General features: G+C 35.2%; 1 protein-coding gene across 3 annotated transcripts; it reads left to right on the top strand.

Moving 5' to 3' along the window:
* The first annotated feature begins 38,201 nt into the window (after positions 1–38,201).
* Positions 38,202–49,502, top strand: LOC140962543 (E3 ubiquitin-protein ligase UPL4-like). 3 transcript variants are annotated; one of them, XM_073421494.1, is made up of 18 exons: positions 38,202–38,368; positions 38,840–39,463; positions 39,588–39,698; positions 39,803–39,919; positions 40,012–40,170; positions 40,272–40,433; positions 40,788–40,940; positions 41,026–41,147; positions 41,260–42,409; positions 42,554–42,649; positions 46,118–47,269; positions 47,354–47,587; positions 47,676–47,780; positions 48,434–48,514; positions 48,607–48,675; positions 48,755–48,883; positions 48,982–49,065; positions 49,158–49,502. In XM_073421494.1, exons 2-18 carry the CDS (start codon positions 38,858–38,860, stop codon positions 49,221–49,223), a joined length of 4,596 nt encoding a protein of 1,531 aa, XP_073277595.1. In that variant the 5' UTR covers positions 38,202–38,368; positions 38,840–38,857; the 3' UTR covers positions 49,224–49,502. The 3 variants fall into 3 exon arrangements, with proteins under 3 accessions (XP_073277595.1, XP_073277597.1, XP_073277596.1); XM_073421496.1 differs by having other exon boundaries at positions 46,130–47,269; XM_073421495.1 differs by having other exon boundaries at positions 38,209–38,368; positions 38,843–39,463.
* The last annotated feature ends 4,800 nt before the right edge of the window (positions 49,503–54,302 follow it).

Genomic DNA, 54,302 nt, shown 5'->3' on the forward strand with positions numbered 1-54,302 from the left:
TAATAAATACACATCTAAGAAATATATAACACAAAAATTCTTATGAGATGATTTCACTGATCAATTTGATAAGACAGATCTCCTATTCGACTCGACCTATTAAAAAAATATTATTTTTCACTATAAATATGCGTCATTTCAATTTATTTTACGGATATAGATTCATAAACATATAAATATATAATTTATTATAAAATCGTCATTTATATCAATATTTTTGTTACGTACACGGGTACGCATGCACGCTAATTACAAATTGACAGGTCTACACACGGTTTCTTTTTCATACCTAATTAAGAACAAGCACAAACCAGGCGCACCCATCCCGGTTCTCTTCGATCAGCACAGTTTTCATTATTCTTTTCTTGTTTCTCGTTGTAAATCTTCCCGGACCTTGCGAAATTCACCCAAAAAACGAGAGAGAGTACGAAAGAAGAAGAGACACAGGATGCATATAAATACGCATCAGAGGTGATTTCAAGATGCTCATGCTTCATATTTCTTCGTGTCTGGTTTTTGTTTTTGGAGTTTGATTTGTCGATTAATTTTTATATTTGGTGTTCAGGCGAAAAGGGTTTTGTTTGGATTTGATTTTTTTGAAGCCAAGAGCTGTTAGATCGATGGAGGAGGCCTAGCTCAAGTTGAGTTTCTTTCTCTGATTATCTGATTATTTAATTTACGTGCTGCTACTTTCTTATTATTGGCCAATTATTTGTAAATATTAGTCCCATTGATATTTTTTGGAAAAATAATTTGGGCTAAGTTATACGATTTAAAATGATTTAGTGAACCGAAAGTGTTCATTTTTACGATCCCTAATTTTTCCATTTTTTTCTTTCAATTGTTTCTTCTTTTTATAAACCAAGCTAGCTTGCCTTCCTTAGTCATTCAGAGACGGTTTTACATAATTTTTCATATAAATATAAGCCTTTTAAAGGCATAATTAGTAGATAATTACGACCCAACAAAGATTAGGACAACATTATTATTATTATTATTATTATTATTATGTTAAAACAATAAGACGATATATATAATTAAAAGCAAGAAAAATGCCTGGCCATGGACGTCTTGTTCTAGTGGCAAAAATTAAAAACTAAATTTACCTAATGTTTGTAACCTATCAATTATAATAATTAATAGCCTTAATTTTATTTTTTATTTTTTTTATTTGAGCAATAGCTTTAAAATTTTAAGGTTATGGTTTTGTGCTTTTGACTATGTGACTTTGTCTTTCTTATATATACAATATATTCATTTACTTACCTTTAAAACATATGTCAGATTGCCTTTGCCTTTGCTTTTGCCTTTGCTTGTGCCTTTATAAATGATGATAATTAAGAAAACATTTATTTAAGATGACTGCCAATTATCGTTCTTTGGAAAAATAGGGATTGGAAATCATGATTGCACATTTTATTTATTTATTGCACAAAATATATATGGTAATTGAATATAATAATAATGATAATTCCTATGTAAATTTAATTTAAATTACGTTATAGATTTTATGAATTTATATGATTATTGTTGCAGTATCTTATTTTATGTCATATGTAAAGTCTCACGAAACAATATAATTATAAAAAAACATTTTATATAGCATTTGACAAATTCTAAAAGAAATTTAAACTAATAAGTAACAAACAAAAATTCAAAATCCTAATATTAATTTCAGTTAAATAATTAAGTTAAAAAATCTTTTATGAGAGATTATATTACAAAAGATTATTTGATAATTCTGTAGGAGTTTATTTGGATTAATAATTGACTATGTGAGTTTATTTTGTTCTTTCGGTGAGAGATTTTCAAATATTAGCAATGAGAATGTTGGAGTGCAATAATTGTTTCAACTGATAGAACAATCGAACGCGACGCTTGAACTGTTGTACAATATCGAAGATTTTAGTTGCATGTTTTTAGTAAAACGACAAACGTTTGGTTCTGCAATATAAGTATCAGAGCCAATTCACGGATTCGATTATCATTTATTGCAAGAAATATAATTATTGAGAGAAATTGTCGGGGTGCAATAATTGTCCTTGATGCGTAAAGCAATCGAAACGTAGCGTTTGAGCTGCTGTATGTTTTAAAATATTTGAGTTGCACCGTTACAACTAACTATAATTTTTGATAAAACGATAAACGATCGATCTTAGATAGCTTTATAACATGGAACTTTGTTGATAATATTATATTAGTTTAGATTATTGTGATAATGGATAATATACATTTAAAAAATATATTGACTTGAGCCAGAATTATTTGGGAGATTATAGCTCGAGATACAATGAACAGTCTGGTTGTAAAGCCAAATATAATTGAAACTCAATGTTGAGTACGTATATTTACGGGAAACTCAAAATATTAGACTTGAATTTGATTCCATTAGTACTGTTAAAAAATATATAACAAAAAACAAAAACCATTAACACATTTCAAGTAATGAATCAAATTATAGGCTTGTCGAAATACTTGTTTCTTCATCGGCCTTCACTCCGTCATCTAAAGAAGCTACACATTTATACAGAGGTTTAAAATAACAAAAATTGTGGACAAAAATCGAACATGGCAGTATGTGACAAATTGGATCACCGTAGGGTAACTCTTTTTACAAATTCTTGTTACGTAATGATGAGGTCTCACCGTGGCAAGTTGTTTATCATTGGCATACATTCTTACAAAAAGAATCAAATAAAGTTCAGCATTAAAGTTTCTCACCTTGTGTGATCCATTATAATCACACAAAACTATTTGGAGTAATATGTACAAATTGTAACAAAAGAAACTACAATCGATTCTGGTTTAAAAAAAAATAGACGATTTTTAAAAAGCTGTTGTCTTTAATTAAAAAAACATTCATAGACAACGGTTTTCAATACCTAAATTACAACAATTTTTTAATAAAAATGTTTTGTTCTCGCAGTTGTCTATGACCATTTTTCTTACCGTGTCCCTCAAATATTTGCACTCAAATTATAGGATCGTAGCCCATTAATATAAAGGTTGATGGGTTTGAATGGTTCATTTTATGTGTTTGGAGCACCTAGACATGACTTATGTGAACATTACCAAAGCAACAAATTGGTCACAGGTCATCAACACACTACTTTCTTTAATAGATCTACATTTTCACACTTGTGGTCTTTGTACCATTCGTCTTTAGATCATGTCAACCTTTATTCTTTGGCGGTTCTTGATCTTTCTGACGAGTTTAAATAAACTATAATTTCTATTTGGGTTTTCCAACTCAAGAGCTCATTTTTTTCTCGATGTGTTGGCCTATGTTTTTTCTCGATATAATTCCAAGTACTAGCAATATCACCAAGCTTCAAAACATTTGTCTTTCGAGGAATCATTTCAATGCCACCATATCATATTGGTTTTAACTTTACAATCATATTCGGTATGATGACATTGAACATGTTTATTTTCACGGCGTGATTTTAGAATCCATATCTAAGATCCCTAAAAGGCCTCAATATATCCTTCATTCGACTTTCAGGGAAAATACCACGAAAACTTTCAAAGATACAAATGTGAAATATTGTATTATTGTCTGACAAGAAGTTGGAGGGAAAAATATCAAAAGAACTTGGAGGCTCATCTGACTGTGACAAACGATGGAAGTCTTGTATCTTTATAACAACCAAATTTCTGGACACACTCCTAATGTATTTGGAAAATTTAAGCAGCTTCAAACACTTATATTGACACCAATTCATTATTTGGTTCAATTCAAATCAGTATAGGAAAGTTATCACCTTTGAATGATTTAGATTTACAATCGAACAAATTGAAGATTTGTCTTCCAAAGAGTTTTGAGAAACTTTACAATCTATTCAGTGTTGCTCTTACGGAAAACATATTGGAAGGGGTTGTTAGCGAGATCTATTTTTTCAACATCACGAGATTATCTGATTTCTCTACTAGTGGAAACCATCTCACTTTGAAAGTGAAACCAACTTGGAAACCATGCTTCAAAATCTGAGACCTAGATTTGGGATTATGGAACATTGGCCCTCAGATACCCCCATGGCTCGAGACGTAAAGGAATTCTATTGTAAACCTCGAATTGTAATCTATTGGATTAATTTCTGATCATATTCCTGGTTGGTTCTGGGACATATATGCATCGAATCTATCTCACAATCAACTCTATGGAAATATTCATGATTTAAAAAATGGTTTTCTTTGGATTACATCCTTGAAATAAAAATATTCCCTGGTCTATTGTCTTGAGCAGGGAATAGTACAATGCGAGATTTTGCAAACAATTTGTTTTTGAAGGGATATCTCAAATCTTTTGTGGCATTGGCAAGCCACATGAACGTAATCTAGCACTGGTAGTTCTTGATTTAGAAGAAAATAAAACGTCAGTAAAATACCAGATTGCATGTCGAAGTTTGCATTTCTACACTACTTCAATCTGGAGAACAATCAAATGTCCGGTGTCATTCAAAATTTACAACAAATTTTTTGGTCAAATGCCATTGTCTTTGAGAAATTTCTCAAGCTTTGTGAAAATCAATATTTCGTCCAATAAATTTGTCGGAAACATACCAAAGTGGCTAGGGATAATCATCCGAAAGATTTGAATTCTCATTTTCACGCAAATAAGTTGAGTGATAAACTTTCTCCAACAATTTGTTCCTTAAAATTTATTCAAATATAGGATATATAAGACAATATAAGGAATGGCTGAAGAAAGTTAGACCCTCAACTTATTTGAGCGCAAAATGAGAATTTGAAGCTTTTGGAATGCTTATCCCCAACCATAAGGGTGTCAAAATCTTACCCGGCCCGTCAACCCAATCTGGTTCGACCTAAAAAAAAAATCAGGTTAGGATTGGAGATTTTCGGGTTAGGGTCAGATCGAGTTGGATCCGATATACAACCCGATCCGACCAGAAAAAGTAATCGAGTTGGGTTCGGATAAACCCAAGTTGACTCGCAAATTTTAAATTATATAATTAATACATATTGCCTACATAGTGTTCGAAAAAAATTTATTATATATTTATATCATATTGTTTGCACAATATTGGTATTTGCGGGCGTGCCAGGTGCGAAGTTGCACCGATTTGTGTGAAAATGATAAAATCTAACTTCTAAATATTCAAGAGACAGTGAATCCTAAATTTGATCGTCGGTTCTAATCTCCTAAAACAACTATAACGCCAAAATGAAGAAAACTATTGGAATTTGAGGAATAAACCCATGACATTGTTTATATTTTCAATAAACAGTAGGAATTTGCAAGACATAAAAATATAATAAATAAAGTTGCTGAAATCTAAAATGACAAGTCCTAGAATGCTAGAAATATACTGAAACGATTAAAAACTGGTGCTTGAAGATTGAATTTTTGCAGAGAGTATTTTGCAGATTTTTGTCTGTGTAGAGAGTTGTGTGTAGAGTTCTGTCTGTTTGCCGATGTCTTCTTTTTCTTTCTGGCAACTGTGCGGTTCCTCCACTCTCCCATGAGCCCATGATCTTTCTCACTACTTTCTCACGATTTGTTCCTGTCTTCCCATGATCTTTTCCATCTCCAGCGCTCTGTGGTTGGTTGGACTTGATAGAAATTAGTCCGCTACATTTGACATGCCCATAATTTAATTGGGCTTGTCATTAAATTGGGATTCCAAAATTAATTATTTTTAGCCCAAACAATTGCCCACGCAAGCATTGGCCCATTGGCCAAAATGCTTGTATGTAACCCGGTCCGGCCCATTTATTTGTAGCGGCCCATAATCATTTATCCGTGAAGCATTCCAGTCCATTTAATTGTTGGACTTTTTCACAGCCAATTCCCTCTCAGATTCAATTCCACACTCTTCGGCTCTGTCTCTTCTTCTCGCTCGGTGCTCTTGCTCACCTCTCCCCACTGTCACCGGAAAATTGTTGTTTCTTCGAATCCGTTCGCCTCTCCTTTGCCGTTGTTTCCCCCACTTTGTGGTTGCCGAAGATTTAACGATGGCTCAAGATTCTTCTCCGGCGCACCCTTCTGAACCAAGCGCTGCGGGCGCGTTTTCGGTCTCAGTCGTCGCCTCTATCTCGCCGCCCGTCACGTTCGCTAGCTCAGCTGCAGGTTCCAATTCCTTCGCCGTCGCATCTAGGTCTTCTACAGGCACCTCTTCCACAGGGATGACCGCCCTTCTCGATTCGGGTCACCACTCGACGACGGCCGGGCATTTTTGGACACCATTCCGGCCGTCGCTGTTCCTTCAGAGCAATCTGTTCGTACGTCGATTTCCCCAGGGATCGCACCGGCCTCTGCGGAGCTGACTTCACCCTCTACTGCCTTGGGTATTCCCTCATTTCCTCTTTCTTGAACTCTATTCAAAGTTTCCCGGCTCCTTGAATGTTGAACGCTGTTAGTCGTCCTGATTGACTTGCAATTTTATTTCCTGCTTTGTATGATTAATCTTGATATGTTTGAGAGGAGAGTGTGAATCCCTGTACTAGGGTCTTGTACTGATTCTTTTTGAGGAGTGGCATGATAAACATTTACACTTATTTGTCTGATATGTCTACCTTTAAAAGGGAAATTATGAGCTTCGGGCTGTCTAGCCATACATTGGCCTTTGCTCTGTGAATGGAGCAAAGGGATCATTGTTTACATCTGTAGCAATTGACAACATGATTGTTCTTTGCATTTGAGCAGTGGTTTTTAACCCCAAACAATCTATCGACCCTGGCTCTGTCCCCGTTGTCACCCCTACTGATGCTGAAGAAGCTAGATATGTGGCGTATTTGCCCTGGGGAAGTGTGGGGAACTTATTTTGTAGAAACTTTACCTGCGTTTTTCCCACTTTCAATTTGATTCTCTGCTCTTTTGCACCCTCTTTCATTGGTTTCTCCTGTATACATCGACATTTTATTCATAGCAGGTGGTAGTGGATTGAAGATTGGCCATGAGTTGGCCTCAATTCTTCAATGTATTCGACACTTAAGTTTTGGTGTCATTTGGGGCTTCTGGAAACACAGGTACCTTTAAACTCTTATATGTTTTTATGTGCTCTTATATGCTCTTACATGCTGCATCCATTCAAGACGACTCCCTCGTCCTTAGCATTATGCATTGCACTTCAGTCGGACCCCTTTCTCGCATACACGTATATGCATTTGCACTTCAGTCGGACCCCTTTCCCGCATACACGTCTATGCATCTGCACTTCAGTCGGACCCTTTTCCCACATACACGTATATGTATTTGCACTTCAGTCGGACCCATTTCCCGCATACACGTCTACTTATTGTTTTTGCATGCGGTGTTTCCGCTTCATATTTGTTGACTGTTGGTTTGGTGTTGTGGTTGTTGGGTGATGGATGTAGAATGAAGGTGTGTTTGTATGCGATGTTGTGTATTGGATGTTGGAAATGAGTTACTATTCGTTCTTAATCCGCTTAACCCAACTCACTTCAATAGCTTCAAGCAAAACCATAGGTTGGCTTAAAACTCCCTGCTTGCGATTATTTCCTCTCCCGATTCTCTATCGAAACAAAATGAATCCAACATGATAAAATTGGCCTAATGGCCAAATTTAATTGATCATTTTGTTTTTAAATCATAACCACCAAGTATTTACATTAGTGGCCCTAAGGCCCACTTCAAATGACATCTTACCACATGAAGCTAAAACATTCAAAAAATGGCTGGTTAGCCTACTTTTCTTCCAAAGTCAACTCATGGGTCCTCTTGGGGTTCGCATAACGCATTTGTTCTCTTCTGTTCTCCCTTTATTATTCGTTGTTCCGCTCGCTGAGCTCAACTCTCCGCTCGGTGTATTTCTTTCTTGCCATATTCTAAGTGGCCTGAAGGCCTACTTCAGGGGTCTGTCACTGTAAAACCCGGGATTTTGTAATATCGTGATCATATCAGTTTAATATAAGGTTAATAATTTGATGGTGTAATCTTGGATATTAATATTTAAATCATTCAGAACATAAGATTTGTTTTAAGGTTATCTAAGTTGTGTAGATAATTTTATCGTGTACAGAATTATGAAGCTCGAAATTAAGAGAGTATTATTTATTTTTAAACTTGAAAATTTGGTAGGAATAAATTTATCTCAATCTAAGGAATTAAAGAAGGAATTTGGAAAATAAGCAGATAAATGTCTAAGATTTAAGTTGATATTGAGATAGCGGGATAAAAGATCAAGCAAGAGATAATAAAATCCCTAGAATTCGAAATCTAACAATATACACTAGGTCATTTTCGAAAATTAGGTGGGGAAGGAAGAATGAGATTTCGAATATCTACCTAGATCACGGATATATCATGATTTTAGATTTGATTCACAGTTCAAATGCACTATAACTCTCGATCACGATAGCAGCCAACCCCTATAAATAGGAGGGCCCTGTATTCGAAAATCACACCTCATAACACACACAAAATTTCGAAAATCTCCCCTAGTCTCCTTAGGATTTTCGAGCACAGCGAAACGCTGCCGTCGTCTAGCCGCCGAAGAGGAATTTTCGAAAATTCCTATGCAAGCAATCCTAATTATTCACGTAATTTTGCATCAAGAATTTAAGGTAAGTGGACAAATTTTTAATTTTTAAATTTTTGGGTCAGGTGTTTTTTTTTTAAAGAAAAAAAATGCGGTCGAACACCGTCTACGTTTTTTTTAAATCTTTTTACGTTTTTGTGAGGAAACTGTGAGGATTCCCTGAAAATGGGTGGAATTCCAACATATGGCCCTTAACAGTGGGATAGAACTGTTTTATGGCCTCGTCCCCTTAGAGGATTAAAACTTAGGGACTGACGTCAGTAAACCATGAAAGGTGAAAAATTGCAGTGTTACAATTATGAAAAGCATGTTGTAAATATATGTTATTTTCGAAAATATGAAAAATTTTATGTAGTGTTCGATAATTCTCCCATTTACTGAGTATCCCCAAAATACTCACCCCTTACCACCTTTCCCAGATAAGTCCGAAGAACAGGTAGAAGAAGAAGAATCGGAACAATTTTGGGGATGGTGATTAGTAGACAGGATTATTTTGAATTTTAGCAATTTAAATTTGATGTTAGACTTTTCCGCAAATTTATTNCCCCATTTACTGAGTATCCCCAAAATACTCACCCCTTACCACATTTCCCAGATAAGTCCGAAGAACAGGTAGAAGAAGAAGAATCGGAACAATTTTGGGGATGGTGATTAGTAGACAGGATTATTTTGAATTTTAGCAATTTAAATTTGATGTTAGACTTTTCCGCAAATTTATTTTATTTTAGTTGTAAAGACAGTTGTTTTTGAGAAATTATGAATAATAAACTGGTTCTCGGTTTATACTATGCTACGAGGCTGGTTGTTTTCAATTGTGTGATTGTTAAACAACGCCGGTGTCAAATCCCGAGTTTCGGGGCGTGACAGTCACTGCACATGAAAACAACCAAGTCATGTAATGGTTGCATGGCCTACCTTTTCAATGATCTATATGACATATGTACATGAGAGACATCGACTGAACGCATATAAGTGGCCATCAGGCCGACTTCACTTCATCAGTCTCATTATCAAATCATGACCAATCGAACATTTATATCAATGGCACTAAGGCTTACATCACATGAAGTTTCGAAGTAACTACACATATACAAAAGTGGCCAGTAAGCCTACTTTATCAATGATTTCCCATAACATAAGAATAATAGACACATCAACCAAATGTATATTCAAGTGGCCATAAGGCCGACTCTCCACACATCTAATTTCCTTTCAAGTAGCCCAAAAGCCACTTTGGATTCGAATTATCATCGTTCAAACAAAAGTTGATCTCTGAAATTGGCTACAGAGTCCACTTTGTTTTCCATATTTCACAATATGCAAGCAGTAAAAAACAAAGATATGTCAAAGTGGCCCAAAGGCCAACTCCCTGCTGGATATCAACCTCCCTGCTTGCTTTACTCACTTGCGTTTCCTATTTCATCCCTCATGCTTGGAAATTATGGCTTTAGATACTTGCCATTTATACATCTTTTGTGTGGTTGGCCATCTACGCTTGATAGCCAATATGCATTGCCATCTAAGACCTTGTGCACCTTGAATGGTCCTTCCTAATTTGGTGACCATTTGCCTAAGTCTCTGTCCTTTGTCCCCAAGGGCAATGTAGTTTTCCACACAATATCTCCTTCTTGGAAGTTTTTCTTGTTGATTCTTCTGTTATAGATCCTTGCCACTTTCTGTTTTTGCAACAACAACACATTATATGCTTGGATCCTCAATTCATCAACTTCTTCTAATTCCATAATCATATCCTCACTGTAGTGCTCAGATGAAAGTTCATTCTGTTTTGCCACTCGCATTGATGGTACCATAATCTCTAATGGAAGCACTACATCATGGCCAAAAGTGAGGGAAAAAGGGCTCACTCCAGTGGTAGTCCTCTTGGATGTTCGGTATGCCCACAAAGTTTCTGTTAATAGCCTTGGCCAATCGCTGTGATTCTCTTCCATCATTTTCTGTAGAATCTTTATCAAAACTTTGTTCGATGCTTCGGCCTGTCCTTTGGATTGTGGGTAATGAGGGGATGAATTTCTCAATTTGATTCCATAGTCTTCCGCAAATTCCTTCATATCTGAACCCGTGAACATAGTTCCCTGATCAGTGGTTAGTGACTCTGGAATTCCAAATCTATGAATAATATTCTCTTACACAAAGTTAATGACATCCCCTTGTTCTGCTTTCTTCAAAGGCACTGCTTCTACCTATTTGGTGAAAAAATTTGTGGCCAAAAGGATGAACGAGTAGCCTTTGGATGATGCTGGGTTGATTTCTCCTATTAAGTCCATGGCCCAGCCCTTGACGGCCATGGTTTGACAATGCTGTGGAGCTCATCCGCCGGAATTCTTTGGATGTTCCCATGTTTCTGACATGGCTGGCATCCCTTAGCATATTTGATGCAATCTTTCAGGATAGATGGCCAATAGTAGCCATACCTCCTTATCAACCATCTCATCTTTACTCCAGATTGATGCGCTCCACATACTCCCTCATGAACTTGCTTCATGATCTCCAATGCCTTTGGGAAACCTATGCATCTGAGTAGCAGACCATCTAAACCTTTCTTGTACATATCTCCTTCCACTAAGACGTAATTAAGTGCTTTCATTTTTAAACCATGTGGAATATCTCTCCCGGTTGATTCTAGCAACTGTTTCATGTCATCTCTCCAATCACCAGCTAAGTTTATATCCAAGTTGAGCGTATCTACCTGAATCTCTCTTTGCTGAATCGAAGGGTGGTTTTTCTTTTGAATCAACACTAGCCTGTGTGTAAGTTCTGGAGATATCTTCAATCCGGAAGCAACCTGTGCTAACTCGTCTGCCTCCCAATTTTCTTTTCTTGGGACGTGTACCAGCGATACTTCTTCAAAATCATCTAGAAGTTGGGATGCCGCGGTATAATATGGTGCCAATGACAAACTTGTGATTTTGAACTCCCCTGATAGCTGTTTGAGTATTAACTGAGAATCCTCTGATATTAACAATTCTTTCGCCCCTAAATCTTTCAGAATTTCTAGTCCAATGACCAGTGCTTCGTATTCCTCCTGATTATTGGTGCATGGAAAACCCAAATTAAAAGATAGAGCGGTTTTCACACCTCTTGGGGAGGTGATCACAATACCAGCTCGGGCTGCTGTTTCCGTCCTTGATCCATCGAACTTCAACTCCCAATGTCGAACTTCTACTCCACAAAATGGAAAACCAACCTACTCTCTAATAGGCTCATCAAGTGAAGGATGATCAGCTAAAAAATCGGCTATAGCTTGGCCTTTTACGGATTTTTAGGGGTAATAGGTCAATGTAAACTCTGCCAATGCTAAAGACCATTTGCCAATCCGCCCAGAGAGAATGAGTCTATTAAGCATATATTTAATCAAATCGGTTTTAGTCACCACAAATACTCTTGATTGAATCAAATAATGTCTTAACTTAGTACATGCATAATACAGTGTTAAGCATAGCTTCTCAATCACAAAGTATTTTACCTCTACTGGAGTAACGAATCTACTCAAATAATAGATGGCTTGCTCATTTCCTTCATGATTATTTTGAACTAGTAGACATCCAATTGATTCATGAGCGGCAGAGATGTATAATTTAAGGGGCATTCCATACCTGGGAGACAAAAGAACAGGTGGGTTAGATAAATATCTCTTGATCACATCAAAAGTTTTCTGATGCGAATCTTCCCATTTGAACTCCCTGCTGTCTTTGAGCTTCAAAAACTGTGAAAAATCCTTCATCTTCCCTGCAAGGTTAGAAATAAAATGTCTCAAGTAATTCACTTGCCCAAGGAAACGTTGTAACTCTTTCTTGTTCCTAGGCGGATTTGCCTCCATGATAGCCTTCGCTTTATTTTTATCCACCTCGACTCCCCTTTGATGTACCAGAAATCCCAAAAAGTTTTCTGTTTTCACGCCAAAGGCACATTTCAATGGATTTAACTTCAACTCATGTTGCTTCATTCTTTGGAAGCTCTTCCTCAAATGTTCGATGTGATCATCAGCTTGTTTAGATTTCATGACGATATCATCTATATACACTTCAATGTGGTGCCCTATCATATCATGAAAGATTGAGTTCATAGCCCTTTGATACGTGGCCCCTGCGTTTTTTAGCCCGAATGACATGACAAGCCACTCAAACGTACCAACAGCTCCTGGGCATCTGAATGCTGTTTTGTGAGGGTCAGTTTCTGCTATCTTGATCTGATTGTAGCCCGAGAATCCATCCATGAAAGATAACAATTCATGTCTAGCCACTGAATCAATCAACATATCAGGTATCGGCATCACATATACGTCTTTGGGAGTTGCACAGTTTAAGTCTAGGAAGTCTATGCATATTCTGACCTTGCCATTCTTTTTCTTTACTGACACAATGTTCAAAAGCCATTCGGTATATCTGATTGGCTTTATAAACTTGGCCCTCAACAGTTTCTCGACATCTTCTTTTACTTTCAACTCGACTTCTTTTGACATGCGGCGAGATGGCTGTTGAAATGGCTTGAAATCATCTTTGAGTGGAAGTCGGTGTTCGACCAATTTTTTGTCCAACCTTGGCATATCATCATAACTCCATGCAAAACAATCTTTGTACTCTTTCAACACACTGATCAAATCTCGTTTCAACTGATCTTCCAATAGCTTACTCACATACACCACTATTGGATCCTCAGGCTCCCCCAAGTTAACCTCTTCTGACGGGTCTTGTACCTCATGTTGGCCATCTTCTATTTGAGATGGCGCCATCAATAATTCATCAACTTGAAGTTCGTGCTCTTCGTATTCTTCTTCTTGGACAACCTCGGTTCCATTGGTGTCCCATGCTTCATCTTCCTCTAGATTGTTCAGTAATTGTTGCACATGCGCCTTCCATATAGAGGTGGCAGCTACCTCCTTTCCCTTTTAATTCAACTCAATCATCAACCTCCTCAATCAGTGGTTGAATTATCAGCCTATATGGCACGATAACTGTAGGCTTGAGTATTCTTTCCAACACCGAGCTTGGAGTTGGTGTTTGCATGTACACTGGGCTTTCTTTCTTACTATTGCTACCAATTCTGATAGGCCCAAAATCCCCATTGTAATATCTGGCATCAACTGCATTCACACTTGCCTGGAAGATCTGTCCATCTACTTATACAACCTCCACATCGTCCCCTTTCCAGAATAACAAAAGTTGGTGCATTGAGGATGGGATGCACTGGTTTGCATGGATCCAATTCCTGCCCAACAACGCTTGGAAGTTGGCGGACGAGTTTACCACAAAAAATTCACACAAAGATGACATACTCTCCACTGTAACATCAGCGGGGAATATTCCAACAGTCTTGGTGGTTTCCCCTGTAAATGCAGCAACCAAAACTTCTGTAGGAATCAAGTCCTCCTCGGTTTTGCCCAGATTTTTTAAAATTCTTACTGGAAGAACATTCACAGCTGAACCATTGTCAATCAAAACTTTAGACACTGGTTTCCCGTTCACGTGGGCTTTGATGTACAACGGCCTTATGTGCTTGATCATGGCCGGTGTAGGCTTCTTAAGTATCACTTGTTTAGGTTTATTTGGGTGATCTTCCTTTATAATCACTCTTGAACTCTCCTCAAGGATTTTATCTGAATGATATTCCTTTCGCATTGATTCCTTGGGCATCAACTCCCCATTCTCTTCTTCCATCATTTTAAATCTCTCTGGTAGTATCACCACTCCTGTAGCACAATCCACAGTAATGTGAAACTCCCCAACGCAAAAATTGATTGTTTTTCCCCTTTGATCATCCTCTTCACTTAATAGATCATCATCGTAGTCTATAAACTTATCCTTAGTAGCCGATCTTCTAAACTTAGACTTACTCCCCACCTGATCCTTGGTGAATGGAATATCAATTGTGGGTTCATTTCTCAGTTTAGCAGACTCTTCCCTCCTTGCAATAGCTCTTTCTCTCAACAGTTGTCTCTTTTGAGTCCTAGTAAGTAGCCTTGGGAACTTTTTGTGTTGGGCCACTCTCCAAGACTCACTGAACTCGCCTCTGGTTGGGAGGACATACCTGGGCTTTGCTCCCCTGCCCTTAATCATTTTCCCTTTTGAGATTCCATCCACACGCCGCTTTCTATCTTGGTCAGCTGACTTTTTCTTGATTTCCATCCGTCGCGGCTCCACTCCATATGTATCTCTCTTGTTCGAGCATCTTTGGTATTGATTGCAACATGACTCCCCTCTGAACCGTTGACTCTCAGGCCCTGGCTTCTCGAAGAAACGTTGGTTCCTCGGCCTATAGGCAGCGGATTCACCAACATTTCTGTGGAAATGTTGCTGAACTGTTCTTACACAATCATCAATACGCATCTTGTTAGCTTCGAACAAGTGACCCTTCGGGACCCAGCATTTCTTAATTATTCGGTCTTTCACAGCAAAAGATTGGCTTCTTTTCTCATTGAGAAGATCTCTCAAATCTGTCACATTCATATTAACCAAAGCTACTGGGGGAAAAAGATCATCATCAACTGCCATGGACTCTTGTTTGTTAGGGAACTTCACGATTCCCTTGTTCATTCTGTCCTGCAAAATGTTCTTCAACGCCCAACAAGATTTGGTAGCATGATTGTAGGAGTTGTGGTACTTACAATACTCTCAACCTTTCAGCTCTTCTTTGGGTGGCATCATGTGATCAAGTGGAAAGGTGGTGGATTTTTATTTTACCAAGAAATCGAAAACTTCCTCGGTCTTTGACACATCAAATGTATATTGCATATCTTTGGGGAGCTGTTCTTCTTTTCAGATTCTGTCGGCTTCTTTTTTAGTAAAAGAACTGTGCAAGAACCAGCTGATTGAATTTCTGCCAATACGACATCTTCCACCTCTTGATAATAAGACCCCATAGTAGTTCTCTTTTTGTATGACTCTTCCCGCAACAGTTCTTCGTACTCAGCAACTTTGGCAGCCAGCTCAAAGAAGTCCTTGAACTCCATGCCTTGGAATTTGTTCCTTAATTCAAAATCCAGGCCCTTTTGTGCCATCTTCACGAACTCAGTCTCCGGTAAGAACACCTTGCACCTATTCTTCATCTTTTTGAACCTGTCGATGAAAGACTCTACAGATTCTCCTTTCTTTTGGGTGACTCTGGACAAATTGGCAATACACACTTATGGCTCTGTTCTATAGAATTGGATGTGAAATTGTCTTTCCATCTCTTGCCAATTCATCACTGAATTTCTGAGGAGTGAAGCATACCACACAAATGCAGTCCCTGTGAGAGAATTCGGGAATAGTCGCAACTTTAAATTATTGAAGTTCTCTAGGTTGGCTAACTCCCTGCACTAGATGGTAAACCTGGCTATGTGTTCCATGCTGGACCGGCCATCCTCCCCGGAGAATAAACTGAAATCATGAACTCTATAACCCCTTGGGTACGGGTTATTCACATCTACGTAGTCTGGATATGCTTTGTGGAACTCTGGGCAGCCTATCTGTCTCAAAGCTGGCCCATACAGCTCCTGAACAGTTTCTCTCACCACATAAGGATCGATCATTGCTGCATTTCTGTTGGGGAGTGGATGGTGATAATAGTTTGCCCCCCGAGTCTGAGCTCCTGTAATGTAACCAGCATTCCATCCTTGGAAACTTCCATCAGCTCCCTGATAATCTATGTGTAACATATCCTCATAGGCTCCTGGTTGATACAGAGGATTTGTCACGCTGTAGACTTGAGCAATCGGTTGTTTTGAGCTCTCCACTCCATGAGCACGTGAATATGGCTTGAGCTCTTCCTCCTAAGGTTTCTTCTCTCTTGTGAGGTGGTGTATACCTTCTTTCTAGCTGATTTGGGAGAGTGTACTCCGGGCGACGAGGATCGCCAGCCCTTGAGTTTCCTACTCCCTGGTCGGATTCATGAACTTGGTTGCTTCCCTGATCAGCCTCTTTGACAGTGGTATTTTTCTCTGCTCGAAGAGACTGATTCGGTTTACTCAAAATGGTCTTCAAACTGTCAGTCATTGCCTTAGACAATACCAATGAGATATCCTCAATCTTTATAGCAGTCAATTCTTCCATCACCCTATTTGAGACTTGATCGTACGTAGTAGGAATATACAGATCCACTTCTTCAGCCTGTGGTTCAACAGCATGTTGCTCTGGCTGAGGCACTTGAGTTCCCTCTTGATTCGCCAGAGACTCCCCACGCTCCTGATTCTCGTTTTCTTTTCTTCTTGGCGGCATAGTGATGGTCCCACCGGACGTGCCAAAAATATGTTTGCACAATATTGGTATTTGCGGGCGTGCCAGGTGCGAAGTAGCACCGATTTCTGTGAAAATGATAAAATCTAACTTCTAACTATTCAAGCGACAGTGAATCCTAAATTTGATCGTCGGTTATAATCTCCTAAAACAACTATAACGCCAAAATGAATAAAACTATTGGAATTTGAGGAATAAACCTCTGACATTGTTTATAATTTCAATAAACAGTAGGAATTTACAAGACATAAAAATATAATAAATAAAGTTGCTGAAATCTAAAATGACAAGTCCTAGAATGCTAGAAATATACTGGAACGATTAAAAACTAGTGCTTGAAGATTGAATTTCTTCAGAGAGTATTTTGCAGATTTTTGTCTATGTAGAGAGTTGTGTGTAGAGTTCTGTCTTTTTGCCGATGTCCTCTTTTTCTTTCTGGCAACTGTGCGGTTCCTCCACTCTCCCATGAGCCCATGATCTTTCCCACTACTTTCTCACGATCTGTTCCTGTCTTCCCACGATCTTTTCCATCTCCAGCGCTCTGTGGTTGGTTGAACTTGATAGAAATTCGTCTGCTACATTTGACGGACCCATAATTAAATTGGGCTTGTCATTAAATTGGGATTCCAAAATTAATTATTTTTAGTCCAAACACATATATTCTAAGTTTGAGCAATTTCTCAGTGACAAAATATTCCGAAAATTTGTTGTTATACAAATTCAAGTATGATAATTCGCTAAGAAACCCAATGGAATTTGGGTTGACGCTGGACATTTGAATGTTTCCCAGATTGAAGTAGTATATAAATGAAAACTTGATATGCAATCTGTTTTTTTCCTGATAATTTATTTCCTTCCAAATCAAGAACTACCTGTGCTAGATTATCTTTATGTGGCATGCCAGTGCTACAAAGAAGTTGAGATATCCCTTCAAAAGACGAATTATTTGCAAGATTTGCCATCATATTATTCTCACTCAAGGAAATAGACTAGTTAATCTATTTGATTTCAATGATGTAATACAAGGAAAACCATTTCTTAAATCAAGCATATTTACATAGAGTTGATTGTGTGACAAATTCGACGTGTATATGTCCCAGAACCATCTAAGAATATGACTAGAAATTAATCCAGTAGAAGAAAAGTCGAGGTTTGTAATGCAATTACTCTACATCTCGAGCCATAGAGGTATCTGAAGCCTAGGCTCCATGATCCCAAATCCTAGTCTCGGATTTTGAAACGTGGTTTCCCAGTTTGGCTCAATTTCAAAGTGAGATGATTTCCACTAGAATAGAAATCAGATAATCTCATGACGTTGGAAATATGGATCTCGTTAACAACCTTTTCCAATATGTTGTCCGTATGAGCAACACTGAATAGATTTGAAGTTTCCCAAAACTCTTTTGAAGCAAATTGAAAGGCGACCACTGACCTAGGCTAAGTTTTCAAGGAATATGTAACAATTCCAATTTCTAAAATTTAAATTATCATACCTACTATTCCACACATTTTATTGTGTTTAGTAGAAAAAAAATTTATTAAATATGTATGGGTGAAAACTCTACAATAATATTTTTTTTGAATGGGTGAAAGTTGTATCGAAAATTTATTTGCAATAGAAGCACTAAATAATTACAGGTAACACTTTAACTAATACCTCAAATTTGTATGATAATCATCCCGAAGATTTAATCATTTTGTCCCACCTAAACTTATCATTAAATTCTCTAATCTTGAAGTTGTCAACATATCCGATAAAGAAATATGGATAAAAAAAAATTTGGTCGTTGGAATATGCTACCTAGACTCAGAAAACATTAACAAGAAGAACCCAATATGTATCTATCTAACAAGGCCACCCTATAAATTATATGTGTTCAATAGATTTAGAAAACTTTGCTATGATTATTGGCAGCAGCGGCAGCATCTTAACCAACGCATGTCTTTCACCTTGTTCAAAACAAAGTGATTTATTATATGGATATTGTACTGGAATTGGCTGCTGTCGAACTTCGATTCCAAAAGGTTTAAAAAATTTTACGTTGAAACTCGTGGGTCTTGAATATCATACTAAAGTTTGGAGTTTTGATGCTTGTGGGTACTCTCTTCTCGGGGATCATGATGTGTTTAAGTTTCAAGTTTCGGATTTCTCGGATGAGAATACTCAGAACAAGAAATTCGTGAAGTTTCTATCTTGATTGATTGTTGGCTTGGACATGAAAAATGTGAAGAAGCTGAGAAATCTTCTGTTTTTACTTGTAGAAAAAATAGTTTTTTGTGTTGATTTAAGCATCGGTCTTGGAAGATACCAATGTAACTGCACAGCAAGGTACGAAGACTATCTATATCTTAGTCTATGCTGCACATGATAGTTTATGTTCTCTATTTGTTGTATATTGATATTTGGAGTAGTTTATTTGAAGAAATAATTACAATTGGTTAGCCCTACATGATTTATATTTAGTTTAACCCACCCAAACACAAAAACTTGATTTCCTGATATCTATGTTAACATGCATGCTTGAGATTTAAGTATAGGGAATATGAATCGATATAAATATGTTATAGAACAAGTTTAAATTTGAGTTCAATTACAACTTTTTGTCCATGACAATATGCCAGATCAATTTCTTTTTTGTCTTGCAACATATGTTATAAACCCATAGAGAGATCTTGTAATAATTCAAAAATAATGTTGTTTTCTTTCCAAGTTACTCCTATCAGACCTATTGTCATTCTTTGTGACATATATAAAATGAATGTAATGATTGCGATGCAAATGGTATTTGTTCGAACATTCAGAGAAGTTTTAACTATGCTTGTAAAAAGAGATACTCTGGTGATGGGAGAAGGGATAGACATAGATGTATTCCTATAAATTCTCAGTTTCCAATAATGAAATCCCCCATAGGTAATTTATTTTACATGCTTGTACCACAATATTGTGAAATCATATAGTATATATATGTTTGTGTGTGTAATACATAAAATATATAAAGTTAAGATTGAATATAAGTGATCACCCGAACGGACCTTCTTTTACACCTTTTTCTTGTTCTCTTCATGCATAATTTTGATGTTGTCACTTGCTATTTTAGGATTCAGTATTGGACTACTATGCATTTTTATTGTTATGACATTGCTTTATTATTGAATGAAGAAAGAAAATTTGTTAAAATGAGAGAGAAATTCTTTCGACAAAATGGTGGGCTCTTTTTGAAGCAGCAGACTTCATCTCTTGAGTGTGGATTCGAGTCGAGTAATATATTCTCTACCAAGGAGCTAGAAAAACCACTAACAACTACTCTGGAGATCGGATCATTGGCAGAGGATGTTGTGGTATAGTATACAAAGGAATCATACCCGATCAACATGTAGTCGCTATCAAGAAATCAAGAATCATAGACCAAAACCAAATCGAACAATTTATAAATGAGATGTTCATTTTTTACTCAAGTAATCCATCGAAATGTCGTTAAAATTTTGAGATGTTTCTTACAGAGAGAAGTTCTTTTATTTGTTTATGTCCTAATGATGTGTTGTGGCAGGTTGTGGCGGGCCCATCTTAACTAGCCAAATTACGTGACATAAACCAATAAAAGAACATGACTATCTAAGAAACATCCAAAAAGCTTAACTACATTTTGATGTTTTACTCGAGTCAAAAATGAAAACCTCGTTTATAAATTGTTCAATTTGGTTTTGGTCGATGATTCTTGGTTTCTTGATAGCGACTATCCGTTGATATGGTATAATTCCTTTGTATATTATGTCACAACAGCCTCTGCCAAAGATCTGATTTTTAGAGTAGTTGTTAGGGGCTTTCCTAGCTCCTTAGTAGATACTATCTTACTCGACCTGAATCCACACTCAAGAGATGAAGTATGTTGCTTCAAAAAGAGCCCACCATTTTGTCGGAAGAATTTCTCTCTCATTCTAACAAGTTTTATTTTCTTCATTTCATAATAAAGCCATGTCATAACAATAAAATTGAATAGTAGTCCAATACTGAAACCTAAAATATCAAGTGACAACATGAAAATTATGCATGAAGATCGAGAACAAGAAAAAAGTGTAAAATTCGGTCGGTTGGGGTGATCATTTTTCTTAAATCTTACTTTTATATATTTTATATATACACACAAACATATATATAATATATGATTTCACAATATTATGGTACAAGCATGTAAAATAAATTACCTATGAAGGGTTTCGTTATTGGAAACTGAGAATTTACAAGAATACATCCATGTCCATCCTTTCTCCCATCACTAGAGTATCTCTTTTTGCAAGCATAGTTAAAAATTCTCTAAATATTCGAACAAATACCATTTGCATCGCATCGATTGTCATTACATTCATTTATATATGTCACAAAGAATGAAGATAGGTCTGGTAGGAGCAATTTGGAAAGAAAACATTATTTTTTAATTATTCCAAGATCTCTCTACGAGTTTACAACATATGCAACATGTGGCAAGAAAAAAAAAATTGATCTGTCATATTGTCATGGACAAAAACTGGTAAGTGAACTCAAATTCGAACTTCTTCTATAACATATTTATATCGATTCATATTCCATATACTTAAATCCCAAGAACGCATGTTAACATAGATGTCAAGAAATCAAGATTTGGTGTTTGGTGGGTTAAATTGAATATAAATAATGTAGGTTGGCTAATTAATTGTAATTATTTCTTCAAATAAATTACTTCAAATATCAATATAAAATAAATAGAAAAACATAAACAATTCTGTGCAGCCTAGACTAAGATATGGGTTGTCTTCATACCTTGCTGTGTAGTTATATTGATATCCTCCAAGACCAATGCTTGAATCAGCACAAACATTATTTTTTCTACAAGCAAAAACAGCAGATTTCTCAGCTTCTTCATATTTTTCACTCTCAAGCCGCCGATAAATTAAGAAAGGAACTTCCTGAATTTTCTTGTTTTGAAAATTCTCATCGGAGAAGTCTGAAACTCGAAACTTAAACACATCATGATCCCCGAGAAGAGAGTACCCACAAGCATCAAAACTTCAAACTTTAGTATGATATTCAAAACTCTCGAGTTTCAATGTAAATTATTTAAACCTTTTGGTATCGGAGTTTAACAGTAGCCAAATTCAGTACAATATTCATCTAATAAATCACTTTGTTTTGAACAAAGTGAAAGACATGTGCTGGTTAAGCTCCTGTCACTGCTGTCAATAATCATAACAAAGTTGTCTAAATATGTTGAATTCATAAAATTTATAGGGGAATATTGTTAGGTAGATACTTGTTGTATTCTTCCTGTTGATATTTCTTGATTCTGAGTAGCATATTTCAGCGATAGAGTTTTTTTCATCCATATTTCTTTATCGGATATGTTGACAACTTCAAGATTAGATGATGTAATGATGAGTTTAGGCGGGACGAAATAATTAAATATTCAATATGATTATCATACAAATTTGAGGTATTGGTTAAAACGTTACATATAATTATTTAGTAGATAAATTGATTAATGGTGAAGAAGAGAATTCAATTTCGAGACACGAGAAAAGAAAAATATGTACTCGCGTATCCCATACCACATTGTTCTACACAGAGAAGAGACAAAAGAAATAAGTAGGAATAGTCAAAATAATATAATGCGAAAAAAGGACCGCGGTGTGAAAAATAGACTAGATAATTCAAAAGAAATATCATGCATGTATTTAACATCTAATTAAGGAAAAAAAACAAAAACAAAAACCAAAACTTCTATAAAACCATCTAATAAACACAAAAAATACTTTTGTTTTGCATTTAATTTTTTTTTTCGTTTTTGTGCTTATCTGACTTTTGTGCATCCTATTTTTATGCTTATTCAATGATTTACTTTTTTGATGTGGAATGTTGATTAAAACACAAAAAGATGATGAAATTGGGGGAAAAAATCCACAAATGGATGTCATGCAAACGAAATCCTTGATAAGTGTCGGAAAAGTTGGAGAAAGAATAGTCAAATTTGAACGAGGCCAAGAAGAATCCATGTGAACATACATAGACATTGGATTAATAAAGAAAGGAGAATGAACTCCCTGGTCAACACACACAGCCCCATGCGGCCATGCGCACGTGCGTGCGTGCATGGGTCATGATGGAAGAAGTAAGAAAATGTTGGGACCCCCACTTAGTCCTCCACGTGATGCATAATCCTGTTATGTATGAAAGACAAACACGAGCTAGCCTCAATTGTGCCTTCAATTCAATGAATGACAAGATTTTATTAGCCCCGATCTTTAATATTTGAAACAACTAACTTGTATCCACCCCTAAATAACGTGGTTTAGTAACAAATAACACGAGAAATAACAATCGATCTCAAAAAAACCTTCAAAGAACTCGTCCTTGACAATCCGAGTGAAGAACAATCGACAAACACCACAAATTTATGAAACTTTGATAAGTTTGAGAGAAAAACTCACAAATATCTTCAATACTCTCAATAAAACTGAAAAAAGTGACAAATCATCTAAAACTTGAAATTAGTGATTTCCTTAATTAATTTGCGTCAAATCTCGAGTTTCTGAACTTCTAACCGAGCGGAACTCGCTGGGCCGCCTTGGTTACGCAAAAGCTAGCTGAGACGCGCCTGGACTGTCTTCAAAGGTAATTTCGAACTCGAATGCTTGGTTACTCGATAGTCTTGATTTAATGCTTTCTTGAACTCCTTCAATCGCTTGAATATGTTTGATTCTTCATCTTCAATTACCTTCAAGCTTGTACTATCGAGACAACATCGCTTCTTGAAACTACTTCCAAAAGTTAGCTCGTAATGCCCAATCAGATTCATATCATATTCATCTTCTTCAAAAAGATTTATCCGCAAATCTTTGCTATCTCTACAAAAACAAAGCAAGTTGACATTAAAAAGAATTACATTATCAACATGCTTACCTTTCAACTTTACCTAGTATGCGCTATCATCCACTCGCTCCATCAGCCCTAGAAATCTCAACTCCACGGTTGCATTCATCATTACTTCATCAATTACACCAACTGATAAATAGCAAATGACACCCAACGATAATAATAAAACATCATTATGCATCGCAAAAATTAGATTCCTCTACTTCTTAAACCTAGTTAACAATACAACAAATTCCATTCAAATGTACAACATTTTCTTACTAAGAATAAGATATAGTTTATGCATGATATAAGAACCTAGCCGAAATGACAATCTCCTATATGCAGTGCACCTGTCACAACCCCACTCAACTCATTTCATTACCAACACATATAATCATGCATTACATCAATGATCAAATCACAACAATGTGACTCACTGTCAAGTAGCTCATGCAATGAATATAGAATGAAAATTTCATTCTCTTTAAACAAATATTCATCATGAACATAGAAATTATCATATTCTTCCATGCTCCTCTCAAAAGAATCACCAAACAAGTAACAATCATGCAAATAGAACATGCCAAATGAACTATCCATGCAATCATTTAACACATCACAAGACTTTAATTCTAATGCATACGAGTCATTACTATTATAAGTCTCATTAATTTGGCAACTTGTAAGAAATCAAAATCAATAACATTTGATCTTAATGCATGCAATGTCTCACCGCTCTCACCTCCATGAAATTTAGAGACAATTTAAATCAAAGCCATATCTCTTAAATATCGCATTTACTAAACTTCCTCAAAAATCTTGGAAACACGACAACATATAATTAAGGTAAGGACGCAAGACATACCTCATAGTTGTTGTGTTGTCAACTACTCTTACCTCACCTTGATTGATTTCGAAACTATGCAAATCAACACATGGCATTCCTCCATCACCGACACTCGTTTGCTTTCTCATCATGACATATCCATAATCCTAAAAAGAAAAATTAATAATGCTCGAGAATGAACCGACTATATAATCACAATGAGAATAAAACCTCTTTGCACAAAGGTATTAGAATGGGTTTGTACAAAATCAATTCTTTCTCACCCTCACTTTTTTGACCATCAATTTATTTTTCTTTTATCTTTCTTTGGCTTCTTTTTCTTTTTCATATTTTTTTCTTTCTATGCCCGCTTCACTCTTTCTTCACTCTTTCTTTCGGTCATTTCAAATTTCTTTCCAATCACTTCAATAAATTTCAATTAAACCTCAAGAACTACCTTTAGATTCAATTCAACAAGAGATATACATTTTTTTCCTCAACACGTTCATAAACCAAAGTTTCACCATGTCTACTCTCCACCTCCATAGCATATACAGTAGAAACTTCTTCACCATCTAATGATTCACTATCCACTGTATATCGTTCAATGATATTCGAATCATCAACCAGTGGAATACCAAAATCATCAACTCCCTCAACCACAACCTCAATTTCAAGCTCAAGATCAACTTCAAATTTTGATTTACAAAATTGAAGAATTCTTTGCAGAAACCAAGCCCAAGTACAGACCTAAACCAAAGAAGACTTACAGAGGAGGACAAGGTTGATCTCCATAATCTTTTAGAAATAAGCCAATGATTTTGTTTAAAAAATGTCATGAACAAAAGAATATTTATATCCGTGTGTAGCAGTTGTGACAAATGACCATTATTGTTCAGATAAAATGTTTGATTTTTTGATATAATCGGTATGCTAATTATATATACCACATTTTGTTATAATCGATATGCTAATTATACATAACAAAAATTTCGGTATGGTGCGTGGTACATGTTTTTCGGTACGATACATTATACCACCCTACGCTATCTAGTTTGTAATTAATATTTATTGAACACGTGACATTTTTTTAATTTTTTTTAAAAAATATTAATAAAATTATGACATTAAATTTTTCTTGATTTTGGCTTTGGGTTAGAAAATCGGGAGATTTGGTTTGTATGACATAAAAGTATTGTGCAATAAAGTGATTGTGTGTTTCAGAGTTAAGTGTTGTACGATATTGTAACACCTAACATAACATGCATCAGAATATTTCAACACACAAAACTTTATGTAGTAAAACAAGACACGAGGAATTATGCACAAGCGAACACATTTGTGCGGTATCTCAGGGCAAAAGATTCACTTGAAAAACTTGTCAATTTACAAAATCAATACTAGTGAATATAGAAAAGCCAACTCCCTTAACAGAGTGAGGGAACATAGTGCATCCAAAGCACTTATCAAACTAAATAAACAAAACTATGGATGCAGCGTATGTGAATTCGAAAATCTTCCTGAGGAACAACACACTAATCAGCACTAGGATGAAGCGTTGTGTCTGCGTGTCTTAAACACTCCACGACAGCACAACAATACGTCTTGGCTTGAGCACTTGATCTCTTCGATGTAAATCTTCAATTTTCGTGCTTGCTCCCCTGCAGCATCTCTCTCTCTCTCTCGCTCGCGTTCCACAATAGCTATATTTGATTATTTATATGCTTCTTTTACCATTAATTTTATTCCTTAAAAACAATCCTATAAGATATGGAAACAAGAGTTTTATTAGAAAATAAACTCTTTTAAACAATAATATAATATCTAAAGTTTTTATCATAAATATCTATGCTGTAGAAAGACATAACTCTATAATTCAATAAACACAATATTATCAAAAGTAATTTTTTAATAAGAAATAAATTATATTCCTTTCAATCTCCCTCTTTTTCATTTCTTGAAAAAAAAACTAAAAAATATTAATCAGCAAAACTTCATTTAGTTAGCATATAACTCCCCCTAAGTTAGAGAATCATCTCCCCCTGAATTCAACCATGTTAAATCGAATGTTGTTGGAGCAGTGTTGTTAGAAATGTTGCAACATGGGAAACCAGAACACCTAGCAGTTTATTCAATAAGATCGTAACACCACCAACAACTAAACTTCATTACTAAAAGCTAACAACGAGCATAGAGATAAGTAAACATAATTAAAACTGAGGAGTAGTTTTAACTCCAACTCCATCGGTGAGCTCATATGTATCTCTTTTTTCTTTACTGTCTGCTTCTCCTTCCATTTTTGTTGCAGCTTCTACTACTTCCCCTTTTTTACTAGAATGCACGTCACTTCCAGAAGTAAACGATACTCATCTATTTAATTTTCATAATACACGATAAGGTCCTTTGCATTGCTGATTTGCTTCAAGTCAAACTCAATTTGAGCCTGTAAAATAGAAGGAAAAAGTATCATAAAGTCAGTAGGGATCATACTAGATGAAGAGGCCGTGTTGCCAACATCAGGAGAAACATTAATAGCAAATCATGGAAGGTCCAGCTTTCTATTCCCCTTAAAGTAAGCTGAGACAATCTTCAATTTTTCACCAACATAAAAAATATATTCATCAATGTCTCTGATAAAATCTTGAGATTCCAGAATGTCGTAGATTAAAGATCAAAATGAAAGCTTTTTTGATTTCAGTCCACCTTCAATAAATTTAAGAACTGTTTGGAACATCAGCTTCCCAAAATTAAAGGTACTCCCAATACTAGTTGCAAACTAAACAAATGTATGTGGTCTAGTAACTGCTGTTTTATTCATTGGAGGAGTCCAATTTTGAATGCCCGTTTTGTGCAGCACTGAATAAAATACATTAAATTTGTTGTAGACATCCGTTTGAGATGGTCTGGAAAAATCTTAATAAGTCCTCCAATGATGACAATAGTAACTTCATTAATATCGTTGTAAAATGCATTGATAATCGAAGGATTGAAGTTGTAGACTCTATCACGGACAAGCACTCGTCAAAACTTTGGAGATTTTTCATCACCCACAGTGGATGACAGATTTGAGAAAAATTCTAGAATTGACCTTCTACAGTATGGTGCTACTGCGTCACCATTGACAGCAGCCGTCGATTGGTAAGGAAAGAATTCAGTCGGTATCAATGTTCTTCTCATCAATTAGTCATTGATTGTCGTAGAAGGGTCACAAAACGAGAGCAACTTCAGAATAAAACTTTGTGGAAAATGACTTACTCAAGTTATATTCTGTAGTGTCAATGTTGTCCATGGTGTCGAGAACATCGTCCTCAACATTAGGACTAGCATCCGCATCATCAATTTCTTCATCACCACCAGAATATTCATCAAAGTTAGATTCAGGAGTTGAATCAGAAGTAGAACCGTCAGAATTGTCTGGGAGATTTTCTTCGAACTCTTACAACATTTCTTCATCTGGTTCATCAGCCTCTAATGTGGCTTTCTTCAAGACTTTTTCTTCTTTAACCATGCAAGAAACTCAGCCAAGGACTATTCGTCCTCAGAAGAGGTAGTTGGTTCTTCAAAAACCAAACTTCTTTCACAGTAGGGGTCCCCAGGGGCAATGACTTCAATCGGAATTTGGTCCTCAGTGACCACAACCATTTGAAGAGAATCAACAGTAAGGGGTTTTATTGGAGTTGTTGCCACACAGGGTGAAACACCGGCACTTGCAGCCATTTTGCTTCAAATATCAAGATGATGGTTTCCAGTTCCAGCTATCTATAAAATGTAAATGAAGATTACATATGAAAATCGCGATAATTTGAACAAGAATTCGTTCAGAGAACATGAAGAATGAGAGCAAGAAAAAAGCGAGCAAGTAGAGTTCGAGAGAGAGAAAAGTTAATTAGCAGTAACAAAATTGTGCAAGAATTTAAACAGTAAGGCTTCCAATGGTAACAAAAATTCTCCTACTGAAAATATACCCAAAATTAATCCAGTTTTACTCTCTCACACAACGGTAAAAAAATACGAACCGACATATTTCAAGAAAATCATACATATTTCACGCCTCATCGGCTCAACCCACTAATCCACGAGAAATCGCATATATTCAAAATCAGGAAGATTAAAGTTTCATGCAAATGTCACAATTTCAAATATGATAACACAGTGATCAAGAAAAAAATCACATAACCATTAACATGCATGTCTTAATTATGCCTAGAATATGATATAATAAAGAAATGTCAGGCATGTGATCAAATTGTGAGGTGTTTATATGCGGTGGGGGTAACATCTCACAGCAGCACTTTCAAATTCAAAATGAATTTTGATTTTCTTGCACACACACGTAGACCATTTATAATTTATTATTATTATTATTTATTATTTATACAGAAGTAGTAGCTCTCACACTAGAAGAATGGTCTTCATTAGACTCTTTTAGGTAGCTTTTTTCCATTTCTTCTGTTATGATTTCCGTTTTTGATTCAGAAGAGATAACTCTCACACTAAAAGAACAGTCTACATTGGACTTTCTTAAGTAGCTTTTTCCATTCTTTTTCTTATGATGCAGAACAAAATCCTCCTTATTTTATTTTATTTTTATTTTTGCTCAATCTATGCATGTCATTTTATACGAACATCCCTCATGGTCAGAGCAAATCTCATGATCAAGTGTGTTGATTGAAATAAAACTGAAAATTGAAAGCACATCAAGAAATATCCATCACAGTATAAAATTTTCATAAAATAGGATGACTAATTTAATGCAATATGTCTATCATCCTATAAAAGCTCATGCATGTTGGGTGTTGTCCTAGATGTTACATCATCCGTGTAAGGTCTAGGAAATTCGAACTACGTAACATGACTGCATGCTATATAGGGTTTTATTTAAATATGTGTTTAATGATTTTAATGCATTTTATTGCACGATTATTATTTGATTAGGTGCTTATTTCATTGGTAGTTTAAGTTTCATACATTAGGGTTTTAAGTTGCATTTCACGCTCGAACGAGTAACGGAGACCGGAGAGAATCAGAAAAAATATTTTTATTGAATAATTATGTTTAATTATTTAATATATGGTGTATTTAAGTATGATTTTTGAAAATGGGCTCTCGTTGAGTATTTTTACTCGTTGGGTTATATTTTCAAACGGTACACAAATTTTATCGATTCGGAGGACTTTTTGAGGGTTCGGGCAATATTTTCTAAAACGTATCTAAACAAAATATTTTTTGGGAGTTTTATTGGGATTGATGGGTTTATTTTAGTGCCTAGTGGGCCTAAAACCTTTTTAATCCATTTAATTTTTAATTAGGACCCATTAGTGCACAAATTTCCTACATAACATAACATAATCAAACCTAAACCTAATACACACCCTTGGCCGCCCCACTCCCTCATTCAGCAGCCTCCACCTTTGAAAATCAGAAGAATTTTCTCCTCCTTTTAGTAGCAAGCTTCGGCCCTTATAGTTTTTTCAAGAAAGCTTCTTCCCCGCCTCTCCAGCTCACGTCTCGCGCGTAGTTCTTCGAGTTTTCAAGCTTATAAACATTAAGGCACGCCATGTATCTTCCTTTTCTCATCATTCATGCTGTATTTATATCGATGTACGTGCCATGTGTAAATATTTCTTATTTCATGCATATTAAATCGTTCATTTCATCGGTTGGTTCGAATTTTGCATGTCTTGGTTTGCAACTCACGTTTTTATGATTCTTGTGCAAGGGGATTGCCGAGTTATGTGGCTAAGGGACTGTACACGTCGAGGATGATGGTTTCAAGGGGCTGGAGTCAGGTGAGTCTCGAGTTCTAGCATAGGCCGATCGAGTTCCTTGGGTTTGCGGCTTGGTTGTGAGCAGATCGGTTGTTGGGGCCGAGCCGACAGTGCAAGGGCCGAGCCGAGCCATGGATCAGACCTTGGTGGGTGTGAGACACGGCCTATAAGGGCTCGTACACTGCTGGATCTAGCCTCGAAGCCGATCGATCGAGTTGAGGGAAGGTTGGCTCGGTCAAGGCTCTCTTGGTAGTTCGCGAGTGTGTGCATCGTGCGGTGTGTATGGGGCTGAGGGCAGTGGTTAGGTCAATCCAGGAGGGTCCATAGGTGGGCTGGGAGGGGCTGGTTTGATGATGGCCCAAGTTGGTTAGGTGTAGGGCCGATGGTTTGGTCCAAAGTCGCGATTAGGGTTACGGCTAGAAGCTGCAGAAAATTCCAGCAACCTTTGGGCGTGTTTTGTGGGTCATAAATGGGCTGGAACGAGTGGTTTAGAGGCTGGACATGTAGGTTCGAGTCATGGTTCGAGTTGGGAAAGTTTTGGTTAGTTTTCGCGATTAAAACTGGGACCCCGGTTCAAGTTTTAAAATGAATCGTATAAGTTTTGAAATGGGCTTTAGTTTCTGTCTAAGAAATGACTATAAATATGTTTTGGGGCGTTTTAAGGAGTTTGATAAGCTTCGGGTCGAAAATTTGAGGCCCAGGAGTGAAATGGTCAATTAGGATTCCTAGGGGCAAAATGATCATTTTGCACCCGGGTCGAGTTAGAAGTCCTGACAGCGCCCTGAGCACGAGTTGTCATGTTTTTAAATGTTTATGTTATTATGTATATGACTTTTTATGAAATTATGAAAAATACGTTGCACGCTTGATTTTAAGGAAAAATTTATGTATATGCATGTTTTTTAAAGTGATGAATATAATGACTTGTTTTTGAATGAATGGAGTTGACTGTGACTAATACGAATATGTTAATACGAAGATATGTAAGGCCAATGCTAAGTGGATGGGTAATACTGTCGCTGATGTCCCTGCCGCCGAGCACCGCGTTTACACGTAAATGAATCAATCGCCTAATACGATAATACGAAAGTCACAACTAATGAATGAAATTCAAATTAATAAAATGAACACGTGTATGTTGATATGTTATGAAATGTTTATGCTTTAACCGACCATGATTATGCATACGATTTTATAAATCATGAAACGTATCTTTATTTCAGTACTTTTCACTATTGCCTGTTATGTATATGTATTTGCTATAACGTTACAGGTGTGTTGAGTCTTTAGACTCATTAGGTGTGAATGATGCAGGTGAGTATGTTGACCAGGAGATTGGAGGTGTCGAAGATTGATTAAGCAAGGCTGGATGTGCGCACGCTAACCCGTGGACCTTACTTCTTCCGCACATCATGTTTATGAGATAGTAATGTTTTGGACATTTTCAAACTATATATTTTTTATGTTGATGATTCGTCAGGAGTTTTGAGAATATTTTATCTGCGGTGATTTTCTGTATCGGATTTCTCTTCGTATAGATAAAAAAATTATAGATATTAATCAAATTAAACCAGATGTTCATATTCAAGAACCAGAAATTAATATTGTTTCAATTGCTAGTTCTTCTATTCAATCCCCTCCAGATATTAAAGATTTTAAATTTAAGTCTTCTTTTTATGCTATAGAAAAATTATTAGAAGAAAAATTTAAAAATCTTAATATACATACTCTTAATGAGGAGTTAGATAATATAAAAAATTCTTCTGATGAAGAAATTAATAAAATTAAATAGGCAGATAAACCTACTCAACATAAATATTATTACGATAGACCAACTCCCATGGATGTCCTTTTAGAAGAACAAGAATATATAATTTCTAATAGTTATAATGGGAAAAGTATTTATGAATGGAATATTGATGGTTTTAGTGATAAGCAAATTTATAATACTGCTCATAGAATGCTTATGTATAGTACTGTATATAAAATATCAGGTAATACTGATAAAAATATTGCTAAAATGATAATAGCAGGATTTACTGGACAACTTAAAGGTTGGTGGGATAATTATTTACATTACTCTCATAAAGATGAGATCTTAAATTCAATAAAAATTGAAGATCATAATCAGAAGGAAAATGCAGTCTATTCATTAATAATGACTATGATTGAACATTTTTACTGGAAAATTCACTGATAGTAGTGAACAAATACGTACTTTATTAAGTAATCTAAAATGCAAAACTCTTACTGATTTTAGATGGTATAAAGATACCTTTTATCCAGAATATATGAGATACCAGACTATGATAATAGTCTTTGGAAAACCAAATTTATAGATGGTTACCCTTTCTCTTTGCAGAAAGATTAGAAAAGTATTAAGAAAGGATGATATAAATATTTCTTATGATAATTATACTTATGGCGAATTAATAAGTATTTGCATTCAAGAGAGTTTAGCTCTCTATAATGAATTAAAAATAAATAATCAAATTAAAAGACAGAATTTACTTGAGAAAAAACAACTAGGTAAATTTTGTGATCAATTTGGTATGGATTTACCTAATAAAGGTAAGAAAAAAATCAAAGATAAATTAGGAAAAATTTATAAGAAAAGACATTTGTGTCTATAAAGATAGAAAAAAGAAAAGAAAAGAAAGCCGTAAATTACGGAAAACTGAAAATTATAAAGCTAAAAATAAACTAATTATTTGCAGAAAATGTAAAAAGCCAGGACATTATGCTAATCAATGTTGGACTAAAAATAAAATTAATAATTTAGATATAGATGAGAATCTTAAAGATAAAATAAATAAAATAATAATGTATTCTAATCAGAATTCAGATAATGAATTTGAGAATAACTCAGAATTTAGTACAGAATTTTATGATTCAGAAGATATAATAGAAAATAAATCTTTTAATTCTGATATAGAATGTGATAATTTTATACAAGGAGAATCTTGTATCAATCATTTAAGTGATACTAATAATAAAAATGATGAGTTTTATAAACTTATGTCACAATTTCAGGATTTAAATATTAATGTCTTAACTAACAATAATATTTTAGAATTCCTTAAAATGATTAAGGATCCAATATTAAAATCAACAATTATTGATCAAATGGAAAATATTGCTTCAACAAGCAGTAACAATAATATTCTTGTTAAACAAGAACAATCTTATTCTATGAAAGAAGTAAAAAATCTTTTACAACAAAAATATAGTAAACAAAATCATGTTATTATACAAGATTTAGTTACAGAGATTAATAATCTTAAAGAACAAATAAAAATTTTACATCAGAATAATCATCATCTAAGTTATCGTATCTCAGTTATTGAAAATAACAAAGAAGATAATGACAGCAGTCAAAATATTTCATTTTCTGATAATAATCATTTATCTGTTTTAAGTATGATCATATCTCAAAAATGGTATACTAATATTACTTTGTTAATAGATAATTCTTATAAAAAGAATTTCATTGCTATGATAGATAGTGGTGCAGATTTAAATGTAATACAGGAAGGATTAATTCCTACTAAGTATTTTTATAAAACTACACATTCTTTCTCTCATGCTGGAGGAGAACCTTTAGAAATAAACTATAAATTACCAAAAGCATATATTTGCAAAGATAAAAAATGTATTCAAACCAGTTTTTTATTAGCAAAAGATATATCAAGCCAATTAATACTTGGTTTACCTTTTATTTATCAAATATATCCTTTAAAACATGTTGATGAAACAGGTATTATAATATTATCTTTTAATGAGTTTTTTAGATTTTCAAAAATATCATTGATCTGAGAAAATTGAGGAATATTTTCATCTGGATCTTGAGCATCTTGCATTTGCATTAGAAGAATAAATTGATTTTCACTTGATTCGGATGCCATGGACTTGTCAGATTTTGAATCGGAACATCCAATATTCTTGTAGAGATCTTTTTTCATTTATTCAATGTAGATTTCTACCATTTTCTCTTTGGAGTAAGTTTCGGAATATTTTTGAGTCAAAATTTTAAATGGACTCATTGCATCTTTTTCTTTTTCTTGTTGATGCTGTAGATCTTTCTGATATGAAGAAATTTTTTCCTCCATTTGAATAAGAGTATCATGACCATAAAGCTTTCCAGTTTCTGGATCTTCACGTAATAATTTATCCCAAAATTACTCTCCATAGGCAAGGAATACCTTCATCAGTATAACCAAACTCTGGCTTCCATTTCCAGATCCATGGGATACCAAATTCCATAAAAAAATAGACATACAGTCTTCCCATCAATCCAATGTTCAGAAAATGATTTTTTAATACTTGGGAAAACATTTAACCAAGTATTCATAGGTTTTATGAAAACCTCTGGCAAAATCTTTGCGGATGGACCAAATATTTTCCACCAAATAAAAACCAATTTGGAATAGGATGATAGAAAATATTTTCACAGATTTTTATAAAACATGTAGGTTTTCTTTTCTCATTTTCATATAATAGAGTTTTATTAAAACTCTCAACATAGTCCCAAAAATTGAATTTAAAACTCATTTTATGACTATCTGAATGAAATTCTTTTTCAACCAATGGAGATATATCCCATTCTTCAATAGATATGATCTTTTTGATTATGAATTTAGAGAAGTTATAACTTCTTTTTTGCTGCGTATTACTGTAAAAGTGAGTTATATCAATATTTTTTGTGGATAAAAGAAGATTTTCATAAAATCCTCTTTGTTTATACGAACCAAATACATATGATGTATTTGTTAAATATCTCTCCATGATAGTCCACAGAGTTTTCTCCCATTGAATATATTTTTCTTCTATAAGAAGAATTAATTCACGATTTTTTGTCTCTGTATATAGAGCTGAATCATGATCATCATCTTTCATAATATTAGCATATGATGCTGAAGTTTGAAAATCAGTATTATTTTTCTGCTTTTGTTTCAAAAATTCTTGAAACTCATTATATAACTAATTATTCTACTCAGTATTACTGGCTGATGAACTAGATAAGTTCTGGGCTATAAGCCGCTGCTTGCCATGCTGTGCTATTACATTAGGGGGTTTTCCCCTACCACCTCTCCCTCTATAAGAGGACTCTCCTCGACCTCGAGAATACATATATGTAAATAAAGACATTAAGATAAATATTCACGAGTTAAAAAATCAGGTAAGTGATTATCTTCACCTTTCTTATAAATAATGTCAAAATCAAAAGGGGCTAAATGAGCCTGCCATCTTGCAAACATTTGTTTAGACACATCATGTTTAAAATCTTTATTAAACATAAATTTTGCAGATTTACAGTCAGTTTTTATAATAAACTTTTGATTATATAAATCATCTTGAAGTTTTAAAATACATCTAACAATAGCTAAGATTTTTTTTGCCACTGTAGAATAATTCTTCTGGGCATTATTCCATTTCCCAGAATAAAATCGAATAAGATTTTCTTGTCTAGTTTGGGGATTTTTTTGTTTTAAAATTCCACCAAAACCTATATTAGAAGCATCTGTTTCTACGATTTTATCCCATAAAGGATTTGCTAACATTAAACAAGGAAGATTTCTAACTTTTTCCTTAATATTCTGAACAGTTTTAGTATGCTTATCTGTCCAAGGTAAAGGGTTTTTCTTTAATCTATCATATAAGATAGTAGAATCTTGAGTCAAATTTTTAATATAAGGAGAAATTTAATTTAAACTTCCTAAAAATCTTTGTAATTGAGTTTTATCAGTAATTATATCAGGAAATTTGGAACCAAATTCTGTATTTATTTGAATAGGAATAATTTTTCCTTTTTCAATATGATGACATAAGAATCTAATATTAGTCTGAAATAAAATCATTTTAGATTTTGAAATAACAAGACCATTTTTTATAACAATATTTTTAAATATTTCTAAATGTTTAAAATGAATTTCAATATCTTAGAAAATACCAAAATATCATCAATATAAACAATTATGAAATTGCTATAAGAATAAAAAATATCATTCATAATTTGTTGAAATTCTGAAGGATCATTTTTAAGGCCAAATGGCATAACTGTCCATTCATAATGTCCTATAGGAACATTAAAAGCAGTTTTATATCTATCAGATTATTGTATTTGAATATGCCAAAATCTTGATTTTAAATCAAATTTAAAAAATATGATTGCATTAACTAGTCTATCTAATAAATCTTTTTTATTAGGAATATGATGTCTAATCCATTTTAAAACCTTATTTAAAGGCTTATAGTTTATTACTAATCTGGGTACTCCTCTTTCTTGCTCAGAATGTTTATTAACATAGAAAGCAGTACAAGACCAAGGAGATTGAGAAGGTGTTATTAAACTTTTTTCCAGTAAAGAATGAATTTCTTTTTTACACAATTCAAAATATTCAGATTTCATTTGACAAGGACGAGCCTTGGTAGGAATATTTTTTTCATCAAAAATTTCTTCATATGGAAGAGAAATAATATGTTTTTTCTATTCCAAAAAGCATTAGGAAGATCATTACAAATTTCTAATGAAAATTTATTATATATAAATTGAATTTTTTCCTATAATTTAGGATTTTTTAATTTATCATCTATAATTAGAATTTTAACTTCTTTTTTTAAAGAATTGATCTGAAAAGTTTTTCTATCAATCTTTTCTTGTAATTCATTTAAAATTTTATAAACATGTTTAGTTATAAATTGAAAAAAAATAGGATTACCCTGATAAGTTCCTATTATACCTGTTTCATCAACATGCTTTAAAGGATAGAATTGATAAATAAAAAGTAAATCAAGTATTAATTGGCTAGAAATATCTTTTGCTAATAAAAAACTGGTTTGAATACAGTTTTTATTTTTGCAAATATAAGCTTTAGGTAATTTATAATTTATTTCTAAAGGTTCTCCTCCTACATGAGAGAGAGAATGAGTAATTTTATGAAAATATTTTGTAGGAATTAATCCTTCCTGTATGACATTTAAATCTGCACCACTATCAATCATGGCAATGAAATTCTTTTTATAATAATTATCTATTAACAAAGTAATATTTGTATACCATTTTTGAGATATTATCATACTTAAAACAGATAAATGTTTCTGATCATTATCAGGAAATACAATATCTTGAAAATTATTAAAACTTTCAGATTTTTCTTTGTTATTTTCAATAACAAAAATACGATAACTTAAATTATTATTATTTTGATGTAAAATTTTTATTTGTTCTTTAAGATTATCAATTTCTTTTACCAAATCTTGTATAGTAACAGGATTTTGATTACTATATTTTTTCTGTAGAGGATTTTTTGCTTCTTGCATATAATAAGCTTGTTCTTGTTTAACAATTATATTATTGCTACCACTTGTTGAAATAGTATTTTTCATTTGATCTATTATTGTAGATTTTAATATGGGATCCTTAATCATTTTAAGGAATTCCAAAATATTATTGTTAGTTAAAACATTAATATTTAAATCTTGAAATTGAGACATAAGTTTATAAAACTCATCATTTTTATTATCAGTATCACTTAAATGATTAATACAAGATTTTTCTTGTATACAATTATAACATTTTTCATCAGAAATAATAAATTCATTTTCTATAATTTCTTCTGAATCATAAGATTCTGAGCTATTCTCAGATTCACTATCTGAATTCTGATTAGAANCATGATCTGATCCATAAAAAATAATATTTTTTTAAAATTATTATTTTTCAATCTAAATATGGATCGATCGATCTCTCTCATAGAGAGTATATTAATTCTCAGACACGCACAGTGATACAAGATTAGAATATTTCATTCCATATATGTCTTGAATGGTATTTGCATGGTGCGAAGGCCCGAGAAAGCCCAAACACAATCTGGTGACATCATAGCCTTACACGTGTTCCCCAAGCTGCCAAGATGATATACAGTAACATGGCCTTAACTTAGCATGTAATCTACATGGAACAATTTTTCTACAATATATATTTCGTAAATTGTTATTATTTAATTCCCAGAAAAAAAAACACCCATTTTCTTCTTCTCACTCTGTTTTTTCACCATCACCATCGTCATCATAATCGCCAGAAATCACGAATTTTGTAACACTGGCGAGATCAATTTTCCGGTGACCTTTTGCAGGTAAAAGTGAGACAGAGAGCGTGTGAAGGGAAAGATTTCTTGGGTTTTTGATATGTTTGTCGGTGCTTGGATTCTAGCTTTTGTTTTGATGGGCTTGCTTTTGGTTATGGGTTTTTCTTTCTTTGCGTTTAAAGATTGATGCTTTTTGAATGGTTGATTGAATCTGATGTACTCTGTTGCATGATCGATGTTTAGTTGGGTGCAATTTTCCATGGGTGTTGTTGATCATTGATGTGGTTTGATTCTTCGGTTTTGTGCTGTTGTTGTTTCTGTTTTTTGGTTTCATCTGTTTCTTAAGTTCTGGGTATTATAAAAATATTCTGTTCATTTTCGGGTTGTTTGGTTATTTTGCTGGTATAGTGGTGTGTATGGGATTATGTTTGATTACTTGACTTTGTCTGTTGCTATGGTTTTTTACTGTTTTTTTTTTTGTGAGATCGGTTGATTAAAAATTGATATCTTTATGTGCAGTAGTGTTGGGATTTTTGAATGGAAAACAGAGGACAGAAGAGAACTGAAACCGTGGATGAATTGCCAGCCGACAAGAGAGCGTGCAGTTCGTTTGAGTTCCGTCCGAGTACCTCAAACTCGTCTGCCCAAACACCAATGAGCTCTGCTCATGAAGCCCATGATGCTGAAATGGAAACATCGTCTTCCACTTCTGGGTCAACAAGATCAGAGGTTGACGGAGAGAAGGAATCAACTAATGGCTCGTGTGACTCAGATAGTAGTCTCCGTGATTATTATAGGCATCAATCAACCAGTGATCACACTAAATTTAAGAAAGTGCTGTCGAGTTTGAGTGAGCAGTTTGAAGAATCAGTACAGTTGGCTCTACTCACCGAGCTTTGCGAATTGCTATCCTTTTGTAGTGATAGTTCTTTATCGAGCCTAATGGCAGACTCTTTTTCCCCATTACTCGTCAAGCTGGCAAAACATGAGGGCAATCCTGATATAATTCTCTTGTCAATAAGGGCGATAACTTATTTGTGTGATGCTAATCCTCGATCCTCTGGTTTTCTTGTGAGGCATGATGCTGTCCCTACTCTTTGTCAAAGATTAATGGCTATTGAATACTTGGACGTTGCAGAGCAAGTATGCTTCTGAAACTTTATGTGTTTAGAATATAGTCGTAAAACACTTGCTCGTGTAAGCATGTGAATTTTTGTCTATGTAATTTGTATCTGGTTTCTTACGTTCATCTATGTTCCCGATGTAGTGTTTGCAAGCTCTAAAGAAAATTTCACGTGAGCAACCTCTTGCTTGCTTGCAATCTGGTGCAATCATGGCTGTTTTGAGTTATATTGATTTCTTCTCAACAAGTGTGCAGGTATTTAGTAGGTTTTTAGGCAAAACATTCTACAACAGTGTGTCAATATGGCGCTATGCCATTTAAGACTTATCCTTCTTTCCTTTTGTTTTCTCGTATCTTAGAGGATTGCGCTTTCAACTGTGGTCAATATATGTAAGAAACAAAATTCTGAATCTCCTTCGCTTTTCATGGAGGCAGTTCCAATTTTGTGTAATCTTCTACAGTATGAGGATAGACAGGTATACATTTGAAAATGAATCATCTTTGAACGATAACTGTATGAAAATCGCTTATTAGTGTTTTCTAATAATCAATTTCTCTCCCTTTTTAGCTTGTTGAAAGTGTGGCCACTTGCTTGATTAGAATAGTTGAGCAAGTCTATCATTCTCCAGATATGCTTGATGAAATTTGTAGGCATGGGCTGGTACAGCGTGCAGTACATCTCATTGGCTTAAATAGTCGCACTACCCTTTGCCAATTGACAAATACAGTAAGCAAAAATTTTGTACCCAATGTTGAGAAATATTACTGCAGCGAAAGATTTCATTTGTAGTTTCTTTATGAGTTATAATTCTTATAAATGACTTGCAGGGCTTAATTGGATTACTTGCCAAGATGGCTGCTGGCTCTACTATTGCATTTAAGGCACTTTTTGAGCTAAATATAAGCAGCACAGTGAAGGACATGCTATCCTCTTATGATCTGTCTCATGGAACACACTCTATTCCCATTTTGGATGGACATTACAGTCAGGTATGTGTTGTGATGTTTCAATGCCAGATTATCGCTAAAATATAGCTTAATTTGAGCAATTTTTACTGCATTCTTCGCTATGACTAAGCAGGGATCTTTATCTTTTGTTCACAATTCAAAAGCAACGTGCTGTCACCTATAGTGTGGAATCTGGATATTTAAATTGAACATTAGCGATCTATGTATTTGGAATTTAATCACTCTATTAATGGATAATTAGAGTTCTTTTGGAATTTCAATACCAGTTGATTCAAGCTTTCTTGTTATTTAGTAAAGAATTATTTGGTAGAAGTCCATCTAAGTCTGTCCACTTGTGCTTTATCTTTGCCACTTAATCGGGTCTATATTTCTTAGATACATGAAGTTTTGAAGTTATCGAATGAGCTTCTCCCGGCAGTTTGTATAGAACAGGATGGCCAACTAAAGTCAGACAAGGAGGATTTTCTTTTGAGCCATCCCGATGTTCTCCCCAAGTTTGGAGATGATTTACTTCCTATATTGATTCGGGTTGGTACTTTCATAAGTGATTACCTTGAGTTTTTCCTAGTTTTCCTTTCCTACTCTTTCACCTGCCTGTTTTATTTTTAAGCAGGTGGTGAGTTCTGGCGTCAATCTGATTTTATCTTACGGCTGTCTCTCTGTTATCTATAAGTTAGTTCATTTCAGCACGTCTGAGATGCTTCGAAGTTTGCTACAAACTGCTACCTTTTCAAGGTGAAATGGTTTCTTTTCTACTTGGCGACATTTTTTGTCAATGTTTATCTATTTTAATCTGAACATTGAATCTTTTAATCTGAACATTGCATCCTCTTGTGTGGACCGACAGCTTTTTGGCTGGAGTATTTGCGAGAAAGGATCATCATGTAATATTATTGGCTCTTCAAATTGTTGATACTTTAATGCTCAAGCTTCCACATTTTTTCTTGAATTCCTTTATGAAGGAAGGTGTCCTGTTTGCCATTTTGGCACTGATTTCTCCAGATAAAGATTTGAAACTCTTTCCAGTTTTTGATGGCATGTGCCTGGAAACTAATGGAGCACAAAAATCAGCTTTCCGAGAAGTATACAGATGCCCGTGTTATGCATTTGATAAGGGTCAGTCTTCAAAATCTCCAGAAAATGGATGCTGCAAGCTTCAGGAAGACACTGTACATAATCTTGCTAGGCATATTTTGAGTACATTCTTTGAAACTGAATCTATGAACCGTGAGAAAGGTGTCACTAATATTCTTCAGAAGCTCAGAAATTTATCAAGTGCATTAACAACCCTGTTGAGTAACTCCCAGGAGGATGCTACTTGCAGTCAACTGGAAGAAGAGATTTATGGTGTATTGCATCAAATAGTCTCAGAGCTTAATGAGAAAGACTCCATTTCCTCTTTTGAGTTGGTTGAGAGTGGGGTTATTAAAGCACTAGTTACCTACTTATCAAATGGGATGCATCTTGTAGGACAAGAAACCAATGATACAGCCAATCTATGTTACCGTACTGAAAAAAGGTTTGAGGTGTTTGGACGACTACTATTGTCATGCACTGATCCAGCTTTGGAGAAATTCCCCCTTTTGACAATTGTACGAAGATTACAAAGTGCTCTGTCTTCCGTTGAAAATTTCCCTGTTGTCTTAAATCATGCATCTAAGCTGAGAAACTCTTATGCTACTGTTCCATATGGGCGTTGCACTTCATATCCATGTCTCAAAGTTCAGTTTGAGAGGGAAAAAGGGGAGATCTCTCTTCGCGATTACTCTGAAGATATTGTGAATGTTGACCCTTTCTTGCCTCTGGATGCAATTGAAGGATATTTGCGGCCTAGAGTTTGTAACATTGACCCCAAGAATTCGACTGTGTGGTCAAAGGATTTAAAGGAGAATGATAGTGCAAGTTCTCATTCACCATCGTACTCGAGTGATTCAATATACAAATTTGCTAATGGTATCGTGTCTACAGAAATGGTTGTTGATGTTCATAAACCACAGGTTTATTCTTTTTTTTAGCTGAAGGATTATGGATACGCTTACATCTTATAATTTCTTCGGGGAAAATGAAATTCAGTTATATTACTCAACCTTTCCCTTAATTAGACACGAGTATACATCTGATTTGTTCTTTCTTCTTTACAGGATGGAAGGTGGGATATATTGTTGCCTTCACCCAGAGATACAGCAAGTTCTGGACGAGAAATTCTGGATGCAGAGAAAATAACTGGTGTCGATATGGTATGGTGCCTTCTTCTTGGTCATTGCTACATGTTTGTGTTTATTATCTGTAATTGATATATATTTGTGAAACATCCCTTCCTTTTTAACTTTAAAATATAATAAATACTACTATTTTTTTATAACATTTTCTTCTAAACTTCGAAACCATCCAACATAAATAAACTAATATTTAAAAAACTTAAATGCATAAAAATCCGTAAATTGTTAATCATAAAACGTAAGTCGACTTAAAATAATCCAACAATTTGAGCTTCAAAATCAAACATAAAATTTCCATAAAATAATCATCAAAATTTTCTTAAACTTTAAATACTAAGCTAATGCGGAAAATAGATATTTGTCTCTCGGGAGTGTACTGTCGGACCCGATCCACTCAAGCGTCGGTGCCTCTCTCAACATTATCCTCCCCTGCAACCATTCAAACCTAGTGAGTTTAATGACTCAGCAAGTTCTAACCATACGTACCAAATAATAAATATACAGGCACTCATGCATTTAAAAATCATGTTTTTATTTAAAATAGGCTGGCATAAAACTTGTAAGTGTAAATAAATCATAAATCTTTTCATCATCGTATATAATTTTGGAAGAAGTTCGATCCTTGAAAGTGACTATCCTTTATCATCCATCCTCTGGTTGACTGATCATCAGTCTATATAAACCATGTACCTGGGGGTGTGGCGTCACTGGGTCGTGGCCAAATATGAAAATATGATCGTTGGGCTCTCTCTGGGGCCTTCTCTCGTAAACGAGCTCCTTCTGGGGCCTTTTCCCTCACGATATTACTTGTAAGTTCACCGTTCCTTCTTAAAACAGATCCCCACATATCCTCTATGTCACGTTCAATTCACATCCTTTAAAATATTTTTCTTTTCTTTTTATTATAAAATATTGTATCCTTCAAAAATCGTAAAATAGCATTTTTCGGAAAAATCGTTTAGCCTTAGCATATACCGTATAAATATTATATTTTCATCATAAACATTTTAAAATATCATTTAGCATATATTATGATTCTTCGGGACACTGCTAGACCTTTCGAACTACCCGGGACGTAAAATGATCGTTTTCCCGTGGACCTCGAACTTCCCAATTTTGACCTTTTTTTACTTTTATTGATTCGAGCTTATCCCATAGCATCATATAAGCTTAAATTTGACTTCTGATATTTTTCTTAGACGTAAACCCGAGTTTTTCGATTTAATTACTTGATAGCGAAACCGTAAAACGTTTCGAACCTGAATTAATTCAAAATTTAAAATTTTCTACCCGATTTTTAAACTTAGACGTTTCATCCCTAAACTACCATGTGAGTCATGATTCATCCTCCGTGAACACGGTTCGAGCTCCATCTCTTCCCTAACCGGGCACCCAAAAATCTCGAGACACCTTCAATCAGCCCCTAGCCAAACCAACGCCAGCCCCTTAGACACCCTCTTAGGACCCTAGTGGACCGCTCACGCACCAGCTCTCGCACCCAGCCAAAACTGTGCGCCTTAGGCCCCAACCGAGCCCTCAACGCTTCCCTATCGTTCTACCCTTGTTTCCAACCACACTAAGAATCTTTAGGACCATGAATCGACCCAACACAGGGCCTTGATCACTGCTGGACAGACCGCATGCAGCCTCCCCTCGCAAGTGTCTAAACCGAACTCAACACATGCAATAATCTTAACCGAGGCTCGGCGCTTTCCACTGTCGTTCCAGCCCTTTTCTACCCTACGTGGGACTCACTTTAGGACTTTTAAAAATCATCCCCCTTCCCCTTAATGGCAGCGAGTCCCTAGGAATTATAACGCGACTCAAACGTGCATTAAAAACTTCGAAACTTTAAAATAAATTACTCAAAACGTTAAAAAAACTTGATCATCATGTTTTTCATTCAAAATATCATAAACATGAATAATATGGTTTGAATGGTGCAAAAAGAAAGGTTTAGAACGTGCCTTTGCGTTTAAAACACTTGAAATACGAATATCGAAATGTTAAAACGTCGGTGACGAACGGACGACTATTTCTACCCTTTTTCAATTCTACCATTTTTTCTCGTCTAAACCCCACCGAAAACCCACCTTGGGATGCAAGAGAATCAGGTGATCATTGTTGGAAGAAAGAACGAAGAAGAACGAAAGAGGAAAAAAAATCAAAACTCCCTTTGCTAGCCTTCCTTGTTTCGGCCATTCCTTGAACCTTACGTGAATGTGTGTGTGTGTGCGTGTAGGTGTGTGTGTGTCATGGTTCTAAAATTCGCTAGGCGCTAGTTGGGCGCAGACTAGCGCCTAGATCCTAGGCCGCCTAGGCGTCACTAGGCGGATTCCACGGTATCAAGAGACTTGTAATGGTTCTTAAACTAAATTTCAGCTCAAACTTTGTTAAAATCCAATTGACACCTGGTTCATTCCTCCTGCTTAAGGCAGGATCAGAATAATAGGGAACGCAAAAGAAATCAAAATAAAGAAAAAAATTACCTTTTGGGTCTGGTTCGATTTTCTTATGTGTGCAGAAGTAAATCGACAAAGAAGATGAGAATGGCGTGTTAGGGCAAACGCAAGCCAAAAAATGGTGGTTTTAATTGGGCTTTCAATCTCAAAAAATTAAAAGCACGAGCCTATAATTCTTTCTTATGTCATATTCTAGTTTATTTTTAAAAGCCCAAAAAAAATTTTCCGAAAAAACATTAAATGTCTAGGCCCGTATTGACCCGCCTAGGCTCACCTAAGAGCGCCTAGGCACCCTTGCCGCATAGGTTGGCCGCCTATAACCTTTTCGGTGCGGTCAAGCGGCGCCTAGCCCGAGTTTTAGAACACTACTATGTGTTTAGGTTTAGGTTTAATTAAAAAAAGCAAAAAGGCTTTTAAGTATTTAATTAATGGGCTTAATTAACCGTAGTTTTTAATTAATAATTTAGGCCCATTAAGATTTATAAAATCATTAGGTTTCAAATTAAAAAATTTAAAAATATATATTTCCAAAAAAACTACTTATAAAATACATAATTCCCATGCTCCCACTAATTAATTTAAATTTGACCTTAAAAATGTTGAAATTTTTAATTTTTTTTAAAATAAATATTTTTTTAAATAAAAATAAAAATTTAGCTTTTAAATCTTTAACACCTTAATCGCTCCGATCCACCGTCCCCGGCCAACCACTGATATTCGCCTCTTTAAATTATGCAATCGAACAAAATTACACAATTAATCATTTTGTCACTCGAAATATATCATTCATGCATCCAAAATCGAAATATATCATTCATGCATCCAAAATCATTTAATTAAAATATTATAACAATTTGATAACCATTTTTTCCATTTCTTTGGTCTCCCATTTAACTATTCTTGTAGAAAATAGTTGTACTTCGGTTTCTCTTCTCCATGTCGATGTCTGTTTGATTCTTTTCTCCGTGATATCTAATCACTTTATGGCTTTGTCTCATATGGTTTCTATTTGATCATGTAAAAGGCTGCTTTTGAGCAAGAGGAGGATAATAATCTTCTAAAGGATGATGCCGTAAAAACAGATCAACCAAGACGCAGTAACAACGAAGATACTTCACAGAAGTTATATTTTTGTTTGGAAGGGCAGCAACTGGACTGTAAATTGACACTGTATCAGTCTATACTCAAACAGCAAAATGAACTAGAACACGATATTATACCGAGTGCAAGTTTGTGGACTCGTATTTATAAAATAACTTACAAAAGAAGTTCATTTCGCCAGCCATCTTCATGTAATTCGGGACCAGTTTTTTCTGAAGTTGATGTGGAGAAATTGCGGTCAGCTGATGACATATTATTCCTTCTGAGGAGCTTGGAAAGAATAAACAGAATGAGACTTCACCAGATGTCTTGTCAGAGAATGCATGTGTTTGCTGAAGGAAGAACGGGTGATTTGGATAAGTTTGATGTAGCAGTTTATGATGTTTCCCAAAATGAATTTGTCAACAGTAAGTTGAGCGAAAAACTAGAACAGCAGATGCGAGATCCTATGGCTGTCTCTGTTGGGGGTATGCCTGCATGGTGTACCCAGTTAATGGCTTGGCACCCATTTTTATTTGCTTTTGAAGTAAAGTGTAAATATTTCCATATTGCGGCACTTGGCAGATCACCAGCTCAAATTCTTCCATCATCTCAAACTTATGATGGAAGTTCTAGCGGCAGGCAGCAAAATCACGGGAACTTTCCACGCAAGAAGTTTTTGGTTAACAGGAATACAATTCTAGAATCTGCTGCTCGCATGATGGAACTCAATGCCCATCAAAAGGTTCTTCTTGAAGTGGAATATAATGAGGAGGTTGGTACTGGTCTTGGTCCAACGCTTGAATTCTATACACTGGTATGCCACGAGTTTCAGAGAAATGGCTTGGGAATGTGGAGAGAAGATCAAGTTGACATGAATGCCGCAGAGGCTGAGAATCCGGGATTTCTGGATTCTCCTGTTGGACTCTTCCCCCGACCTTGGTCACCTTCATTGAGTACAGAAAGTAGCACACAATTTTCAGAAATGATTAAAAAGTTCAGACTTTTGGGTCAAATAGTTGCAAAAGCACTTCAAGATGGAAGAGTTTTAGATCTTCCATTTTCTGATGCTTTCTATAAACTTGTTCTGGACAAGGTATGCTAGTTTTGGTGTTGACAAATGACACGTATGGTTAATGATACATATAACAGTGTATTTGATGCATTCTCTTTTATATAGGAACTTACTGTGCATGACATCCGGTCAATTGATCCTTCATTAGGAAAGGCTTTATTAGAGTTTCAGGCTGTAGTAGAAAGGAAGAGGTGTTTGAGATCCCTTTCTGAAGAAGAATCCCAAGATCCTGGCATAGGCGTGTGTTTACGGAGCATAAAAATTGAGGATCTCTGCCTTGATTTTACTCTTCCAGGGTATCCAGATTATGATCTTGTCTGTGCACCTGATTCAAAGATGGTTAGATTTTCCACTGTCATTCTTCTTTGCCTAAAAATTTGGTTGATAAAATTGGATGCATTCGTTATATTTTAAATTGATATTACAGGTAAATCTGGACAATATAGAGGAATATATTACCCTCATAGTTGATGCTACAACAAAGTCTGGAGTTTCTAGACAAGTGGAAGCATTTAAGTCAGGTTTTGATCAGGTTTGTTATCTGTCCATCATGAATGGTTGTTTGCCTTGTTTTTGTGAGATGCACTTTGAATATTTCCTTCTCTTTTCTTTCCTTGTGTGCTATTCACGAGAAATATTGTGTTGATTTTGTTGATGAATCTTTTGCACTTATGAAGTGCCAATGCTTCAAATTTTTTTCTATGTAGGTAGATCTTGGAGTGTAATATATATATATATATATATAAAATATGTTATCCCAAATATTTGCAACTTGAGTAATCTTTGTGATAATAGAATACCCTTTTCCACCGGCTGACATACAAAGATACTCGGTACGTGTGCAATGAGTTTAGTTGTTCCTGCCATTATCGGTAAATGATCTGTGTGTTGCTTCTTAAGTTTAAAATTCTCGGGGTATTTTGTTTTTTAACTTCGGTCAACTATTTAATTAAGAAAATGACATCTTCATGTGTATTTCAAATATACATTAGGAGATCATTCTCTTAATTAAATAGTTGACCGAATTTATTTTACAAATTTTCCCAAAATTCTCTCCCCGGATTTTAAAGAGCATCCTTTCATATCTTTGCAAGATCTCTTTTTTGTGGACTTGATTTTTCATGATATGATATATTAATGAGTTTCTAATAATTGCTTCTCTCCATCTTCTGCAATGGGTTTCAGGTCTTATCTGTCCAGCATCTTAAAGTTTTCACCGAAGAAGAGTTGGAACGGTTACTGTGCGGAGAACATGTACTATGGAATGTATGTATTGCTAACAAATCTAGCTTCCCCGTGAATGTCATACTTGTCCTGGTCTCCAAATGATCTTTATATATTCTATTCCTTTGAGACAGTCGGACGAGCTTTTGGATTACATTAAATTCGACCATGGATACACTATCAGTAGTCCCCCAGTTGTCAATGTTAGTACGGTGGAATCTCTTGATTTCAGATCTTATCAATCCTTCATTTGAGCTAACAAGTATCCTTTTCAACTATCAGTTACTTGAAATCATGCGAGAGTTTGACCGCGAGCAGCAACGAGCATTCTTGCAGTTCGTGACTGGTGCGCCCCGCCTTCCCACTGGGGGCTTGGCTTCTCTCAACCCGAAACTGACAATAGTTCGGAAGGTCGGAACTAAGACATCCCTCGTGTGCGAGCATACACCTTTCTCCACTAGACTGTAATTACTAACATTCTTGTTTTTTTTTTTTTACTTTCTTGACAGCATTGTGGCAAGTGGATAGACGCAGACTTACCCAGTGTGATGACCTGTGCAAATTATCTGAAGCTCCCAGCTTACTCGACAAAAGTCGACCTCGTTCTTTCTATTCTATCCGCGATACCATTTCTTCTTCTCGTTCTTGGATCAAACCGGCTAACTTTCGCGTGTACTTCATGCAGGAAGTTATGAAAGAGAAGCTGCTATACGCCATAACCGAAGGCCAAGGATCATTCCACCTTTCGTAATCTCTTCTTTCGCGGAAACAGGTATGTATATATCTATAGGCGATAGCATGTGAATATGGGATTAGGGTAGCTGGTTGAAAAAATTGTGGAGCAAATTGAATGATTGGAGGAAAGAGAGCTGATTGAAGTATACCTGTGAAGATGAGTAGGCATGGTTGATGGTTAATGTACAGAACTTAGGGTCGTTTTCTATTTCTTTACAAAGATTGTTTAGATTTTAACCTTTATTTTATCCATTAATAATTATTCCTCATCCAAGTTTACACGTTTCAAATATAATAATATGCTTGGTTACCATCTGTGCGCTTTAAATATTATACAAACATAAAAATATAATTAAGTTTCATATTTTCGATAATAATTTTATTCGGTGAAATTGTGATATATTTAAATTTGTATAAAAATAAAAAGTATGGAATTTTTTAATATATATAATGTTTTATTTACGATATCTTTTATCATTATCATTATTTAAAGAGAATAGTGATGCAAAACAGAGTAATATTTATGCTAGGGGGAAAACAGAGTAAAGTCTTTTCTGAAAATTATATTTGATCACATTTAATCAGTGGTATAAATAAATCTACGAAAAAAAAATTTATATTTTATTAGTGTATTTTTTAAAAATTTTGTGGCGTTACACGTTACTTAAAATGATAATACTTTAATATTTGCGAAAAATAAAAATTTTCTTCTATATAATTAATTATAAACATAGCTCTTAAAATAAAACAACGATCACCATGCTTTTTAAAAAATAAATTTAATAATAAAATTTCAACATTTGAAGAAATGACTGATTTAATTTGGAAAAAGTCTAACACAAGATTATAAATTTCAACTTGCTAGACACCAACACAATGTATAAAATCAGAGTAAATAGTTTAAAATATGCATAAATAAAATTCAATAAACTGCAAGGTCCTCGGGTTTGCACTGTCACTGGTCCGAGTCTACTCATTGGTCGCCACATCCCATCTCCTCATCAATCATCTGCATCGATCAATTCTAGTGAGTCTAATAACTCAACATGCATAGATCGTAAATAACAAGTAGTACGTAATAAAATTCATGCAATTTAAACATAGCTCATACATAACATAATAAGAACATAAATATGTATGACACGACTTTCCTGCATAAACATTTTCATAAAAATCATATTTTCATGCTCGTCATACGTAATCGTAATTCATTTTGCGTAGAGTTATATTGAATGCAAGTGGTCCATAACATAAATCGTTTGATAAAACTAACCATAGTACTGGGCCAGAAAAGATCATCACAACCCTTGGACTGGATGTCCACTCCCTAACATAACATAATTCCCCCGAAGAGATTGGAGAGGTCCTCGAACACGTTATCTGACTTCCAAACCCATACACATAATTGGCCACAAGACAAATAGCATACATCAAAAATAATTATTTTGCACGTCATACGTACTTACGAATATCGTGAACCTCTTTGGATCGTCCTCGGACATTCTGCCACAACATCATCAATTAAATAGCCAAAACAGCCCCTAAAGATTCATTCGGATACGTACGACTCCCGAATTAAATAGAACCACTTAGGACGTATCAATCGACACGGGACTCGACCCACACGTGAACCACATCCCAACCTACTTTCCAAGGCCTTAAACCAGCCTTGAACCATGACTGAACCCCTAAACCATGCCCAACAATCTATCGAATACAAGCTGCCCAAGGAATGATACTTTGGCACATATGCGCTCCGCACGACTCCATATCGATTCCAAATCGAACCAGGCCCTAGACTCGACCCTAAGACACAACTTAAGACCCTGGTTTGCCCCTTTCCCGCCAAGGACTCACGCACCAGCCCTGAATAACACTATCCGTCCGCAGCCACTCCTCTTCCCCCACGCGACCCTCAACATGCGCGCTGCCAAGTTCAAATCCATCCCTCTTTCTGTCTAACCTGACCATAAAAGACTAAGACCAGGCTTACCCCGAGACCCTAAGACCCCGTCTAGACCCTAGCCAAGAGCCCTGGTCCAGCCATGCATTGAAACCCACGACCGAAGCTGCGACCACCCCTACGCGCAGAATTTGCCACCTTGCGATTTCCTGCAGTACCAGTAGCCTAACGACCCATCACGGACAACCTAATAATGTCTAAACACACCCCATAACACAACCATATACAGTAGCATGTCTTCGGATCGGTCCAGCGAAGCCTGCGATAAAAAAAAAACTCAAAAAAAATGAAATTTCATACGTAATTTGAATCGAAAACAATTTCGATAACGTTCTATGATTCATATAATCAAACCAACAAATTTCCATGCATATTTCATATCAAAATACAAAACATGACTTTGTGTTTTAAACGCACGAATTATCGAATACCGACACGTGGAATATGAAGGCCGATCGGGGAATGGTTTGCTGCGTTTTCTTGCTTCAAAAGTGACAAAAATATTCAGAGAAAATAGAGTGAAGGTTTTGGTAAGTTGGCTGCTAGGAGAGGAAGCCAAAAAACCCAAACCCTAGGTGGAAATCTCTCGGTTTTGTGTGTGTGCGGCTAGTGTGTGTGTGGCGTGGGTTGTAGGTGAAAGCTAGGGTTAATCCTCCTATTTAATATTTAAAAAACATTAACAAGTTAATTTAAATTAAATCACAACTTTTATTAAAAAAAAATTAAATGCCATGATAAATAATTAAATCCCACAATTTTGAAAACTGACAATTAAAAATGCTTAAAATCCTAAATTCATCTAATAAATTAAATACTAACCAAACTAATCAATTAAGACATAAAATGATTATTAAAAATATTAAATCTCGAGTGAAAGAATTTAAATTCTCTATTTTCAAATTTTGCTAATTAAAATACTTAACATTATTTTATTTCACTCGATAAATTAAATTTGACCATTAAATGCTAAAATTCACAAATCTTTTAAAATACATAATTTCTCGGCTTAAAATAAAAATACAACATTAAATTTTAGCACCTCAATCATCTCCGGTCTTCTTTCTCGGTCCGATATCGAATATTTGTCCCAAACACTAAAACTCGAGAAAATATTTNATCATCAAATTTTTTTCGGAGTCAACTCACTTGAAACAAAATATCTTCAGTATTTTATATTTTTTTGTCACTATATAATATCGGTAGTTACCATTAAATGTTTTGCAAGTGTTTTTTGATTATATATTATTTTTTAATTATATATTTTAAAATATTTAATTTATATTTTTTTATCGAATTGGTCATCTCAGGGTGAAATTTTTTTCTGACTACATCCCATTCATGTCTTTCATGCCACAAATATAAGAAAATAAAGTTGTTCAATGATAAACAACTATAATTTTTAGCATAATATTAGGCATTTGATCTTAACATTTGATACTAGAGCGAGATCATGTGTCAAATCTCTCAACAATCATATTTCTATATTCTTTGGAAGGAATGGTTGGGTAAAACGGGCATGGTGACAAAATTATTAGAATCGACGACCTCTTGGTAAGCTCTTGTGCGCTAAGATGATCACAACATGTTATATGATTTAATTGGTTTAGTAAGCCATAAAAAAGAATATCATTGACATCTAAATAGGTGTAGCCCCTCATGTCCACCAGTCCAAGGGCTGAGGCACGTAGTGGCCTAGGCTATAGCACGTGTGCCTTTTTTTGATTTTTTTTATATATATTAAGTTTAGTTTAATTTTTCAGTAGTTGTAATGCCCGAGAATTTTATGTTGATAATCTGAGATTAATAATTATGACTTGTAGCGCTTATAGATGGATCAAGTCGCGATCAGAATGGGACATGCACGAGTTAGCCTAAGTTGAAATCCCGTTGGTATCGCGCACATGCGCGGTAGAGAGGCGCGCATATGCGCGAGTTCCATGTGCCGAGGTCGAAGGCCTCGCGCATATGCGCGAGAAACGACGCGCATATGCGCGAGTTGCTGGAATTGAATTATGAAGAGACCGTAGGTCTCGCGCATATGCGCGAGAAGAGTGCGCGCATATGCGCGAGCAGCAGAACAGCCAAAATGCAGAGACCGAAGGTCTCGCGCATATGCGCCGGTTGAGGTCGCGCATATGCGCGAGACGTGCAGAATGAAAAATAAGCCAAGTGTCTTTGCCATGCAATATATATGCTGAGTCTTCATTTCTTCACGCCTTCAGCAGATGGAAATCGAGAACACCTTCATGGAAGTCCCAAGTATGCTCTTAGAACTTAGCTTGTACAAGATCTAACCACCCGAATTTCGATCCGAATTCATTTCCGTGCTCCTCTCATCAAAGGCTTCAAGGGGATGTAAGTTTCATTCATTTCCTGCATGATTTGAGATAGTGAGGTTGGGGAAATTGTGAGTTACACTAGATTATGTGTTCTTGTGATATCAGAGAGTGTATAATTGAAACCGGATCGAAGAAATGGTACCGTATGCATTTGTTATGAATTTCTGCATATATTGATTGAATTGAATAGTTTTTTGATATGCTGGAATTAGAATTGTGATGATATGGTATTGGTTATACATTGTTGAGATTTGGTTATTGTTGAGTTGACGGAGACATCGAGTTTACGCCGTTATGCCGTCAAAATTATCTCGAGATTGAGTATCGCACTTCACAGCTATTATTTGAGTTAGAAGTTGATATGGTGCATTGTATATATGTCATTTCAGATTGGGTTTGACAGATTCGATATCAAGAATACTAGACTTCGACTTCTACGAACGACAAGAAAGGTATAATTCATGTGAACACGGGAAGACATGACTCGATTCAGACTGGATACGAGTTTCCCAAAATCACATACTAGATTCTTAATTATGTTTGATTATGATTATGTCTTGTTTATAGATTTATAGTCAAGCATTTGAGATATGAGTCATTGACAGATTGTCAAACTAGACGTTCGGTGTATCGACGCATAGGAGCAGATCATCTCCGATTGTAGACATTCGATACAGATATGACCGAAGTCTAGGAATAAGACGTACCGCCACCCCGATTGGGAGAGTAGGTGGGAGACTTGTTACGTCTTATTCACACCGGGATCCCTAGACTTAGATATGAGTCGAGTCAA

This window comes from Primulina huaijiensis, chromosome 17 (genome assembly GCF_012295235.1).
Source record: "Primulina huaijiensis isolate GDHJ02 chromosome 17, ASM1229523v2, whole genome shotgun sequence".
NCBI lineage: Eukaryota > Viridiplantae > Streptophyta > Magnoliopsida > Lamiales > Gesneriaceae > Primulina > Primulina huaijiensis.

Excerpts from the sequence above, each read along its gene's own strand:
- LOC140962543 (XM_073421494.1), top strand. The coding sequence starts at position 38,858 with ATGGAAAACAGAGGACAGAAGAGAACTGAAACCGTGGATGAATTGCCA. Across the intron at positions 40,434-40,787 it reads TGGATGGACATTACAGTCAG|ATACATGAAGTTTTGAAGTT; the intron begins GTATGTGTTGTG and ends TATATTTCTTAG. Across the intron at positions 42,650-46,117 it reads AAATAACTGGTGTCGATATG|GCTGCTTTTGAGCAAGAGGA; the intron begins GTATGGTGCCTT and ends ATCATGTAAAAG.